Raw genomic sequence first — 72,089 nt, 5'->3', positions numbered from 1 at the left:
AAATTCATGTGCTCTACTCCGAAAGAGCATCAGGGGTTTGTCAATCAATAAACTAGTCAAACGAAGACGCCACATGCTCCAAGAGGTAGGTGCAAGAGTTTGTACTAATTTTATCTGATCAATGAATGGTTGAGGTTGCAAATGGCGATCAGTATTATCAAATTTACCCAGTCCTTGCAATATACTATGTGAGTTGATGTTATCTGCTTGAATTCCTTGAGGTCGTTGTTGGATATAATTTTCTAATGCTGTTATTTTTTCCTGTGCCATCTGCCATTGACTATTATGTGTAATTTTATAAGCATTTACTTCTTGATCTTATTGAGTCAGAGTGGATTTTTGAATTAGTAGAGTTCCGTTTAAAGCCTCACAGGTTTCTGTGTTTTGATTGATGCTACCTTGCAGTTGGTTCATTTTTGTGGACATATTAATCTGTTTATTTTGTATTTCTTTAATACTGTTAATATTTTTATCAACTGAAGTCGTTAAAATTTGATTGGCAACGGTAATTTGTTTGTTGATTTCTTGATGGCAATCGGCCTTAATGTTATTTGTTAAATCCTGAATGGGTGTAGTGATTTGTGTGGTTAGGTTATCTATCCTTTCGTTTAGTTCACAGGTAACCGTATCCAACCTTTCCGATAATCCTGCCATAACTTTATCCTGACTTTCTTTCTGTAGATTTATCATTGCTTTCAATTCTTCCCTATGATTCTCTACTTTAGTCTCAATAGTATCCAACCGTCGTTCTACTGATTTTATAGCGCCTGCTGTCTCTTTCATGCCCTGTTCCACTGTTTGCTTATTTGCCTCTTTTATTGCCGCATTCTCTTTTTTAATCTCCTGCATCATGTTATCCATTGTGTTTTGTAACATAATATTGAACATACTGCTAGTTTGTTCCATTATTACCTTTCTAAATGGATCTAGTTCTGTGACTGAAAATAGACTTTGTTTGCTCAGATGTGACTCGGCCTCTGGAGATGCGGGTTCTGCAGGCTGCTCCTCGCCCCCTTCAAAGTTGATCTCTGCTATCCGTTGATTCAATGGTGTGTCAGCGGCGTCGATTCGAGTGGATGATAGAGGTTACAGACCTTGCGGATCGAAGACTATCGACCCGACACTTCCTGGTTCCCTTTCTCGTGGCGTATTGGCATCTACCATGGTGGGGTTTGATGTGCTGGGAGTCGACAAAGTGGGATCTGTGCAACCGCCGTACATATATGAAACTTCAGAGTTTGTGGGAGTGTGATTCATTGTGTCAAATATGATAAATGCTAATTAAAAAAGTGCTGAATACTATGCAAAAATGCTTAAAAAAGAGACACAAACCGGGACTTACAGTGAAACAGTTATGTGCAAAGTGTTTGGATATCCAAAAAGAAGGTATTTATACTTAAGTTTTTTATAATGCTCTAGCGCCTCCAATATTGAATACTGATTCCTGACTAGTTTACAGACTGTGACTTATTTTCCAACCGGCTTAAATACATATATATTCTTGACTAGAAAGTAATAGCAGTTTAGGCTTATAAAATATGATCTCTCTCTATAAAACATATATTTTTTACAATAACAATAATATAAAATTTTCTTTAAAACATATAATTTCTCTTTATTTGAAGCTATTGATTCCCCAAAAAGTAATACAAAGTTTACTTTGCCTGTTTTCCTCAATACTCATATATCTATAGTTTCATTATCCATCCACGACAAATTTTAATGTGACTAGACTTGTCTTTAATTATTATCTTCAATATGGGTCTTGACTTAATTTCAAATAATCATTTAATGAGCTCAGCTCTCATCATCAGCCCCACGTTGGGCGCCATGTTTCTCTGACGTTATTCTTTATATTTAAATAATGATTAGCCTCCTGCTTGGCATCAGTCGGTAGAGCATGAAATATTTGATATAATTGTAAAATTTAGGTCGTGGTTTTTTAATTGGATACAGTCTCATAAAAATTTTTATAGGCCCAGGTATGAGCTTCCCCTATAATTCTTGTAATTCATTGAAAAATAAATATATATATATATATATGGTACTTATCCTATAGTGTTGAGGAATTAAAATAAATTGCACACCATAAACAATTTGATACATATATTAACAAATATTGCAAAAAATAGATCAAGGCAAAAAATATAAAGAGCGATAAAAATATATAATATAAAAATAGAACAATAATTGAAATCAGTAAAATATCACAGGCTAAACATTATACTCTAAATTTATAGCACGAAACGTTACCATGTGCTTTTATTTTTAAATCATATGCATCCCTTTGCATGTAGCTGCGATATAAGCCTGCTAATACTTGTCGACTTGGACAATTCAATAAAAAATAGGTTCCTTAAGATCAACTTGATAAATTGGCAACCAATAATCCAAATATATATATATTAAAATTCTCTAGTATCTAATAGATTTCTTTGTAATAAATATATATATTATCTCAGGGTGCAAGATTCGGCACCTGATGGAATAAGTAGAGCAATTCATCTAGTGAGTCAGAGCTACAACAAACTATCGCAAATTATATTGCAAAAATTAAAGATCATATGAATATGTATTAATAGCCTAGATTTTATACTTCTTTGATTTATTAGAACTTTCTGAAATGTACTGATTCATTATTCCTTTAATAAAATACCTTTAATACTATATTTACTTGCACAAGTATTTTTTATCAAATTCTTAATTCATAAGAAAACCCTTTCGACGAGCTAGCTTTGATTATTAGGTAATTCGAAGCACTAAGGGCGCCCATCACTAATTCAATATTTCTCACTCACGTGTCGAAATCTTCTTATAAGCCACCGATGTCGATCCAACTCCTGGTGGTCCTGGACTATGGTAGCCGGAATCGTCTCTTCCAAGGGGTTACAAAAATTATTTGAAATTGGAAATGACTTCTGCTTTATAAGAGCATCACAAAGTCTTTTAAGAAATTTAATAATTCAATCTAACTTTAGCTTTTACAAGTTATAGCAAGGTATTACGCTCTAAAATATTTAGGGTCCTCTCATGGTGGCATTTGGCAGGCGAGTGATGGTTCTCCTTTCTCAATTTTACAATTCTTATTTCCGACTTTCAAATTTACATGAAATTTGAATATCCTAGTCCTCCGCCATTTAAGGTTCAAATAGATCGTACTAAAATATTAAATTATTACTTATGTTGTATGTTTAATAATTTCTTTGCCTTCGGGCCATATCTATAACATAGACTATACAATAATTTTACATAAATCCCAATCATTTATAGACATATATATAAATATTTTTGAATTGGCATACTATTGCCGCCTATTAACTGCCATTATGCGATTGGTGCATGCAAATTGTTTCAGTATTCATGCGCTTGGTAACCTCCTATTTCCTGGATACATTTAATTATTTTTATTAGGTTTTTTAAGTATGCTCTCTACATGTTAGTTAATATTCTATATACTAATATTTATTTCATGCTTCCTAATAGTTAGCCACGTGACCATTTGTTCTTTCAAATTGCATACCGTTTTGCTGCAATAGATCTCTGCCAAGGGGTTTGGTCAGATTCTACGTTGTTTGACTCGGTCGATCGTTAGGTCGCCGATCACTGAATGTTTACACCTAACCTCAATCTTCAAAAAATTTTATAATAATATTATATATTAGCAAAAAAAATTATTTCAATCCTTTTTAGGTTATTGTACCGTTTAGCCAGAACAAGCTGAAGCTATCTAATCTTTATTGTTATCTCATTGGCGATATTAGCCAGTTACTTTATTCAGACCTATTAGTACTTCAGCTAGGGATTTTTACATCTACCCAAATTTCAAATACTTTACAAACTCTAATTCCAATTTTTTTAAATTGCCATTTAAAAGAATTTTTTTCTTTCACAATAATTTTTGCTTAAGTTATTTTCTATTCTTTAACTCATCACCCATTGTTTTATGATGTTTTGTTTTAGTTGACCGAGCGGAGTGAGGTCTAAGATTCAAGTCGACGGTTTGGCATTTCTCCTAATGATCAAATGTTCAAATGTTTGAATATTTGAATGTTTGAATGTTTGAATATTTGAATGTTTGAATATTTGAATGTTTAAATGTTTGAATGTTTGAATGTTTGAATGTTTGAATGTTTGAATGTTTGAATGTTTGAATGTTTGAATGTTTGAATGTTTGAATGTTTGAATGTTTGAATGTTTGAATGTTTGAATGTTTGAATGTTTGAATGTTTGAATGTTTGAATGTTTAAATGTTTGAGTGTTTGAATGTTTGAATGTTTATATGTTTATATGTTGCGCATTTACGGCGAAACGCGATAATAGATTTTCATGAAATTTGACAGGTATGTTCCTTTTTAAATTATTACGCGTCGACGTATATACAAGGTATTTGGAAATTTTGCATTTCAAGGATGATATAGAAGGAAAGAAGAGCCTTTCTCATACGCCAATATTACCGTAAAAATCAGACTATAGAATTATTCATCATAAATCACCTGTCCAGTGGTCTATAATACTACCCATTCAAAAACATCGAACATCTTGAAAATGTATCTTTCCATCAACGGAAGTGAACAATTGACTATAATACTACCCGTTCAAAAACATCGAACATGTTGAAAATTATTGTATCTTTCCATCAACGTTGTAGACAGTTGCAGCCACACCTGATAACAGCGCTCACACTCACATTCCGGGACGACACTTCACGGTACGATAGGACAGAAAGCTCTATGTTTATTTATGATTTTTTCTAAACATTTTAAATTGATTAATGATTTATCAATTTTTGAGAAAACATAACAACAGGTCAATGCAACATACTGAGCGCGAGGTCTACTGTTCACAGAACTACTAGTTATGTAATTTGGAATTGTATGGAGGGTTAAATTATAAGAGAGGTCCGGCAATATCACTCCCTCCCTTTCTTTTTCTCTCATGTATTGTGTTGATGGGAAGGAAATTATTTCTTATTATTTCCAGAGAATCGACAATATTTTTTTAAACACCATTGATTTATGAAGATACACATCACAATATTATACTATCGTTACCCAATTGCAGCATTCAATCTTCATTTTCATTGATTCATTTTTTTATACTTTGTAAAATTCGTTCAGTAATTATCAATACCGTCATTCAATGTAATTTGGTGTAACATTACACAGTAAACATTGTAACATACATAAATAAAGAACTCTAACCTATTCTAATATCACTCTCTCTCTTTCTCACTCTACGGTTGAGTGCTGAAGAGGAGGGTATCCTCGATACCTTCTCTGATTACTTCTTAAAGGTGCGTACAAACCTCCGCTCTGCTCCGCAATCGAACGTCACTCGAGCAGATCGATTGATGATCGACCGGGGAGCAAGAGTGGAACGCGAGAAGAGCTAACATCTCCCGTAACGTTCATGATCGGAGCGATCGCGGAGCGATTGCGGAGCGTGCGTGGAGCGTGCGCGGAGCGTGTTGGAGGCGCGTATATCTGTACGCACCTTAAGGTCCAAAATTCACCGTTTCATGTGAAAACGGTTATTTTACTGCTACTAGTATTTTATTTATAACGCTAGAACGTAAGTTGAATTTTGTTTTATTTAACACATGAATGAATTGTTTTGGGTAAATTAATGCGCTTAATGGAATAACTTGTTAAACTGAATAGTGATTCACCGAATAATCATATTTTTCATCCTTCCTCCTTTGAATAGGACAAAATAGATTTTAACAATATTCATTTGATGGAACTGTCATCAAATCAGAATATCTATTCGCAATTCAAACAATTAATCGTCCTGCCAAACTCGAAGGTTTTTCGGCGGGTTCATCCAATCCAAATAGAAAAATGCGCTTCTGGTTGAGTCGGGTAGGATAGCCTGATCGACTAAGGCGTTGTACCCTTCAGTCTGCTAGCGGAGGTAGATTAACCTCCGAGACTTTAAGACGGCATATCGGCAAGATATAATTCGCGGCGTAATATTCACGGCTTTGCAAAAACATCAGGCTTCAGAGACCCCAGATGGAGGAAGCTCTCAACACACAGAGATTCTTTATGAATGAGAGAGTTGCAACGTATCACCAACAATGGAAAGAGCATGCCAGCTGATGTACACTGTGTTGTGCTAAAAGGACATAACTCCAAAAAGCTCCTTGTGTATCTTCTCGGATGCAACAAGTTGCTTCTGAGAAGATACAAAAGATAATCTGTTGCTTATGGAAAGATACATTTCTAAAATTGTCTGATGTTTTCAAACGTATAGTATTGTAATCTCGTGGCCCTCCGCCGAAAGCTACTGCCCTGTAGGCAAAGCTACAGGACCCGGATTATAAATAAAGTTTTGTCTAGTTGTTGATGTAATCATCAACTCTATTCTCACGGGTGGTCAATTGTCAATGTAAGCGGTTGGTAGGGAGGTTTAGATATGGCGGTGAACGGGGCTTAAGAGAGTATTCGTAAAGGGTTGAAAGTTACCTGAGGTTTTTAGAAGGGGGTGAGAGGTGTAAGGTCTCATAATAAGAAAGCAAGAGAAGTAGCCGAGGATCCTCTATGATGTATTATGGGCCTTCACTTCCTCCTTCCCAAATTATTCAAACACAAACCATTTATTTCCTGTCTTTCTCAACATTCAACACTATTCTTCTTAGGATTTCGTTCCTTTACTCCCTTTTTTTCTCCACCTTCTCTCTCTTTCCCTTCACCTCTCCATCACCTTATCCTTCCCAATCCACTTATTTTGCTCTCCGCGTTTCAAACTCATGGCCATCTCCACCAATGGAGTTGTCTGAATACTATGGGTAACCGCACGAAAATAGTCCAATGGAGATTGAAAGTAGGCCTAGATACTCGACTCTCCCGCACTAATTTATATGACAATTCTACAAGTGTAGAAATTTGAATCAAATTTTCAATTTCAATTGGCTGTGGACGACGTTGATGAACTCTCATTTGGCAACGTTGCACTCATCTGTATCCGATCGGACGACTTACGTGCAGTTGACTGTAGTCAGTAAGTTTCAAAATTTCATAGGAACTTGAGAGTTGCAATGATCCCAATAATGAACAGCATATAATTGCTATAATATATAATATGATAAATAATCGGGTTATAATTGTACGGGATAGGAAATTCACGAATGTCGCATCATCACGACGTCTGAACTACTTGACTGATCAACTTGGAATACTGCATACAGATTCTTAATTTACCGAGGATTCTTATAGGCCTATTTTGAGTTCGTCAAGATTCAAGTAGGTCTAGTGATCAGTTTTTCAAGATTTTGCTTAGATCCTTGCGGAGCACGGGTTACCTCCTAGTCAGGAATAATATTTTCCTACAGATACCCTGAAAAGTGACCATTTGTGCACTGATTGCAGGCTGCAAAGAATCACTTTTCCGCACTAATGCGAAAGTGAGTACTCTGCGTACTCCAGATTTGCAGCATGACAACGCAAAATAGTGAGTGGGTTATATGGAGCACCAGTGCAGCAAAATCAAAATTAAGTTGGTAACAGTGAATGGGCTGTATAGTGAGCAGAGGTGCAACGAAGCACAACGCGCTAATTATTAAGTAGATATTATAACCAAGGACAACGACAGCACAGTGCCACCACAGCACACACACCACACAGCTGCCCCCCGCCATTCAAACACTACTACATTATTCAGGCAATTTTACCCATAATTATCCACTTTTCATATTCAATGGTAACTGTAGGAAAAATTTATTGTGAAATACGTGCGCAAAGTTCGTTTGCTGCACTCAAAAAACAATTCCGCCCTCGCCTACGGCTCGGGCGTAAACGTTTCTTTCAATGCAGCAAACTGTCACTTTGCGCACTAGTTGCACAAATAACTATTATTCCACCTATATCACTCCATATTTGACACAACATAACATAGATAACCTACCTTTTAGACATTGACTTACCACTATCAAATTTGGAAAGGGAACAGTTTTGGGCTGGGCCCTTTTATAATAATGTATTTGATTTTTGTATTGCTAAATGTAAATAAATAGAAATATTTGTGAATATTGAATTGGAAAAAAATCTGAGGAATTAGTCACTTACTACAATCTTCCTAGAAAGCTCCTATGTCAAGTTATTGTTATAATTGTGATTTTTATATCTCAATATCTATGCTGAATGAACGAGATATCAGGGATTGAGACTGGTCATCCACTCTTCAGGAAAATTTTCTGATATAGTCCAGGCAATGAATGCCAAAAAAGGGTATAAAGGGAAATGTTTGGAAGACAATTTTTGACCCCGCAGATCTGTTCAGGGTAGTAAGGAGGTAAAAAGTGGTTCAAAGGTACCATTTTTTGGTTTCTTGCATAAAATTTAAAAACTATGTATCTTAAGGACTAACTGACATTTATAACAAATTAAAGCTTACATTATTTCCTACAATATTCATTTCACAACTCCTCCATATCTCCTCTAGTTTTCGAGATATCCGCACTTGAAGGTGTGACATTTTTGAAAAAACAAATTTGCCACCAATTTTTTATATTTCTGCTTTTATAACTTTTGAAGAAAAAGTTTTCAAACTCTTGATGGGAAAAATTCATGTTGATTATTAGCTTATAGAGCGTCAAATTCTCTTCAATTTGATGTATAATTTCACACTTCTACGAATCTCCCTACACCTTTTGCAGCAAATTTAGTGTTGAGTGGGAAATCTCCGTTATTGCAACAATAGACCAATTGACAAAGGAATTTGGAGGGAATGTTTTAGACAACATTTTTGACTTTGTAGCTTTGTTGAATCTAGTTAGGGGGAGAACATATCAAAAGACCCCGTTCCTAACTCATGTGCTAAGGGGGTGAGGGGGGTTTAAAAGTTGCATTTTTCAGCGTTTTGCTTCCACGCTCATATATCGAGAACAATGCGTTCAACCAACATAAATAACTATTAGAAAATGAAGCTTGATAAATTCTCTACACTTCTTCTACGTGGAATTCCATGATATTCCCAACAGTTCCAAAAAAATTTGCTCTTGGAAGTGTGTAATTGTTAAAATAACAGGTTTTAATCCAATGTTATGCTCTTTCAGGACATATAACTCTCTAACAATGCATCATGAAAACTGATGCTTATCGTAGGTTTGTAGAGCATTGAATTCTCTGTGAAATGAGAACATATTCTATTCTATTTTATTACATTCCATCATTCAATCATGTTATAGTTATCTTGAGAACTGTAAGCATTGATGGAGTGAGAAGTATCTATGTTTATTCTATTGTAATGTTAAAGAACAATGACGGTTTGAAGTGGAACTCAAAAATGTGTTTGCATACCGTACTTCATTTCCCCATACGATAACAAGCCCTGAGGAATCACAAAATAGTTCCTTTCGTCTCTCTGTTATTTGAGAATGAGGTATACTTTGTTATCCAAAAACTGAGATCTTGTGGTATTCCAAAAAACAGAATAAATTGGAGATCCATCGTGTAGGAATTTCACGAGACTCATGAATTCCAAACCTGGAGAGATCATTGGAATTTCCTGTTCCTGAGATTCCATACATTATTATGTATGCTGAATCGAACGCCGAATTTCAACGAAGATACAGGCTTCAATCTACCATTCACTATATTCATGAATCAGATTTCTATGCACTTTCAGCATTAGGCCTACTAGAGGAGAACGTTAACATTGGTCGAGTTTTCTTGAATTCAAGTTTATTAGAGCGATCGATTTGAATGGACGTTTTTGCAAACTCCAAGTCAATTTTACTGAGATTGAAGATTTAATAACCTTAAGAGCATGAAAAATATGATATAATAAATATTTCACCGAAGGGTCAATTGAACAATCGGATGGGCCGTCCACTAGAACCGTTTTCGTCCGAACTAGCATCGGCCGAAAACTACCGAACTCGTGCGAAGGATCCCACAACAAAGAAAGGAATAGATGCTCGTCCATTGCAACAGGTTCATTCGGCCGTGCACGGCCGTCTCCGGCCGATCAAGTTTTCGATCCGAATTGAATGGGATTTTCCGGCTCTATCCGGCCGGACTAACTAGTCAGGCTGATACAACAAAGTGTTCCTAACCTAAAATTGCTCCACAGTCTTGTTTTTCGAAGTTGTTCTGTTTTATAGAGTTGTAACTATGGACAATGGAAAGTTGATGAGTTTGGTTCAAGAGCTTGTTCCATTTTGATATATGCAAGACAAAAGATATCATCGTCGTGGTGTTCAAAGGAATCTGTGGATAAATTGCTGAACAAATGGGAGCACTTTTGGAGTCAAATGTGTCGAACTTGAGAGTTTTCTATAACTTAGAACAGGAATAATGTTAGTAATTGGATGTAAACACTTTGAAACACAGTTCAACTTGTAGTGGTATAACAAAGGTGGGTTGGGAGGAAGTTAAGTGGGGAGAGCTTCCTCTGTCTAATGCAGTTTAATTGCGTTTCCTCTCGCTACTCGATGTTAGAAGATCGCGACCCTCCTACCATACAACACCAGACATTCAGTAACATTTATGGGAATTGCTGATATTTGGAGTTTCATGAGCACGAGGCTGGAACTTCAGTTATTAGATTTGTAAATGAAATTGTATTGTTCAGTGCGAATCTTGCTGTAGTTCTCCATCAATCTATTCATTTTTAACCATTAACCTTCGAGCAGTCGCGCTGTTATGTAAAGTACAACAGCGTCAGTTTTTTTGTTGCACAAAACTATTGAATGGGGTGGTGTCAGTGTATGAGTCACCTATGCATTCCAGAACGTCCCCCCATCACTCCACTGAGTTGCATGTATTAACCGAGCAATGGTTCAGTCTTTAGGTGCAATTTAGCCGCAACAGTGCATAAGTCGCACTGTGCATAAGATAGGGAAAGACTGTATACGGGGACTGTAAACGAACCAATAACACAAAATTGATGGCTTTGCTTGATGTACCTTATTGGGCTATGAAATGGTAATCATCCAAATGGTATTCATCCAAATAGGCGTAGAATAATCCAAGAAGATGGGAAAAGTGATTATACAATAATTAATATGTTTTGACAGTAAAAAGAGTACATAACACTAGGAAAATTGGATGTTGTACAGAATACAACACGCGACTGCTCGTGTGATTGATTTGGGCGTGACTACCGGAGGGTGGAAATGGTATAATTTATAGAAATTTCTTCTAAAACTAACTAGCGGTTAACATGGTGAAGAGAAAAAAAATAGTTGAAAAAGTAATAATTTTTGAATAGTAGCGCTCATCAAATCTCCATTGATTGAATCAGTTGTTCATAGCTACAGTTGTGGGCAAAGACTTTAAAGAGCTATAGACCCACAATGCCTATGCCTTCCCAATGATAGCTCTTACTTGAAATTGGAGGCCGCCATTGGCGTATTTTAGCACGAGATATTATATCTATATATGTGTAATATTATAGATTACGAAGGCATTGGTATGTGATAATCTCATAGGTTGCCCCCTCAATGGCCGATTTCAATAATTCCAAGTTCGGCACTAGCGCTGCATGTGAGTCTAAGCATCTAAAAGGTCTTTGGTTGTGGGCTATAGAATTTCTATAGACTATTATTATTAAACGAAAATCCAAATTGAATGCTGTAATTAACCCCGAAGACTTCTGCTACTGCAAATATTGACAACAGGGTAAACAGCTAGATGGAAATTTCATGAGCGCTACTATTCAAAAATTATTTGTCAGCCCGGGAATCGGACCCAGTATCTCCTAATTGCCGGTCAGGAAAGCTTACCCTTCCACCAAACTTACAATCTCTGGATAGCAGTGATAATTTTATACGAAGCCATAGCGGCAAGCCAGTCTACAGATGTAAATTACAATGTACTGAGATATTGCAATTATTCAAATAAATTCTAATGAGTTAATTATTATTATTCATGAACGAGAATCCAATTTGAGTGCTGTGATTCACCCCGAAGACTTTTGCTACTGCAAATATTGACAACAGGGTAAACAGCTAGATGGAAATTCAATGAGCGCTACTATTCAAAAATCATTATTTTTATAACACTATTTCTCTCTCTTCACCATGTTTACCGCTAGTTAATTTTAGAAGAAATTTCTATAAATTATATTTTTACTTTCCGGTAGTCGCACCATACTCGATCACACGAGCAGTCGCGTGTTGTACTTTTTACAACATCCAATTTTCCAAGTATTATGTACTCTGTTTACTGTCAAAACATATTAATTAATTGTATAATTACTTTTTCCATCTCTTTCGATCATTTCACACCTTTGAACATTTGGATAATTACCAATTCATAGCCCGATAAGGTTCACCAAGCAAAGCAATCAATTCTGTGTTATTGGTTCGTTTACAGTCCCCGTATACAGTGTTTCCCCATCTTATGCACAGTGCGACTTATGCGCTGTCGCGACAAAATGGAACCTAAAGACGAACCATTGCTCGGTTCATACTGCAACTCGTTTGGAAAGATGGGGAGAAAGTTTTGGAATGCATAGGTGACTCATTCACTAAAACCACCCCATCCAATAGTTTTGTGCAGCAAAAAACTGACACTGTTGTACTCTTTACTACAGTGCGACTGCCGGAAGGTTAACTGAATAGAGAAATCTCAAATAGTTAATGTAAATGATATCACTACAATGAGAATATTTTTTTCATTGAATCAAATAATCATTGAGCAGAGTCACTCACCGAAACCTTGCAGCAGTGGAAAAATAACACCAACCTGTGAAAAAATAGATGAAATTTAATAAGCGTTGGAGTATAGTGAACATGGTTTTTGTATTTCCAAATACAATAAATCTAAGTACCATAAGGGGTGGATTCCACCAGGAACTGAACGTGCCGTCAAAGGTAGCGTAAACTGCAGTTAGCTAGTAACTGACAAAATTCAATTTCACACTGCAATAGTGGAATCAATACAGTTATTTATTGAACGAGCGTTTGCAAAGTTCTCACTTTCGACTCACAAGAGCCCAAAGTAGTTCTCTGTCTGTTTGTATGTTCGAAAATAACTCTGGAAAGAATTGATCAATCACCTTTTTGAACACGAATTCTTCGAACCTTTTCACAGATCAAGTTCGTTGGGCAACAAAATTGATTCACTCCTTCGTCCTTCTCAGGATATGAGAATAACATTGAAAGTGCATAAGAAGAAAATTTGTTTGCATGCTATTTCTGTGATTTCTTCATTCATTTGAAGAAGCTTAATAATGCTACTATTATTCGACAGCTGTCAGACACACACACTTTAAGCGCCGACACTTGATTTCAGCTGAATGATACACAACATTAATTCATTTATACACAACATTTAATTTTCAATTTTTGTAAAATAACAAGGTGTGATAATAATGTGTACGATTGTTCGTTAATTGAATCCTAGGAGGATTCAAGGCCTCCGGCTCCGGTATGTTACGTAATAATCATACTGAATTAATATCTCACTTATTTTGTATCAGTTTCATATTTCAGCGCCACACGCCCGCCAACAATATAATTATTATTCTAATCAGTCATCGTAATATTCTTCATTGTACGCCTGCGCGGTGCTATCACTCCCAGGACTGTAGACGCATACCTCTGCCTGTGGGAAGCTAGTAGCTAGGCCTAGTTCAGCAACTCACATGCACGTCTCTGAAGGATGCAGTCTATATAAATTACTTCTACCTCTGCAAGGAATGTCTTTGCTTCAGTAAGGGCAGACTTGCATCCTTTGTGGGAATTAACTGAACTGAATTATGATGCGGTCATAAAGAATCAGTCTGCGGTCCTCAGAGTGGATGGAGAGCATACAGATCCGGTGAAGATCCTGCGTGGAGTGAGGCAGGGTTGCATCTTATCACCAATTATTTTCAATCTGTATTCAGAACACATTTTTGGGGAAGCGCTTGGAGACATAGATGAAGGTATCTCAGTGAATGGAGTCAAACTTAACAACTTACGTTATGCAGATGATACCATAGTGTTCTCTGATTCAATGGATGGCCTGCAAAATTTAGTGAATAGGATCACAGAAACAAGTAAAGTCTATGGCCTTGATATAAATACTAACAAGACAAAGTTCATGGTCATAAGCAAAGAAAATATCGGAGGGGTCAACCTGTACATCAACCAGACAAGAATTGAACGAGTCTCACAATACACCTACCTGGGGACTGTGATCAATGAGTTATGGGACAATTCTCAGGAGATCAGATGTCGGATTGGAAAAGCCAAGAGTGCTTTTTCAACAATGGGTTCAGTTTTCAGGAGCCATGACCTCACCCTAGGCACAAAGCTAAGGCTCCTTAAATGTTATGTGTATTCAGTGCTTCTCTATGGTGTAGAATCATGGACCCTGAAGGAAGACACAGTATCCAGGCTCAATGCATTTGAATTATGACTGTTCAGAAGAATCTTGCGGATTCATGGACAGATAGAATTACCAACCATGAGGTGCTAAGGAGGATGAATACAGCCCCAGAACTGGTCAACCACATTAAATGTCGAAAACTTGAATATTTGGGTCATATAATGCGCAATAAAGGGAGATACGAAATATTGCAAAGCATCTTGCAAGGGAAATAGAAGGCAGGAGAGCCCCAGGAAGGAGAAGAATTTCCTGGTTGGCCAACCTCAGAGCCTGGTTCGGAAAGACCTCTATTCAATTGTTCCAGAGCGCAACCAACAAAGTAATAATAGCCAGAATGATCGCCAACGTTCGTAACGGACAGGCACCCTAAGAAGAAGAAGAATTATGATGATATGAAGCCATTGATCTCATATGCTTATAATATGAAGTTTAATTGACAAGCTCCACCTAATAAGGAGAAATTAAGTTATTGATAGATTTTGTGGGTGAAATACAAGGTTAATAGACTAGACGGGCAATGAAGCAGTCCCAAAACATTATTCCTGGATCCCATATATTGTATTAGCTTTGTTCTATATTAACTCGCTTCCGTTGAAGTCTGTTTCCCTGACTGTAACATACACGTTATTAATACTACTTGTGATAGCAGTTGCTTATTGCAATTTTCCTTGTTCAAAGTGTTAGAATGTTAGTAGAAGCTAGTATCAGTCTTCACTAACACTTGTCACGTGATATTTTAGCACCACAAAATACTTTTGAAATAAACTATTGAGCTTTAATAGAATTATAAAATAGAAAGAATAGATAGCCTAGTCAAGGTACCGCTCAAGTAAAATCGAATGTTATTCATGATAAAGAGAAATCATGTTATCTATTAAGCGATAAGAGAACCATGCAAAATTGTAATTCAACAATAATGAGAATTCTTTGGCAGAAATAAAAATTATAAAGCGGCTTGTTTATTATTGGCAGATTATAAAAAATAAAAGTTTGCATGTACATTTTGAGGTTAGAATTCTTTGTTTTGTTCTAATGAATCAATCAATCTAGGATCAATTGACAGTTCTTTGAATCGATACCTAACGAATCAGCTGATTGCTCGATCAACCAGTATGAATTGAATTATGAGTTTTACTCACAAAATATATATTATATATACTAGGGAAGGTTTATGTGAATAGATAAGGACAACTATTATTGTTACACAAGTATTTATTGCAATCTAAAAAAGTATGAAAACCAAGAGTACACAAAACTCACATAAAAAATTAAATGTATATCATATTATAGCATCATATATCGAGATTTAATTATTAGAATACTCTCAGTTTATTACCTAGTTTATTTATGTAGAAAACTTTTTATTTATCTTTGTATAACAAAGTTGGAGAAACCCTGAATCTGAAGTAACCAATTACATTGAGTCTTACTAAGATTAGAAAGCCAATCAGAAGGAAGCTTATAAATCGTTCAAGGAAGAGATAAAACCTTTCTGGAAATCACTCTCTCTGGCTTGTGATCTCGATCTGTGAGGAGCACATGGAGATTGGGGTTCTTTCTTCCAATTAATTTTTAAAAGCATGAAGCCAATCCCTTTTTAAATGTGAAGTATATGTAATTAATGTTTGATTATTTGTGAACTCAGTGTTGCTGAAGAGTTCTTAATAATTGTAATTTATTCCCGTAAATATATTTTCAATACTGATAGAAATTTATAAGAAATCTGGACCATGCACGAGCCCAGCAGAGACAAGAAGGACCTGCCTAATTAATTATTGAAGATAATCAATCATTCTACAAGAACTACAAGAACATCATTACTGTGAGTGTATTAGTTCTAATGAGCTCATTAGCCGGCCTTTATCAGTGAATGGAGGGATTAATTAAAGTGCTATATAAATTATTCAAGTTTAAGAAATTCGCAACGTGTTGACTACTATCATATAAGTTATAAAAACTCGTTCATGAATTTATTGATATATGTAGGAAGCTTATTTACATGCACGGCACGAACTCATAAACCCTGAGATAGTAAATTGTTATTTTTATTTATTATTATTTGTTCATTGATCAAAGTATGTCCTGTTAAATCTACAGACCGAACAGGTTTTGAGTTGTAGAATTCTGAATTGACTTGACGTCCACGTATCAGTATTAAATATACCTATATATTTTTTAAAGCACACAATATTGTGAATTTTCATAAACTCTGTGATAATTATTAAAATATTAGAAAAGAATTCATTCAAAGAAAATTATAGATATAAGAATACTTTATATATATATTATTTTATGGAATATATTTTATGTTTTATGTCAGCATACAAAATCTTAGAAGTTCTTATTATATCCTAACTCATCTCGTGATATATAGCTGTCTTGGTACCAAGAAGTATTTGTCTGCAGCGAATAAAATCAGTGAATCAATTAATATTGATCTCATTCAGAGCATTTATTACTTATCATCCTTTGATGATAGTCACACTATTCAGCCAGAAAGATCTTACTGATCTTTAAGTCTACAGGTTATCATATAAGGATCCAGAAAAACTTCAAGAACTGGCGTTGTAAGTTCCAAGGAATTTCAGAAGGGTAAATATTGGTGAATACCTGTATTCATGACAAGCGTTTTTAAAATCAACTAGAAAAGTCATAGTTGGTCTTCATTATTCTCGATTCAATATATGGTTACTAATAATCAGTCACCAACTATCTTTTTGATTTCCTTATTGGTATTCTTCCAGAACTTCACGGAAGCAGCGGTAAGAATTATTGATCACCAGTCATTGAACCCTGTGGTGATTGAATATATTTGGAATATTCATGCATCTACTACTGAGCTAGAGCTGCGGTTCGAACCCAGCATATTTGCGAGCCGGACGGCCTTAACTTTTTGCAAATTTGCAAAATAGGGATTTTAGCAACCGATCTTATAAATATCAAAAATACCGCACCACATATGAATGGTTTGCAATTTACCACTTTACACAATGTCGCCCAACACGTGGGGCAAAAATTCACACCACTTTACACACTTGATTATCCAATGTAAAGGTACCGTACTCATATTTGTATAATTCATTAATGCCTTCAAATGTTGAGATCATTGGAACGGTTTGAAATATCGATTTGCGGGTTTCGCTATTAATTTTCCTTTAAAATTCTGTATCGAAATCATGTATCACAAAATTACCTCCTTCCCATTTGAAAAATTGAAGTTGGATCCAAAATAGAGCTGGATTCGAAATGAAGTTGGATCAATATGAAGGACAAAAGTTTTGAAGCGAGTGAAAGTTTTTTTTCAATTGGAATAGGATTCCAATGGAACCAACCACTGTAATATCATACTAGTAAAAGATACATTTAGCTGTTTCCATAATAATTCTCATCAACTCTGTATAATTACAAGTTGCGGATCTCGGTGATCAATAAATCATGAGCGAGTTATTCAACCTAGGGGGTCTCTAGTGTATATTTCAATTTGCGTAGCACCTAACGTCATTGGAGTTATCGATTTGAAGTATTTTTTACTAGCAGTTGATCCATGTTCCGCAAGGGGTCCAATTGAAAACTTGACAAACTGAAAACTTGACGTAATAGAATCTTGATAAAATTAGAATAGGCCTACAATCATCCTCGGTAAATGAAGAAACAATATGCTAGATTTCAAGTAAATCAGTTGAGTAATCCAAACGTGATGTGTCATCCATGTATTTTATTTCCCGTACGTATATAGTCAATTCTTCCCTTTTCTTATATTAAATGATTATAGCCTCGTTTTGTGAGGAGGTGAAAAAATATACTATATGTGATATGTTTTGATGGTTATAAAGATAAAACAAAAGGTAAACAATCTACTATATAATTAAATGGATCTTAACATATATTTACATTCAAATAATCAATATTACCTATTATAAGGAGACAATATTAGAATGAAATTGATGGGGTAACTACTTGCTTGCTGCTAAAGATACAATCTTTGTGGTTATGAAGAATATAAAAAGAAAACTCAAAAAGGATAACACCTACCTTTGAAGATGGCTTCCCCCTTTGGCATTCACTGGTTGAAACGCGACGTTAAATATTTGTTGAGAATCAAAATAGCTGATGTAGTGAAATGGGTTCAAATCCCGTCTTATTCAATAATACAATTCTCTTTAAACTGCCCGAACTGCGACAGGAAAAATGTATTATCAAACAAGAGCAAAATCTATCCTTTTCACCAGAACAACCGGACTTTACTATGAAGTTTATGAAGTCCCGGTTTGAAGTTTTTTGTATTACTGTACATTTAGAGTTGATTATATTGATTAGAAGTTCACGAATCCAGTTGTTCTTCAGTTTGGGTATTGTTTTTGTTTGCTGCTTTTTTTTTTGTTAATTGAATGTTTGTATATCATTGTGCTGTACAGAGATCTACTCATGTATGTTGTCGTGTTATATTTGATTTTTTGCCTCTTGCTGGTTATCTTGGCTTGTTGGGAATAGTGATTAAAGTTTACAGGATGCTACAGACGTCGTGCGCTAAAATATCTGTAAAGTGATGAACTGTACTCCAAAAAAAAAAATTAATCTATGTCTTAACAATTTTGTAATCACAATTAAATACATTACTAACAATGACCACACAACTTGTCGAAGTGGTCATATAATTTCCAAAACTTAAAATGAATGTCAAGTGAAATTTATGATGGAAATAAAATTATTATTATTATTATTATTATTATTATTATTATTATTTATTACTCACAGTCCTAACGAACGAACTCAGCCCAAAAGATGAATTTTGGGTATAAATATGAACTCAGTCAATGCCAAACATGAAAGCCATTTCAAGTACATATTTCTATCTGTCGCACAAGCGGCACGTTTGTTATTAGAAACAGAGAGAAGCTAACGTTAATCTTGACAACAAATAAAATAAACTATCTTTCTGTCGATGACAAAGATTGTTCAAAGACAAAATAATGTTCATTGAAATTTTAAATTAAATACTCTAAAATCCTGATCAATATGAGATAAATATATGATTCATATATACTGTATGTCCCATATGACCAGGTGCCAGATTATTATTGACTAGCCGTCAGGCTCGTTTCGCTCGCCATATCCGTCTAGCCAGGGGGCTCCGCACCCTGGACCCACGACTGGATCGTCAAAAATGAGATCAGCGGGCTCGCTCCGCTCGACTGAATGAAGACCTCAGCGGAACCTCTGTACCGAATTCTGGACCCCCGACTGGATTGTCCAAAAATGAGATCAACGGGCTCGCTTCGCTCGCCTGTATGTAGACCTCAGCGGAACCTCTGTACCGAATTTTAACGTATTATGTCAATTTGATCTCGAAAAACACTTGTTACTATATCGGCGTATCTTTGGCGAACAAAATTCTTCCACCTCAGCTAAACCTGTGTACTGAATTTTATTTTAATATATTTCCATCAATTATTGAAAAAGGTGAGGAAACGCTAATTTTGGCTAACTGGATAAATTGGTATTTAGGAGGTCCTGGATGAATGAATTTCAATCTTCAACTTGATGCCAACCTAACAAAGTCAACTCAACTTAATGCCAACCTGTCAAAATTTTTAATTTAGTAACCAGAACAACTGTTTCGAAGAGGTACTCTCTCTAGATTATAGTTCTATATTAACATATAGTATGGACATTTCAGTTATAATTTTAAGATATTGGAATAAGAAGAATATACATGCTAAAAGAACTTTAAACCCTTAAAAACCACCCATAGAGTTGAAATATCGCCAAAAGATTTTTTAGTGCGCTTCTAAAGGGCCAACTGATTATACCTACCAAATTTGAACGTTTTTGGTCCGGTAGATTTTTAGTTCGGCGAGTGAGTGAGTGAGTGAGTCAGTCAGTCAGTCAGTCAGTCAGTCAGTGAGTGAGTGCCATTTCGCTTTTATATAATATATAGATAGACGAACGATTATCTATATGAGGCATACCAAGCTTAATCGTTGGAAAGATGAAAGAAATAAGTTGATTTGTTCATGTATGAGTTGAGAAACTATGACTAATCGAGTTGACTAATTGTATCACACTGGGAATATTTAGAAAAATTGTTCCAATCCCGTGATAGATGGTAGGTTGCGTCACTATGCTGCCATAATCTAATTACTGGTGCGGGAAGAAATCAAAACAGGGGAAAATTAGTGCCAGGCCATTCCTGTCGGCAGTCAAGAACCATTCCGATTTCCCAAGAGTTGCTTGCAGGATTTTAGATTAAACTCATCAGTGTGGCGCGATGTCTCCCCAGAGAGAGTGAGAATGAGTGAGAGAATGACAGGGAAGATGGATACATAGAGAGGATAGTGAAAGGGGGAGGAATATCAAGAGACAGAGAGGGTGCGAGATAGAGAGAGAGAGAGAGAGAGAGAGAAAGTTAGAGCGTGTGAGAGAGATGGATAGATAGATAGATATTTATTGATAATTGTTACAAGGCTGTTGCCTATAAAAACATTTACAAAAATTGACACTAAAATTCAATCAAACTTAAGAGTTAAATAATCAATATCGGGGCACCGAGCTTCGTTCGCTATTTTTATCTATTGATAAACATAACACAATCCTCTAAAATGATCGAGTTTATGTTTCACAGCTTGCTATACGTCATCTTATGAATTTCGGGGATGCGATTTTTTGATTCTTAACATATTCACTTTTCAACTATCCACAGCTGTTTCAGCCAAGGATGAATTTTCCTTTCAATGTCGTTCAGCGAGTTTTCCCAAGGATGAGACCTAGAGCAATCGAATCTTCATATCATGAACCTACTATGTTCCAAATTTCGTGAAAATCGTTAGAGCCGTTTTCGTGATCCGTTAAACATAAATAACCAGATAAAAAATAGCCAGATATGAAAATAACCAGATATAAAATAAACATAATATATAAATACAGAGATTGTTCGCTTTATATAATAGGATTCAACAGTTCTGCATCAGTATTAATAAATCACAAATATCAAAGAAAATAATATGGTTATATTAAGCTATCAACATTATACTAGATCACATTAGCGATATTAGAGGAAAGGAAAGTTGCTATTTGCATGGAGAGAGATAGAGAGAGGTATTTGATATTCATTTGACACATCTTACATTGTCAGGTCTGACAAGATCTATTGCAAACACTGGTAATAATAAACTTCCATGATGAAAAATTGATTTCAATAATAGTACATAATAAAATATTTGTGAAAATGCATGCTGAGAATGAAAATGATGGGTGATATAAATGAATTAAATCTGCAGATTCTACAGGAAAGTGGAAAATTGAAAGGTACAAGCGGGAGAATATTGGGGCCTGGTGAGGGGTGAGGATGTAGAATATAGAGGATTATGGATATAAGGGAACCCGGATTTTCGGTGGGGTTCTACCACTCTAGCACCTTGGGTTGTTGGGACGCTAGGAGAGAGGGTGATGGAGAGATAGATTGATTGATTGATTGAGTTCTTCATTTATATAGATTACAATTATATACTGGCTTATAAACTTATACAATAGCTTACAATACAGCAAAATTATAGATGAATTAACATAATAAAGACTTAGAAAATAATTATTGAACTGCATATGATATGAAAAAAGCAATTGGTAATAGCTATAGATAATATTGTTATGCATCTACAAAAATTGGCGGAGCTTTGGACATATCAAATTCTTGGACATACCATTCTTTTGAAAGAATATTCAAAATATCCTTCCCACTAACTCTCTTTTCAAATGAGGGAGAGGAAGAGGTTGGAGAGAAAGATAGATTCACATAGAGAGCAAGACAGATCTGAACAGAGAGTGATTGACAGAAAGTGTAACGTCAATAGTTCAAGCGAAATTGACTGTTAAGCTAATCAAACCGTAACTCAGCCGAAGCTACTAATAACACAAACAAACAAAATCAAAACAGAAAATCCGTAACAATCAGGCATGTGATGGTACGGGGGCTGGAAATTGATTAGGTTATGTCTGTTATCTCTTCCCTGATTGGCTGCAGTTAGTCTTCAATTTAGGTCCATTGAATCCTGATCTCGTTTGGTTACTGAATCAAGAATTCGTCCAGTGTCAACCTTAACTGATGATTATCGATCCGCTTATAGAGAAAACAAAGAAGGAATACTATTGTTGTCTGTATTGGATCATCTACTATTATGAACTGTTTGCCATTATGATCCTCACTGCAGACCTTATTTCAGAAAATACAGGATTTTCAAGTTATTGACTAAGCGAAGTGAGGTCCAAGATTCGGTTTTGAATTTCTCTTCATGTTTATATGTTTTCATGTTTTTATGTTTCATGTTCATATTCATTTTCCGCATTTACGGCGAAACGCAGTAATAGATTTTCATAAAATTTGACAGGTATGCTTTTTTTGTAAACTGCGCGTCGACGTATATACAAGGTTTTTGAGAATTTCGCATTTCAAGGATAATATAAAAGGAAATGGAGCCTCCTTCATACGCCAATATTAGAGTAAAAATTACACTATAGAATTATTAATTATAAATCAGCTGTCGAGTGGATTATAAATTGCATGCAAATCAATATCTCATTGTAACTTGATAAAAAATCAGATACTGTGTGGAGTATTAATTGCATGCAACATTGAATGCAATATATATGCACTTTTAAATGAACTATAGATTGCATGCAATAACGCATGCAATTGAAACTAAAACAACATAGTATTGCCTCTCGACCTTTCTGTGCTTTGAACTCGGGCTGACCTGTCTGTATGTCTTAAAGGAGATTAGCTTTTGATGTTAGCATTTTTAATACACCAAACCAAACAGCCATTAGCCGTTTTCACACCGATATCTCGCAGAGACGATATACAGACAGGATTTATCTCTTTTCTGTATAGGGCTACTTGTAATATAAATATAAAGAAAATAAAAATCTGAGTATACATGGAAAAGTTTCATTTGGTTAGGCAATGTAGAAACAATATACATAAACATAAGAAAAGAGGAGAAACAATAATTTAGACCTCCCACACAGTAGGCTGCTGAAAACGCAGTGACTGCCGCAAACACAGCGTCTCCGCTTTCATAATATTACCTGCCACATGAGATAAAATGTCTAGAACAGCCTGAACTATTCAAGCAAGCTCTCAAAAAATATATTCTAGACAATCCACTCCTTTCACTGAAGGAATTTCCGGTGAAGACTGTGATTGACAAGTAGTAACTTCCTCGACGTACCCTCATCCTTGTGATGAAGGTGGTGAAATAAAAATGAGACGAGGATGATTTCTCCTGCGACGTTAGATAGAATTGATAAGAGGAGTCGGTAAATTTTTTTTGTTCAACGAACTTGATCCTTTAAAAGAGTCGAAGAATAGGTGTTCAAAATTTAAAGCGGATTGATCAAATCTTTCTGGAGTTACTGTCAAACAAACACACAGACAGACAACGATTTTGACCTCAAGTGAAAAGTTGAAACTTGCTCACGCTCGTTCAATTGATAAAAATCATAGCTGGAAGTAAATGATACGATTATGATGAATGAGAATCATAAATAGATCTATCCTGTTTCCAGTTTTAAGTTTGTACAAATTAATTACTGAGGAATATTAAATTCTAGAAAAAAGTAGAGAATCCATATTGAATATTGTAAATCACCCCGAAAACTTCTGCTATAGCAATATATTGACAGAAGGTTATCAGCTGGATAGAAATTCATTGTAGAGGAAATTAATAATTGAATCTAAATGGCACTCACAGACTGACTGACTGACTGACTCACTCACTCACTAGCAGAACTGAAAATCTACCAGACCAAAAACGTTCAAATTTGGTAGGTATGTCCAGTTGGCCCTTTAGAGGCGCACTAAGGACGAATTAGGAGAAATTTCCAAAGATACGCCCAAAATATTTTTTTTGCTTTTTCTCAGATTTATCGAGAACAAATGAACAGAAATTATTGTTCTAATCCAGTACAGAAGCTCAGCTAGGGTATAATAATGTTGTGTTGGAGGGAATTTGCAATAACGTCAAAGATACCCCAAAATAAGCGTTTTCCCAGCGTTTTTTGCTTCTTCTTAGATTTATCGAGAACAAATGAACATAAATTGTTCAAATTTAGTACAGAAGCTCAGCTAGGTTGTAATAATATTGTGTTAGAAGGAATTTTAAATAACGCCAAAGATACGCCCGAAAGTAGCGACTTTTTTGCGTTTTCTTAGTTTTTTCATCAAGTAGTAGACAGAAAATGTTTAAATTTGGTACAGAGGTTTTGCTAGGGTCTAAAAATTCCGTGATGAGGTGACTTTGATATTTCATCATAGATACGCCCGAAATCAGCGTTTTTCTCAGATTTTCTGCGTTTCCTCAGTACTTTGACTTTCTGATGGGATGAAGCATGCTCAAATGAAAAATGCAGGCGAGCGAAGCAAGCCCGCAGATCTCATTTTTGGACGATCCAGTCGGGGGTCCAGGGGGCAGAGCCCGCTGGCTAGAAGGATATGGCGAGTGAAGCGAGCCTGACGGCTAGTAATACATAAAGCTCACAAAAAACCGTGGGCTATGAAAATTAGAGGCTGTTCATGTGGGAGAATGTATGAGAAGTAGGAATGCTTTGTAACCGGCATTCAGTGCATCAACATCAGTACACAGAGTATAGACAACGATATTCGAACAAGCCATGCAAGACATGTTTGCTCGAAGCAGCAACATAACAATAAATTGAATTGCGGGTGAAGTAAATCGCCTGAGAGGAAATTGAACTCAAGTCATTGTTTAGATAGGCTCACACAAACATTCAAGTGTTTCCAACGCCATCCACTTACAACGATTCGAACATGTTATGACAGTTGGCAAGCCTGTTGCGAGGATACTTATTGGCGCGGAATAAGACCCGCACGCGCCAAATAATCGCGGGAAAGGAGACAATGTTGCCAACCTTAAAATGAACATGTGCTGGATAGACGGGAATTGTTGTGTAATAACAATGAACATCAGGCTTTGATGATGATGATGTTGTATACAACGATCAAAGAAAATAATGGTGTGGCGGGTTAAATAGTTTGAGATACAAGGGAGATTAGATTATTTATTTTTTGAAGCTAAGCCAGAGCATGTCAGTCGAAGGATCTTAAACGCACTACCAGTGGAAATTCTCGATACTTCAAATAGAAGAACATTCAAGAGACTACTGAGGAATTGGCTACAGGAGAGATGTTTCTACAGTTTACTGGAGTTTTTCTCATATACAGTGTGAGAGATAAACCTAGTGAAATATTATAATAGTTAAGATGATGTCATCTTTATTTTTTGGACTTCAAATATTCACGGAGATTTTGATTGCCTGACAGATTGTATAATTTTATTGTAACTGACAAATGTGGAACATTTAATGTAGAATGTACATGCATGAATAAATATTATTATTATTATTATATTATTATATCTTTAGTTATGTATTAGTCGTAAGGCCCGCTTCACTCGCCATATCCGTCTAGACAGGGGGCGGAGCCCCCTCTAGACTCTAAACTCTCTTTGCTCACCTGCATTTTTCATTTGAGCATTCTTCATTCCATCAAAAAGACAAAGTACTAAGAAAACGCAAAAAACTGAGAAAAACTCTGATTTTGGGCGTAACTTTGATGAGATATTTAAGTTAGTCACTTCATCAAAAAATTTTTAGACCCTAGCTAAGCCTCTGTATCAAATTTGAACGTTTTCTGTCTATTACTCGTGATGAAGGATCTGAGAAAACGCAAAAAACCGCTAATTTTGAGCGTATCTTTGGAGTTATTTCGAATTTCTTTTAACACAACATTATTACACCCCAGCTGAGCAGCTCCTGCAGTAAATTTGAACATTTTCTGTTCATTTGTTCTCGATAAAGCTGATAATACGCAAAAAACGCTGGAAAACGCTAATTTTGGGCGTATCTTTGGCGTTATTTTGAATTCCTTCTAACACAACATTATTACACCCTAGATGAGCTTCTGTACTAAATTTGAACAATTTCTGTTCATTAGTTCTGGATGAATCTGAGAAAAATAAAAAAAAAAACGCTTGAAAAACGCTGATTTTGGGCGTATCTTTGACGTTATTGAAAATTCTTTCTAATACAACATTATTACTGGCTAGATGGATATGGCTAGCGAAGCGAGCCTGACGGCTAGTCAATAAATATATCTTATCGTATCTCTCTCTCTCTTGCTCTGTCAATACTTCCTTCTTCTTCATCATTCACTATCATTTCCCCTCTTTCTCAATCTCTCATTTGGGAGCGAGCAGTCGAAACGGATCCATCATCATTATTCTTCTCTCACCACTCACTCCTTCACAACTGCCACAGTAATCCCCCACTCCTCACCTCATCACAACTATCCACAGCTCTTATCACTTGTTCATTTAGTCTTGATTTTTTTTGTCTTCAGATTTTTTATCGCGTCTTCTTCCCACTCTTCTTCTACTTCTCTCTATTCCTTCTCATCCGCCTTCTTCTTCTTCCTCCTCCTCCCCTTCTTTCTTTCTCTTTCTTTTTCACATCTTTCTCTTCCTCCTCCTTATTATTCAACTCCCCCACTCTCCTCATCCTCATCCATCACAACCACCTCCTCCTTCTCCTCCATCACATCCTCCTCCTCCTCCTCCTCCTCCTCCTCCTCCCAATCCTTTTCCTTCTCCAAATCATGTAAAATTGTAACTTTTTAAAATTTCCAATTAAACGTCAAAATTCGATGAAGATACCATTCCTGATATCTCAGTGGTGCGGGGAAAAATTTAGGGTTGATGGATTGGGAAAAAATTCAATTTTCCTGATAGCATTGGAACATCGTTAAAATTTGGTTTTCTTTGCAATATTACATCCCTCAGAATCATGAGGCGTCGAGATGCAAGAGAGTTTCATATCAAAATAGGAGAGGATGTCTCCTTCTTTTTGATGCCTGGAGCATTATTTTCTATCCAACCTATAGTATTGATAATATTATGTACGTCAATGACGAGACATTTCAAGCAGAAAACTTGTAATTTTCGAGTTTTTACTTTCCTTGCCCTACTATACGAAATGACTTTAAATTTGGAACTTAAGGTCCTTACAAAGTCCTTATAAGGATCCGACACGAACAATATCGATCAAATGCAATTCAAGGTGATTAAAATGGCGGAAATGTTGTCAAAAACAGGGTTTTTCGCGATTCTCTCGAAAACAACTCAAATGATTTTGATCAAATTTATAACTAAAATAGTCATCGATAAGCTCTATCAACTGCCACAAGTCTCATATCTGTGAAAATTCCAGGAGCTCCGCCCCATCTATGGAAAGTTTGATTCTAGATTCCCAATTATCAGGCATCAAATACGATTTAAACGAACATTTCAAGTGGAAAAGATTCAAAATGGAAATCTCTACAATGTTCAGTAACATTTTCACCTTAAATTGAAAATAAGCTCAAAACTAGTGAAAATGTGATTATTCAATTGCAAACTGTTGATTCTATTAAATCCACTATGAATAGATAGCAGATGACGTGTCCCCAGCGTTATTGTCCTGTTACCAGCTGGCACAGATCTTAAAATAGTAGACTTGAGATGCGCGAGAACACTAGCGTCGGGTGATCAATTTTCATTTACGGCAAGGAAAGTTGTGTGAGTGTGTCACACCAGATTTTTGAAAAAATTTTCTCATTGTTATTTTTATACAATAGTACTCTTTCAACAGTCACAATTAACCTACCAAACTATATAAAACGTTTCAATAATATTTGTGTTATTCTTAGACCCTTGCCGAGCGTATATTACACCTCACATCATATAGTTAAATCCATTCAATCTTTAGTTGATAGAATAAAAAATTGAATGGATAATTTCAACATGAATAAGTTGATTGTTAGAAATTGGAATCATAAATCTATGAGTTTGCATTGAACAGGGTTCTGGTTGAGAGATCCGACTTTATACCATGCTGGTTTTTTTTTACCTTAGAGTGATCTTGAGGTGACCTTAACCTTGAAGTGACCTTGAAGGTGAAGACGATGTTTGTCACAGGATGTGCCAGACTTCTTCTTTCTATTCTACTTACTGTTTAGTTTTGAAGTGAAAATTCGACTTTAAAAATGAAGTGGAATCATAACCTCATTCTTTTTTCGAAAACTTGGGAGAAAGAAAGACAGTTTTGGGCTATTTCTGTTGTCTTCTTCCAATCATATTATATTATTGTAATAATGATTTGTGATTGTCAATGGAATAAATAAATGATGATAAATAATGAATAAATAAACACTTCAATTCCTTCTCTCTTCCATTCATTCTATTCTCTATCACTGTCCCACATTTTTATTACTTTCATTCCACCTTTCTCTTTGCAAATCCGCTTTTTCAAGCCACCCCGCCTCCTGTGCATGTGCTGACAAAGCACTTATTTTGAATATGAATGAATGAAATAGTAATGTATTCCGTTGGAGAGCCCAGCCAAAGGCTAGCATTAGCTCTGTGCATGAACTCCACTCCAGGAATAATCCGTAACAAGCAGTGTCATTAGTAACACCATGCATGTGAGAATAATAGAGAATGAGAAGGTGTTACAGGCAGATGAAGAGATAGAGAGAGACATTACTAGAGATATTCATCGTGCCTCTTATTCATGCCCGCTCTGACACAAATTTTGTTTAGTGCAGTTGGAAAAAGGATAATTCTTATCCACGGAAAGGGTGGTACACCGCTTCCATTATTTTTGTAATCTATAATTCATTATAGCCAACCTCGAAATTTTTATTCAGTTGAGAAAATGTTTTTGCAAATCTATTCACAGATAGATGGCGCTTGGGTCCAGAGAGTATAGACTGTGATTCTATGGAATGTTTGAAATGTGAATAAATTGTTGATAATTGTTAGTATTTTATTTCAACAAATAATTCACAAATTAATTTGACACAGAGATCTTTCTGCCTTTCTTCGCTTGATGAATTCCTCAACATTTACAGCAAAAGCTTCAGGCCCAGAATCTTAATATTGATATTTACTATATGAGGAAGATTGAGATTTAAACAAAAAATCGTGTTTAAAACCATCCAAGCAAGCACATTGTATACTTCCCGCTTCGACATGATGTATTTATCAATTAATTTATTCTTGGAAACAACAGGTGAGAACCCATTTTGACTTCTTCAAACAATACAATAATAATTTTCAAAATAATATAATCTTCTATATAACAAGGGAGAGTGTAAAAAGAGAGGAAGGTTTCTAAACAGGATTTGAGTTCTGTCACTTTATTGGGTTAGCACCAAGTTGAAGTACTTATCTATCCTATTATATTAAGCCAGCAATTTCTGTATATTATATCTATATGGTTATTTATATGTTTATTTATGTCCAACGGATCTCGAAAACGGCTCTAACGATTTTCACGAAATTTGAAACATAGTAGGTTCATGATAGAAGAAGATTGCACTGGGTCTCAACCCTGGGAGAACTCGCTGAACGACATTAAAAGGATAATTCATCCTCGGGAGAACAGCTGAGACTTTCGTCGTCTGTGGATAGTAGAAAAGTGAGTGAGTGAGTGCGTCTGTGGAAAATCAAAATATCTCATCCCCGAAATTCATAATCCGAGGTATACCCTGCTGTAAAATATAAACACGATCTGAAAGATAAAGGAACCTTAAAGGTTTGAAAAGTAAAATTATTCATCATTGATCAAACATAGTAATTAATTGAAAGTTGATCATTATTTTACAGTTTGAAGTAATGTGCATTGACATTGCACAAGAATATTAATTTGAATATAGACTTAACAAAGATGATCAGAATATCAGAACTTAACAAAGACGATCAGAATATCACAACTAGTTTTATAGTATCAGAACTAGTTGTATAATACAGTATCTAGTAATCTGGTTTTATAGCATGATACATAGGATTCATGTGACTTCATTTTCAAGTTTCAAGGAGAGAGCCAGCCAGAATGGTTATTTCATGTGATGTGGTGAGGGAACGTTTGTCGGGAGCGTTCCCGACAACTGATCTCTCGAGCGCTTCTGACAACCATTCTCCCCGACATCCGTTCTCCTACTGAAAAGAAGGAGAACGTCTGTCGGAAGCGTTCCCGACAACCGTTCTCCTCGAGCGCTTCCGACAACTGTTCTCCCCGACATCCGATCCCCTACTGAAACCTGCTCGAAAAGGAGAACGGTTGACGGCGTTGACCGGCGACAACCGATACCCTAAAAACTGGTTTGAAAAGGTGATCGGCTGTCGGGGAGAACAGTTGTCGGGGAGAATGGTTGGCGCGTTCCCGAAAATTCGACTTCAAAGTTAAAGTGAAATCATAAACTCATTCTTTTTTCGAAACTTTTATTCATGAAAATTTTGGAGAAAGACAGTTCTTGGCTATTCCTGCTGTCTTCTTCCAATCATATTATATTATTGTAATAATGATTTTTGATTGTCGATGGAATAAATAAATGATGATAAATGAATAAATGAACACTCCAATTCCTTCTCTCTTCCATTCATTATATGCTCTATCACTGTCTCACATTTTTATTACTTTCATTCCACCTCTCTCTTTGTAAATCCACTTTTTTCAAGCCACCCCACTTCCTCAGCATGTGACGACAAAGCACTTATTTTGAATATGAATGAATGAAATAGTAATGTATTCCGTTGGAGAGCCCAGCCAAAGGCTAGCATTAGCTCTGTGCATGAATTCCACTCCAGGAATAATCCGTAACAAGCAGTGTCATTAGTAACACCATGCATGTGAGAATAATAGAGAATGAGAAGGTGTTACAGGCAGATGAAGAGATAGAGAGAGACATTAGTAGAGATATTCATCGCGCCACTTATTCATGCCCGCTCTGACACAAATTTTGTTTAGTGCAGTTGGAAAAAGGAAAATTTTTATCCACGGAAAGCTTGGTACACCGTTGCCATTATTTCTGTAATCAATGATTCATTGTAGCCAACCTCGAAATTTTTATTCAGTTGAGAAAATGTTTTTGCAAATCTATTCACAGATAGATGGCGCTTCAGATCAGAGAGTATAGACTGTGATTCTATGGAATGTTTGAAATGTGAAAAAATTGTTGATAGTTTTTAGTATTTTATTACAACAAATAATTCACAAATTAATTCGACACGGAGATCTTTTCGCCTTTTTTCGCTTGGTGAATTTCTCAACATTTACAGCTGAAGCTTTAGGCCAAGAATCTTAATATTGATATTCATTACAAGAGAAAGATTGAGATTTGAACAAAAAATCGTGTTCAAAACCATCCAAGCAAGCACATTGTATACTTCCCGCTTCGACATGATGTATTTATCAATTAATTAATTTATTCTTGGAGACAACAGGTGAGAACCCATTTTGACTTCTCCAAACATTACAATAATTTTCAAAATAATATAATCTTCCATATAACAAGGGAGAGTGTAAACAGAGAGGAAGGTTTCTAAACAGGATTTGAGTTCTGTCAGTTTATTGGGTTAGCACCAGTTGAAGTACTAATCTATCCTATTTCATTAAGCGAGCAATCTCTGTATATATTTATATGTTTATTTATGTCCAACGGATCTCAGGAACAGCTCTAACGATTTTCACGAAATTTGAAACATAGTAGGTTCATGATAGAAGAAGATTGCACTGGGTCTCAACCCTGGGAGAACTCGCTGAACGACATTAAAAGGATAATTCATCCTCGGGAGAACAGCTGAGACTTTCGTCGTCTGTGGATAGTAGAAAAGTGAGTGAGTGAGTGCGTCTGTGGAAAATCAAAATATCTCATCCCCGAAATTCATAATCCGAGGTATACCCTGCTGTAAAATATAAACACGATCTGAAAGATAAAGGAACCTTAAAGGTTTGAAAAGTAAAATTATTCATCATTGATCAAACATAGTAATTAATTGAAAGTTGATCATTATTTTACAGTTTCAAGTGATTAGTGACTGCTATTCTGTTATTCAATTGGTTTTTAGACAATCAATATTAAAACTTCTCTGTTTTCAAATGTTTGGACTGAAAATTGGACCTGAATTCAAGTTTATGTATGAAACATAAAAAAAATAACCTACTTTTTGGACTATGTAGAGTGTATAAATAAAAGTTCGGGGAAGAAACAGTTTTGGGTTGTGTCTGTGAGTCCTTCCCCAATCATTTAAAAGGATTGTGTTCTGTTTATCAATAAATGAATAACGATCGAAGCTCGGTGCCCCGATATTACTATAATAAAGAAAATAACTGGCTCATACACGAACGGGATAGTGAAATTTTATGTTTGACGCATCATCACGTTTAAACTACTGGACTATTTAACTTGAAATTTTGTATTTGTATAAGCTATCTGTCTCTGCTTTACAATAATTATCAAAACATTCGAATAACAAAAGCATTTTTCAATTTAATTTGTAAGGAAAAACCCAACCTCCTAACCTAACCTTTCACCTTTCAAACCATTAAGGTTTCTTCATCTTTTAGGCAGTGTTTATATTTTACACTTTTGCTATATGTCAGTTTGTGATAAGTTTGGGGATAAGATATTTTTTAGATTATCAATTTGTGTAGATACAAACAATATTGTTATTATAGTAGTTTCAAATGACATTTTTATCGTATATCATTACACTCTCAAATGCATACTTACTTTATTATTCTATCCTATGCTATTAAACGAGCAATTCCTGTTAAGATGTTTCTATGTTCATATTTATATCTGTATGTGACCGAATCTCGAAAACGGCTACTGATTCTCACGGAATTTGGAAAAAAGTAGGTTTATGCTATCAAAATTCGATTGCACTAGGTATCAACCCTGCTGAAGGACATTAAAAGGATAAATACGTCCTTGGGAAAACTGCTGGAAATTTTGTCGTCTGTCGATACCGTAATGGGAGAGAGTGAACGAGTGCATGTGTGGGATCATCCAGCTGATCTCACGAGAAGAGAAATTCAGCGAGAGAAACTTATTTTCGCTTATTTATCTTTTTTTAGAAAACATGTTTACTTCAGAAAGTCCAAAATAGTAACTAGATGCTGTTAGTGTAGAATAGTACATAGTATAATATTAACAAATATCTTAGCAAACATAGTATATCATTCTAAATCGAATTCATAGTATATTTTTTTGTAATCGATAATGTGTTTGTTTTTTGAAGTGTGAATTAATATTGTTATTTTGATGAGTGATAGTAGCTCATCTTAGATTTTGTTTTGGACTGTAGTATAAATTCAAAAAGGGACAGTTTTGGGCATAAGCATGTTGTGCCTCCTCATATAACTGTAAGAATAATTGAACGACTGAGAAAATTAATAAATGAATATTTACTATAAATTCAATCTTTGGTTACAAATTTTCTATGCTTTTACACTCCAGAGCAAAGCTCGGTCCCCCGATATTCGAAATTATGTTATGTTGTAATATATGCTCTAAGTTTAAGCCTGTAAAGTATCCAGTCTGCATAAATGAAGTAATTGAGTCAACCAATCAATGTCTGACCTGTAAAATGATTCGCAGAGCTATTTCGAAGACTGCAATCGCGTCGAGACCCAGACTCAAGATTCAAGACTCAAGATTCAAGACTCAAGATTCAAGATTCAAGATTCAAGATTCAAGACTCAAGATTCAAGACTCAAGATTCAAGACTCGAGATTCAAGACACGAGATTCAAGACTCAAGATTCAAGACTCGAGATTCAAGACTCAAGATTCAAGATTCAAGATTCAAGATTCAAGATTCAAGACTCAAGATTCAAGACTCAAGATTCAAGACTCAAAATTCAAGACTCAAGATTCAAGACTCAAGATTCAAGACTCAAGATTCAAGACTCAAGATTCAAGACACGAGATTCAAGACTCAAGATTCAAGACTCGAGATTCAAGACTCAAGATTCAAGACACGAGATTCAAGACTCAAGATTCGGGACTCAAGATTCAAGACTCAAGATTCAAGACCCAAGATTCGAGACTCAAGATTCAAGACTCAAGATTCAAGATTCAAGATTCAAGACTCAAGATTCAAGACTCAAGATTCAAGACACAAGATTCAAGACTCAATATTCAAGACTCAAGATTCAAGACTCAAGATTCAAGACTCAAAATTCAAGACTCAAGATTCAAGACTCGAAACTCGAAATTCAGGATTCATGACTCAAGATTCAAGATTCAAGATTCATGACTCAAGTTTCAATATTTATGACGCAAGACTCAAGATTCAATATTCAAGACTCATGATACAGGACTCAAGATTCAGCCACAACTATTGCCTTGTCACTCTGATGTCACAGTGCTTCTAATGGAATCGACTGCTGGCTTTTCTTGCACCAGTGCTTACATTGGAACCAGATAGGCGTGAGAAAATAGCACTCAATCACATCAGACGCTGAGAGAGAGAAACAATTTGTGGAGACAAAGAAAAAAACATGCAAGGAGAGAAAGCAAGATGGTGGGATATGTGGCTGGGGAGAAGGGAACCCAGCTGACAGTGGGAAAAATAATAGGAATAGACGGATATGGCGAGCGAAGCGAGCCTGACGGCTAGTTATTAATATAATCCTATTATATCAATCGAGCAATTTATGTAAATATATATTTATATAGTTATGTTATTATCTGATTATCTGGTTATACAAGGTGGGTGAAAAGTCAGAGAATGGCTTAATATCTCATACACAATAATTATTTGTATATCTAGAGTGAAAAGTACGACTTTTTCTCCCTGTGGGAAAAGTTTGAAGCCCGAGGCGAAGCCGAGGGCAACAATTTTCCTGAGGGAGAAAAAGTATTTTTCACTCGTGATGTACACAACATTTTTCCTCCATCTACATTTTTTTATAGAAACTGCAAATAAAATCATTTTAATAACTTACGTAAATTGGTGACAATATTTCCTAACAATATAACCTAAAATCTAAAACCTAAAAACCGGTCGTCTGATTGACACTGCCGATTGCGCTATCTATCGGCAAAAGTTGTAATTATAATTATATCAGCTGGGTGTCTACCAAAAATGGCTGACTCCAGATTACGCGGTTCAGATTTGAATTGCAGATCAAAAATATTTGTTGGCTGGTATTTTGAATAGAATAAAATATTTTAAAAATTGTATAAATTTTTATCATCTACTAATATTAAGAATATAACATCATACAAACATATATTTCATGAGTTGATCAAATTTATGGTTGTGGTATTGAATTCAGTTGACTCAATGACAGACACCTCTTCATGCTTTCTCATCTGAGCTTAGACCTTCTAACCTATTACAATAAAAGTTTTTAAAATAGAGATGCTTCCCATGTTATTTAAATGGAGTCACTTTTCCTCCCTAGGGAGTTTTTCTGTTTTTTACTACCGAGAGCGAAAAAAGTGACACTTTAGTATTATGTTTCAGGGAGTAAAGTAAGTACTTTAGACAGTAGGTGGAGGAAAAGGTAATTTTATGGTTGGTGTGACTGGGAATCCTACTCAAATTGAAAATACTACTTCACTATGACTTCAAAAATCTGGTCCGCCATCTTGGATCCACCATATTGAATGCAACTTTATTTTTTTAAATGGGAAGGATAACATGCGATATGTGATTTCGATACGAAATTCCAAGAAAAAATGAATGGTCAAAACCACACATCGATATCTCAAACCGTTCAGAGGATATTCACATTATTAATCAATACAATTCAAAGCAGAAAGGAGAGGAAAAAGTCCGAGAGTGGTTTGGTATTTCATGCACAAGGGTAATTTGACAGTGGGTGTGATCAGGGATCCTACTCAAATTGAAAATACTACTTTACTATGACTTCAAAAATCTGGTTTGCCATCTTTGATCCAAATTGTTAGATACAATATCATTTTCAACTATGATTGTGAACAGGCTTAAAGTCCAAAACTGTTCCTTAACCTGGACCTGTCTTTGATGAAGTTTTCTCCTTGAAGTACCATCAATATTCTTCAAAGAACCCCTTCAATTCAGTTGCACCAATCAATATTCCGTCCATACTTTACACTCAACAATCAAAGCATACAATCTAGGAGGCGACTTGCAACCTCTTTCAATTTATTAACTTGCTCCTAGAACGAAATCCTGAAACTTCCTTGTCACTATCGGAGTATATGTAACTAACTTAGTCTCGATGCAGTACTCTTGAAATAACTTCGATGCAGTGAATTGTTGCAAGTTCCAAGACTGCATAATTTAGCCGGGTGGAAACTCTGGTGAATAGTTTCTCCCCCTTCCACCACTTCTACTTCTTACTATTTCCTCATTCTCTTATTCTCTTATTCTCCTATTCTCCTATTTTCCTATTCTCCTATTCACCTATTCTCTTATTCTCTTATTCTCTTATTCTCTTATTCTATAATTCTCTTATTCTCTTATTCTCTCATTCTCTTATTCTCTTATTCTCTTATTCTCTTATTCTCTTATTCTCTTATTCTCTTATTCTCTTATTCTCTTATTCTCTTATTCTCTTAATCTCTTATTCTCTTATTCTCTTATTCTCTATTCTCTTATTCTATAATTCTCTTATTCTCTTATTTCTTATTCTCTTATTCTCTTATTCTCTTATTCTCTTATTCTCTTATTCTCTTATTCTCTTATTCTCTTATTCTCTTATTCTCTTATTCTCTTATTCTCTTATTTCTTATTCTCTTATCTCTTATTCTCTTATTCTCTTATTCTCTTATTCTCTTATTCTCTTATTCTCTTATTCTCCTATTCTCTTATTCTCTTATTCTCCTATTCTCTTATTCTCTTATTCTCTTATTCTCTTATTCTCTTATTCTCTTATTCTCTTATTCTCATTCTCTTATTCTCTTATTCTCTTATTCTCTCATTCTCTTATTCTCTTATTCTCTTATTCTCCTATTCTCCTATTCTCTTATTCTCTTATTCTCTTATTCTCTTATTCTCTTATTCTCTTATTCTCTTATTCTCTTATTCTCTTATTCTCTCATTCTCTTATTCTCTTATTCTCTTATTCTCTCATTCTCTTATTCTCTTATTCTCTTATTCTCTTATTCTCTCATTCTCTCATCCTCTCATTCTCTCACTCTCTCATTCTTTCATTCTTCCATTCTCCCATCCTATTATCATCCCATTCTCTCACTCTCTCATTCCTCCATTCTTTTATTCTCTCATTCTCACATTATCTCATTTTTCAATCTCTCACCCTCCCATTTTCTCGGTTTCTCTTTCTCTTATTCTTCATCTCCGTCTCTGTCATCAATTTCTTCTTTCTTATTCCTCATAATTTCTCCCTGTTATCCATCTCTTTTCCTTGATTAGTATGTTCTTCTACCACTCTTAACTAAGGAAAAACGCGAGGAGGTGGAGGAGGGGAAGGCGGAGGAGGAGAAGAAGAAGAAGATGGTGGAGAAGAAGAAGAAGAAGGAGAAGAACACGAACATGAAAAAAACTACAAGGCGAATAAGAACAAGGAGGAATATTATCCAAAAAAACAACAGAGGAGACAGAGCTAAAATAGCAAAGAAGAAAAATAGTGGCGAAGTAGAAAAAAGACCGATCGGAAGAACAGGAATGATAGTGAGGAGGAATAGAAGAACTTAGATGGATGGTGTTGAACAGCATTGGTAATGTGTGAATGTAATTCGTCTGCTGCTGAATCTCTTGCCTCCTCAAATCTTTTCCACGACCCACTTCGATCTTCTCACCCACCGGGGAAATCACCTTCTCACTCACTCTTACTCTCTCCCACTGCTCATCAATTCTCCCTTTCACTCACTCTCGTCCTATCTTGGGTTGTCAGCGATTTGAGACGGTGGCGGCGTGATGAATGATTCCATGTGTCGGCTGGTGGAGGGAATTTGTGTCCTGCCGGAAAAGAAGATAACAAACTGGGAAAGAAAGTAGGATAGTGGGAGGGAGAGAGGATAGAGAGGGTGTCGGAGAGTGATAGAGGGATGAGAATGGATAGGAGTAAGAAGCGAAAAAAATTGGTAATTAGGCCTAGTTGGAGAAAACTGAATAATTGGTGAAAAAAGTTGAAGTACAGTCCGGGTCCTATCGTCGGAGGGCTACTGGACTAGTACTACCATAGCTACCTCTAATACAAGGCCCCGGCCTACGATACTGCAACGTCGCTGCGTAGGCCTAGAATCTGATACCTGATTGGAGAAAAAGATCAGCTGGTATTTCTCATTATGGTAGATGTTTTCAAACGGGTAGTACCATAGCCACCTCTAACACATGGCCCCGGCCTACGATATTGCAACGTCCCAGCGTAGGCCTAGAATCTAATACCTGATTGGTGAAAAAGATCAGCTGGTATTAGATTCTAGGCCTACGCTGCGACGTTGCAATATCGTAGGCCGGGGCCTTGTGTTAGAGGAGGCTATGGTACTACCCGTTCAAATAATCCAACATTTTAAAAAATTTATCTTTCAATATGCAACAGATGCTCTTTTGTATCTTTTTAGAAGCAACGTGTTGCATCCGAAATGATACACAAGGAGTTACATCCTTTCAGCACAACACATCCTATCAGCTGACAGTCGTTCAACATGCTCTTTCCATTGATGGTGATACTTGACTTACTGGGAACTTGATGGATTGGTAATAGGGTTATAACCATCCACTGTGAATCAGGAAACTTCCTGCAGGTTTCTAAGTTGATTAGATCAGTAGTTCAGATGTGATGATGCGTCATTTGTGTATTTTATATCTTGTATTTATATATTGAAAAGTGTTGAAGTACAGTCTGGGTCCTGCCTATCGGTGAAGGGTCACTAGACTAGAATATTACCCGTTCAAAAACATCCAACATTTAAAAAAATGAATCTTTCAATATGCAACAGATGCTCTTTTGTATCTTCTCAAAAGCAAAGTGGTGCATCCGAAAAAATACACAAGAAGCTTCAATTTCTATCTTCCCATTAGCAACAGATGCTTTTTTGTATCTACTCAAAAGCAACGTGTTGCATTCAAAAATATACACAAGGAGCTCTTTGGAGTTACGTCCTCACGGCACAACACAGCCCATCAGCTGACATTCGTTCAACACGCTCTTTCTTTTGTTGATGATATATTGCAACTCTCTCATTTCAGAAGTACGAGAAGTACGAGAAGTACGAGAAGTACTCGTATGTAGGGAGCTTCCTCCATCTAGTGATGTGAGATCTCTGAAGCCTGATGTTTTTGTAAAGCCGTGAATATAACCTTGACTACATGCCGTTTGAAAGTGACGGAGGCAAAGCTACGGGACGCGTACTGTATGTACAGACGTTTTGCTAGGAACACTCGCGTTTCGCTCCTCATCAGCAGATGCCTCAGCAGCTCAATGATCATGCCTATCACATAACTGTATTTTGCTGTTCATGGACAAATAAGTATAGCAATATTAATAACTAGCCGTCAGGCTCGCTTCGCTCGCCATATCCGTCTAGCCAGGGGGCTCCGCCCCCTGGACCCCCGACTGGATCGTCCAAGAATGAGATCAGCAGGCTCGCTTCGCTCGCCTGTATTTTTTCATTTTTATCATATTATATTAGGACAATCCAGTCGGGGGTCCAGACTAAACGTCTGGCTAAACAGATATGGCGAGCGAAGCGAGCCTGACGGCTAGTAATATAATATTCCCAGGATTGAAGTAGCAGTGCCCAATCAATTTTTCCGCGATAAATGCATTTAAATCTTCAACTTGGTGCCAACCTAACAAAATCAACTCAACTTAATGCCAACCTGACAAAATTATTAATTTAGTTGCCAGTTAACAACTGTTTCGAAGAGGTACTCTATCTAGATTATAGTTCTATAGTAACATATGATATGGAAATTTCAATTCTAATTAAGAGATTGGGAGAAGAAGAATATACATGCTAAAAGACGAACTTTAAACCCTTAAAAACAACCCTTAGAGTTTAAATATTGCCAAAAGACTTCTTAGTGCGCCTCTAAAGGGCCAACTGAACATACCTACCAAATTTGAACATTTTTGGTCCGGTAGATTTTTAGTTATGCGAGTGAGTGAGTGAGTGAGTGAGTGAGTGAGTGAGTCAGTCAGTCAGTCAGTCAGTGAGTGAGTGCCATTTCGCTTTTATATATATAGATATCAACAGTCAGCAGTACTTTTAGGAGTAAGTTTGTTTTTCGGTTCGTGTTTTAGAATTTCTGTAATAAGTAAATATTATCTATTTTTACTTTCCTTTCCCTATTACCGGAAATAGGTAAGGAAAGGTAAGGATATTTCCATAGGTAAGGAAAGTATTTCTGAAAGCTTTCTGAAAAAAATTAAGGTACCCCAATTTCTAAATTTCTATACGTCTCAAGGTCCCCTGAGTATGAAAAAGTGGATTTTGGGTCTGTATGTGTGTGTGTGTGTGTGTGTGTGTGTGTGTGTGTGTGTGTGGTGTGTGTGTGTGTGTGTGTGTGTGTGTGTGTGGTGTGTGTGTGTGTGTGTGTGTATGAGTGTATGTGCGTCTGTGTACACGATATCTCATCTCCCAAATAACAGAATAACTTGAAATTTGAAACTTAAGGTCCTTACACTAAAAGGATCCGACACGAACGATTTCGATCAAATACAATCCAAGATGGCGGCTAAAATGGCGAAAATGTTGTCAAAAAAAGGGTTTTCCGCGATTTTCTCGAAAAAGGCTCCAACGATTTTGATCAAATTCATACATGAAATAGTCATTGATAAGCTCTATCAACTGCAACAAGTCCTATATCTGTGAATATTTCAGGAGCTTCGCCCCATCTATGTAAAGTTTGATTTTAGATTCTCAATTATCAGCCTTCATATACAATTTAAACAAAAAAATTCAAGTGGAAAAGATTGAGCATGAAAATCTCTGCAATTATTGTTCAGTAACATTTCCACCTAAAATTGAAAATAAGCTTTAAATCCCAGAAAATGTGATTATTAAATTGCAAATTGTTGGCAACTGTTGGTTCTATTGAATCATTCACTACGAAGAGATAGCAGACCTCGTGTGTTTCCAGCGTTATTGACCTATCACCAGCTGTCTCATATCTTCCCACACAGCACAAAAAGTTTAAAAAACGTTTAATAAATGTTTAAAATGTATAAATCCGATAAACGTTATGAAAACAACGTTTAATAACGTTAGAAAAGTTTACTAAAATAAACGTTTACTCTATAAACGTTTAATAAACGTCTAGAATGTATAATGCTGATAAACGTTATGAAAACAACGTTTGATAAACGTTAGAAATGTTTACTAAAAGAAACATTGGAAAGGTTGGTACAGTATGGAATTTTTACAGTACCTACCCAGTCAACACACTAAGTGAAAATCAAACATTTTTTTCAGAAGGTGTCTCCTCCCCCCCTCACCTTTGTAACTTAATCCCTAAAAATGTCTCAATTTAGGCTTTCTAACCAACAATTCTCAAGTGGAATTGAATTTCAACCCCTTTCTATCTTCTTCAAAAATCGTCTCCAACACACCGTTATCGAGATAAAAATAATGTTTTGCACCAATTAAGACTGAATTTTTTGTAAGTTTTCCAAAAAAGTTCACTTCAGGCTTTTTGTTGATCAATTCGGGTTCAGAATTGCAATTCAAACACTTTTTGTCTTTTTCGAAAATCGTCTACAACGCACTGTTTACGATATAATTGACCTTTTGCGCTAAATCCAGAAGGACTTTGAATAAATTTTCCAAATGTTTAAGTTTCCCAAAAAAGTCAAAAAATTGTATTTCTGATCAATAATTCGGATGCAGAATTGAATTTCAAACACTTTTTGTCTCTTGCGAAAATCGTCTACAACGCACTGTTGATTATATAATAGACCTTTTGCGCTAATTTTTAAACAGATAGGGACTTAGAAATAAATTTGACTGATTTTCAAGTTTCCCAAAAATGTTCGAAAAAGCAGTCTTTTATGACTAATTCGGCTGTAGAAGTGAATTTCCAGCACTTTTTTGGTATGCAAAAATCCCGTCAAACGTGCCGTTGACGGGCTACTGACGTTTAAAATAATTTGTAATTATTGATAAAAAATTTTGAAAAAAATCAAAAAACATTTCTGTTTATATTATCAACATTGTCCTAGAATCTCAAATAATTCTAACCAAAATTGTATAAGTTATATCATTTTTTCATATTTGATTCCAGTTTATGCTTGAAAGAATGCCATTTATAAAATAACACACCAAGACTTTGAAATCATTTTCAAGTTTTCAATTCGAAATATGATAACCACTTTTATTATATTGATTCCAACAATATTTCAAGTGTCAATCACAAGCCACTCATGTGGCTTCACTCAATTATGCTTAATATTATGTCAATTATCCTAAAAACACGGAATCTATGAATTCTCCAATATTCAAATATCGCGCAAAATTGTATTCAAGCATGCGCAATGAAACTGCTCAACTCCAACGACCAACGGTAACCTAACCTCGCATTTTTTAAAGCTGTGAGTGGAATCGTGGATGTGATGTGATCGTCTATTTTTGTTATCTCTATCCGTTGAATGATTGAAAGGTAAGTTAAACATTTACAAATTATTTATTATATTATGTATTCATGTATATGATACATAAAATTTAGATTGTTACCCTTTATAGTTTTCTGTGATTGTGTTAGGCAAGCATAAAATTAACCTATGCTGAAAACGTTACCTTGTGGTATAGTCTCTATTATTTATTTAAAAAGTTGAAAAATTAAGTCGTATTATATTACTATCTTTCATAATATATCATCTTATTTAATATATTGAAAACATGAAGAACCTAATATTATAACCTATAAACTTGAGTGTTGATAGGAAATGACAATGGGTAATACCACTACGGCAAGGCAGAACATCCGAAAGGATTTCTCTGCCAATGAAAGCCATCTATGAATAAATAAATAAATTTAATAGGCCTATATTTCATTCTCAAAAATAGACTATGCTTTGATTAGTAGTCATCATCTACAAACTTTCAAGCTAAACTTTACTAAACCAGCCTAACTTGGGCTAAGTTACCGTACCAAAAACCTGCCTAGTTGGTTGTTGGTTGTTTTCAAAGTGGGCACATATGTTACTGTATTCTTATTCAATTTCTGACAAGAAAATTCTAAAATTATAATGCAGTACACACTTTTATTGCTAATTAGAAAAGAATAACTAAAATTCATCTTGAGTTACTCACATCACTGAGTTTAGTACCCGTACCTAATTCAAAGATCTGTGAATTCTTGATTTATAGACTAGGTTAGGTAGGCAGTTCAAAATGATACTCTAAAAACAGAAATTTATTATAAACTAAAAAAAAGGTTTGAACTTTAGCTTAAACTTATACTGTGTAAACGGGCCTTAGTAATAGGCTATATCAGTGTTATTCTATGTTATTTGAAATTGATTTATTTTTCTTCACTAGAATCTTCAATGAGTTGACTTGTTTTCACAATCTTCCCCAACTTTTCTACACAGATCAAGTTCTTAGCATGAGTAGGTATATTTATTATACAGAGTGAGTCATATGTATGGGAGCCCTTCAATAAGTTGGAGAATGTTGTAGTTTTAGATATAAAAAGGGTGTTTACTGGAACCGCATGGTTTTAAAAAAGCCACAAATTTTAAATTTTGATCAAAAACTTTATTTTTTACACAATGTGTTCTACAAACTTTGAGAAAATTACAAGTTTCATGTTTGTAGAACACATTGTGTGAAAAAATAAGTTTTTGTTCAAAATTTGAAAATTTGTGGCTTTTTAAAACCATGCGGTTCCCAGTGAACACCCTTTTTTGTAAATTTCAGGATTTACAATGTTATTCTACCTTTTGACATATTTATAACTGAATCCCAACCCCTCGCAAGGGGATGACTTAGGGATTGTATCTCGAATATTTTAAATGTAAACACCCATTGTGTGATACATCATTTTAAAGACCTCTTTAAAACAAGAAAGATGACATCAATAAAAATGCTCTATGATACTTTCAGACAAAATGAATAGAGTATAGAGTATAACTACTAAATGAGTACTACTAAATGATACTAAATGATTATAGAGTATCTGAAAGTTACAGTAATATCCACAATAGTCTCCAAGTTATTGAAGGGTTCCCAATACATATGACTCAAACTGTATATATATTCATATATAATATCCCATCTCAAACTCATCTTAATCACATCTCTACTAACTTCAATCCCACTAAATTTTTCTTCTGGAAAAATATATATAAATTACATGGCAGTTTTCAATTTAAATATTATTGTTTTTACAGTGGGTTATAAATTTTTGTTTTCAGGTGCAGTGTGGAACATCAAGTCTACTTCCAGTGCCCCAAATGAAGAAATCCATATAATAATCCAAAATGGTTTTGATTCTCCAAAGACCATGATGGAGGTCGAGAAAAACGGAGAAATGATCCAGCACCCAATCACATGTAACTAGGCCAAGTGCCAATAAGTAAATTTTTAGAGAATCTCAAACATCCATAATCTTTTTTGTAATAATTTTACAATATACAAACTTTTCATGCATTTAATATTCACTTTCTTTATTTCACACTACAGAGAGACTGTATAATAACACTGTGGCCATTTGTTCTCTCAGCATTTTGATTGCTGGCTAGCTTTTTCAAATCCACCAAACTTTTACCATAATTTAGCCTTCTCAAACAAATGGCCAAATTGTGATTATAGTCTCTTTATTCTATACTAAATAAGCCTCTCTGTTACATTTAGTTCATGTTCTATACAGCTAGTGCTTTTACTAAAACAAAACCAATTTTTACTTTCCTTGCCCTATTACCATAGGTAAGGGAAGTATTGCTTTCCAAAAAAAATTAAGGTACCCCAATTTATGAATTTCTCTATACGTTTCAAGGTTCCCTGAGTCCAAAAAAGTGGTTTTGGGTATTGGTATGTGTGTATGAGTGTCTGTGTACACGATATCTCATCTCCCAATTAACGGAATGACTTGAAATTTGGAACTTAAGGTCTTTACAATATAAGGATCCGACACAAACTATTTCTATCAAATTTAATTCAAGATGACGACTAAAATGGCAAAAATGTTGTCAAAAACAGGGGTTTTCGCGATTTTCTCGTGAACGTCTCTAACGATTCCGATTAAACTCATACCTAAAATAGACATTGTTAAGCTCTATCAACAGCCACAAGTCCCATATCTGTGAAAATTTCAGGAGTTCCGCCTCATCTATGCAAAGTTTGATTTCAGATTCTCAATTATCAGGCTTCAGATACAATTATTTAAACAAAAATTTTCAAGTGGAAAAGATTGAGCATAAAAATCTACAATTAATGTTCAGTAACATTTTCTCATAACATTGAAAATAAGCTCGAAATTCGAAAAAAATTGATTATTCACTTGCAAACTGTTGGCAACTGTTGATTCTATATTTATCATTCACTATGAAGAGATAGCAGACATCATGTGTCTCCAGCGTTATTGTCCTGTCACCAGCTGGCTCAGATCTTTGAATAGTAGACTTGAGATGCGCGTGAACACTACCGTCTGGTAATCATTTTTCATAACGGCAAGGAAAGTTGTGTGAGTGCGCCACTCCAGATTTTTTGAAATGTCAATACTGTATCGCAATTTTTATTGGTATTCCAATTACAGTCAACATTTTTGTTTGAATGTATACATAACTTTTGTATATTCAGTTTTTAAAATTAAAAAGTGGTTGGATGTAGTGTGATAAGCAGTTTATAAAAGTGTTTTACTGTAACATGGTAATGAAAAAATATTTATTTCGTATTTCATTATTCAACATAATATATAATAGTTTTAAGTTCTGTTTCTTACAGACATAAAATATTTTTGAGATTTTAGCTATACAATGGCAGAGTATATTAAATTACCATGGTAATTTGGTTGTAACCATCTCAGTTTTTTAAACAACTTCATCATAATAACTTTTGTGGATCAAAATTGAAGTAATATGGTTTTATTGTGTGTTTTTATTTCACCTTACCAATGTACCGCATTGCACGGTAATATTTCTGTTACATGAAATCATATGTAAATAAATGGAAATATGATTTCGTATTTTCATCTCTTTCCAAATGATTTTAGAAATATTATCATGTAATTAATAAGGTACCGGTTAAAAAGTATGGCTAATTCAACGTCTGTTGATAGTTGAAAATAATGGTTACCACGATGTTTTTTCAACTATTATTCAACGTTGAAAATAATGTGGAAACGACGGACATTTTTTCGTGTTTTCAACGTTAAGGTATTACGTGTTTCTAACTTTATTTCAACGTTTCTGTGCTACCTGGGAAAGAATCGAATGCTTAACTAATGGTTGATTATAATGTTCATCAAAACGTTTATTGAAATGTTGACTGTAATGTTTATCAAAACGTTGATATAATGTTTATCAAAACGTTGATATAATGTATCAAAACGTTGATATAATGTTTATCAAAACGTTGATATAATGTTTATCAAAACGTTGATATAATGTTTATCAAAACGTTGATATAACGTTTATTGAAAGTTGACTATAATGTTTATCAAAACGTTGATATAACGTTTATCGAAATGTTGAATACAACGTTAAAATAAATGTTTATTAAACGTAAAGGTCAGTACCAAACTAAAGGTTGAATAAACGTTTAGAAAACGTTATGGCCAACAACATACAACGTTGTCTAAACGTTTCAAATGTTTAAGAGATAACGTTTATTAAACGTTTTATAAACATCAGTGTGCTGTGTGGGTTTGAATAGTAGACTTGAGATGCGCGATTACACTAGCGTCAGGTGATCAATTTTCCTAACGGCAAGGAAACATCTAAATTCGAAAGAATGGTTAGTATAAAGATTTTTGGACTGACTAAGAATTTTGTAGAAGAAGAAGAAGAAGAAGCAGGGAAAGAAGAACAAGATTATAATGGTAAAAAGATTGAAAAGGAGGTGGAGGAGCTGAGGGAATAACAGAAGAAAAATTAAGTGGAATAGGAGAAGAAGGAGGGACTGTTGGTGGAGGTTGTGGAGAAGAAAGAGGAAGAGGAGTAGGAGCAGAAGGAGGAGAAGGAGGAGATGGAAGAGAATATGGAGAAATAGGAGAACAAGACTATGATGATGAGAAAGCAGGAAAAGGTAGAGGAAGAGCCGCAGAAAAAGAAAGAAGAGTGAGAGGAGAGAAGAAAAAGAAGAAGAAGATGATGTTGGTGGACAGGTGGGTGAAGAGAAGTATGAGGCGTGGGTGAACGGGGAGAAGGATGAGAAGAAGGAGGAAAGAAGAACAAGGAGAAGAAGAAGAAGAAGAAGAAGAAGAAGAAGAAGAAGAAGAAGAAGAAGAAGAAGAAGAGGATGGCGAGAGAGAAATAATGTGTGAGGAAGAGGAATTGTACATGGTTGGTGAGAGCGAGAACGCAATGACCGAGTTTAGTCGAATGACCAATTCAGCCATTTTGTAATTGATACTCGCCATTTAAAGTGCAGTCGCTTCCACTCTCGATAAGTGCTCTCAGATAAATAAGAGACAATCGCGCAAATGGAATTGAATGCATTCCATTATTCATCATCATCTGCAATAGCATAGGCATAGCTGACAATATTGTCAATTAGTTTCCCATAGAAGTGCAATCATCGAGTGTCCAGTTAATCGCCCTGTTACTTTTTCATCGAGAAATTATATTTTTTATCAAAGCCTTCAGTTTAATCAATCGAGTTTCATTGAACAAAATATTCACATTGGAGGTCCCAATAAACGCGAAGGTGTTTTAGTAGGTGCCTGTATTAGTATAGAATATCGGGGCACCGAGCTTCGCAAGTTATTTATTCATTGACTATTGATAAACCGAACACAATTATTCTTTAGAATGATTGGGGAAGGACTAACAGGCACAGGCCAAAACTCTCCCCTCCCGGAATTTTGATTTATACACTATAAATATTTCAAAAAGTAAGTTATGTTCCATACACTTGAATTCAGGTCCAATTTTCAGTCCAAACATTTGAAAAGTTCTAATTAGGATTCTTTACAAACCAAATTTAATAACAAAATAGCACTCACCAATCACTAAAAACTGTAAAATAATGATCAACTTCGAAAATTATGATATACTCTAGTGAAAAGTATTATCATGTCATGTCAACAAATTAGATTACTTTGATCAAGTCGATTAAATTGTCTAGCTAGATAATATTTCCCGCTGACTGATTACCCAGCTGAAAATAATTCTGTCTCTCTCCCACACACGCATCTTCTGTTTCGACAGACGACGAAATTATCTCCTTATTTTCCAAAGATGGATAATGTTATCCTTTTCATGTCCTTCAGCGAGTTTTCCTGGGGATGAGACCTAGTACAATCGAATTTCTATATCATAAACCCACTATGCTCCAAATTTTGTGAGAATCGTTTTCGATATCCGTTGAACATAAATAACCAGATAACCGGAAATGAAAATATAAACAGATATACAGGAATTGCTTATTATAGGACGATTATAAATCATAGAATCGTTCATTTAAAAAAAAAGTTTTTAAAAGTAGGAAGGTAGACTTATCTAGGAACTAGAAGAATAAAATTCAAGAAGAGAACTTGGATAAATACACAAGAAAATCAAGTGGATCAAACTGTAAATAACTAAAAATCTCAATACTTGAAAATACTACCCTGTGTTATCAAAAAATGTCTGATTAATCCTGTTCGCTTCAACAAACAATTCACACAATCAATGATGTTCAATGAAATCAATCCAATATTATAGAACCGAATAAGTAACGACAGAGATTGTAATGAAGATTCAACACTCTTATTAAACGAGAATAGTAGTTTATACAACGCACACGTTGGATGTAGATTTAAGTAGCCTGTGTTGGACATCTCACGGGTGCCTTGAATACCTTATGAATCTTTTGTATACATTTTTTTATCTATGACCATCCAAGATTCAAATTTTACCTCTCGTACAACCTGGCATTATATCTTTCAACCTTATCAAAGCCTGGTGATTATTTATTCCAATTTTTGCCAGTTATCCAATTGGATGAAGATACTAGGAGGAAATTAAAACTAGAATAAACACTGATTCAATCAATTAACCAAGCTAGCGAAATCTCCATCCCAGTAGTCCACTTGTTATAAAATTCAATTAATGGCCCATTCATTTGAGATACAGTCGATTTACTTATTCTACAAATAAAGAAGTCATTCTATTCGATTATATATTTTTATTACTTTCCTTGCCCTATTACCATAGTAAGGAAAGTATTGCTTTCCAAAAAAATTAATTAAATTTAATTTCAAGTTTTCTACACGTTTCAAGGCCCCCTAAGTCCAAAATCATGATTTTTGGGTGTTGGTCTGTGTGTGTGTGTGTATGTGTGTGTGTGTATATATATGTGTGTGTGTGTGTATGTGTGTGTGTGTATATATGTGTGTGTGTGTGTGTATGTGTGTGTGTATGTGTGTGTCTGTATGTGTGTATGTGTGTATGTCTGTGAACACGATAACTCCATTCCTAATTAATCGATTGACTTGAAATTTTAAAATTAAGGTCCTTATACCATAAGGATCCGACAATAAGAAATTCAATAAAATTCAATTCAAGATGGCGGAAAAAATGACGGATGATTACTAAAAAACCATGTTTTTCACGGTTTTCTCGAAAACGGCTCTAACGATTTTCTTCAAATTTATACCATAGAGAGCTATTTATAAGCCCTATCAACTGGCATAAGTCTCATTTCTGGGAAAATTTCAGGAGCTCCTTGATATTCTTGAGAAAAATGGCGGATAGTGACTAAAAAAACATGCTTTTCACGGTTTTCTCGAAAACGGCTCTAACGATTTTCTTCAAATTCATACCCTGTATAGTTATTTATCAGCTCTATTAACTGGCATGAGTCGTTTTCCTGGGAAACTAATGGGGGGTCCATCCCATCCTTGAGAAATGAACTTTGTAACCTCCTTCTCGTGCATGAGGTAGGTAGGTAGAGCAGTTTATGAAAAGAACACAGTCATAGTCAAGATATTTCATCTGTAGAACAGCTGTTTTGACGACTTTTAGAAAATCATCGAATTTCACAATTTACACAAAGAAAAAAGTACTCTGAAAACTCATTTCCCCTCAAATATTACCCGTAATTATTTATAATGGACATTATATTTATTCTAGCAGCAATGTTACTTTCTCATTAATAAACTATGAATAAATAGCTACATTTAGCATCAACTTGCTAATGCAATAAGGAAGTACCCTTATTGTTTTTCGTTTCCTTTGTTTGTAATATTCTTTTTGGAAAATAAATAAAAAGCCACTCTAAAAAAGGCTATTATATAATACACATCTACAGTAGTCTGATCGTAGTTTCAAATATGTTGCCGCGAATCGTCATTATGTTATTTCCCTAAATTATTCTCGTTTAAGGATGAGGCTTACAGTTCACTGAGCAAGGAAAGTTGTGTGAGTGTACCACACCAGATTTTTGTGTATATGTTTCCTTTAATACACTGGTGGGAAGCACTTGCGATAGTTAAAAGTCATTTATTAGAGATACAGTTGATTGCCTAATTCCTGCTACAATAAAATTGTTTGTCTCGTTTCTAGTTCATTGGTAGAAAGCACTTAAATGAATTTCATGTTTGAAATATAGTCGATTCCCTAATTTCTGTTCCAAAAAAATTGTTTGTTTCGTTTCTAATTCATTGGTGGAAAGCACTTAGAACAATTTCATTCTTTTGAAGGATTACATTGTCTATATTACTTTTGCTCTACTTATAGAGAGGCAATCATTCTCTCCCTCGCTCTCACCATCAGTCTGACTTTCTCATTTTCTCTCACTCCTCCACTCTTGTACCTCAATCTAAATCTCTCTCTCTCTCTCTCTGTCTCCCACACCTAATATCTTCAATCTCTTTCTCTCTCTTCCTCTCTCTCACACTCTCTCTCTCACTCCCTTGGTAGAGAGATTGATTTGGTAGAGAGTTAGTGGGGAGGATATTTTGAATATTCTTTCCGAAGAATGGACATTGATATGTCCAAAGCTCCGCCAATTTATGTAGATGCATAACAATATTATCTATAGTTATTACAAATTGCTTTTTTTCATATCATATACAGCTCAATAATCATCTTCTCGATTCATATTTTAAATTCATCTATAATTTTGCTGTATTGTAAGCTATTGTATAATTATAAGTGAATAAGCCTGTATATATTGTAATCTACAAGAATAGAGTACTCAATCAATCAATCAATCAATCATCAGTCTGACTTTCTCACTTTCTCTCACTCTCACACTCTTGTACCTCAATCTATCTCTCACACACTCTCTCTCTCCCACACCTAATATCTTCAATCTCTTTCTCACTCTCTCTCGCTTACGCCCAATATCCTCAAACGTCGTAAACTACTTCTATTTATGCGGTCACTTCCAGAGTAAATCGAATACCGAAATACCCCCGGTTGGCTCTCACAGGTTCCAAGTCAACACCCTCATACCCCACCCCCTCATCGTAAGACCTTTCCTCCATTTTGAACACATTTGAGAACCTCTTCTTGCTCCTGGACACGTTTTAGTTATTCATGAAGCTAAGCAGGCAGAACCGATCCAAACATCCATACTGTTCACAATGTTATCGCTATTGCAGCACGCTGTACAGGTGGCTTTTTGTCCGCACGGTTTCCTAAAAACATTGTAAAAACATTGGAAAACATTGTTTCCGACTCCACCAATAGAGATAGGCTCACAGAAGGAGGTCGGTCATCCAAAATTCTGTGAAGCATGAATTGTGTCCTAACTTCAATCTCAACTAATTGACCGAGCAAAGTGAGGTCTATTCCAGTCAACGGTTTTGCATTTCTCTTTATGTTTAATATCGGGGCACCGACCTTCGCTCGTTACTTATTTATTGACTTTTGATAAACCGAACACAATTCTTTGAAATGAATTGGAAAGTACCAACAGGCACAGCTCAAAACTGTTTCTTTCCCGAATTTTGATTTATACACTATAAATAGTCCAGAAAGTAGGTTATGTTCCATACAATTGAAATCAGGTTCAATTTTCTGTTCAAACATTTGAAAACAAAAAGAAAATTTAGATTATATACAAACCAAATTGAATAACAAAATAACACTAGGTAATCACTTCAAATTGTCAAATAATGATCAACTTTGAAAATTATGATATACTCCAGTTTAGGAGGATTATCATGTCATGTTAACAAATCAGATTATGTTGATCAAATCGATTAAATTGTCTAGCTAGATAAAATTTCTCGCTGATTGATTATGATTACACAGCTGGAAATAATTATGTCTCCCACACAGGCACACGCATCTTCTGTTATCGAGAGACGACGAAATCTTCATCTGTTTTCCTAGGATGAATTATCCTTCCAATGTCGTTCAGCGAGTTTTTCAAGGAATGAGACCTAGTGCAATCGAATCTTTATATCATAAACCTACTATGTTCCAAATTTCGTGAAAATCGTTAAAGCCGTTTTCGAGATCCGTAAACATAAATAACAGATATAGAAATAACCAGATATATTAATACAGAGATTGCTCTCTTACTATATGATAGGATATATTAATTAACCGAACACAGTAAGATCTGTGTTTCAACTCTGATTTTCTTTCGTCTGTCTGTATGTGTGTAACGCATTTACAGCCAAACGCGTTGATATAATTCTATGAGATTTGGCAGGAGTATTCCTTTTCAACTGCGTCTCAATATATACACAAGGTTTTTTCGAAATTTTGCATTTCAAGGATAATACAAAAGGAAAAGGAGTTTCCTCTATACTCCGATATCACTATATTCATCATCTACTCTGAAGAAAGGATCAATCAGACTATAGAGTTATTCATAATCAATCAGCTGACAATTCATTGCATGCATTACACAAAATAACGGGGCACCGAGCTTCGCTTGTTATTTTTATTTATTGATAAACAGAACACAATTCTCCAAAACGACTGTGTTTATATTTTACAGCTGGCTATACGTCATCTTATGAATTTCGGGGATGCGATATTTTGATTTTTCACATACTCATTCGCTCACTCACTTTTTTACTATCCACAGCTGTTTCAGCCAAGGATGAATTATCCTTTAAATTTTGTTCAGCGAGTTTTCCCAAGGATGAGACCTAGTGCAATCGAATTTTTATATCATAAACCTACTATGTTCCAAATTTCGTGGAAATCGTTAGAGCCATTTTCGAGATCTGTTGAACAAAAATAGCCAGATATAAATATAAACAAAAAATTGCACTCTTAATATAATTGGATGTCTGTAGAAGCTGGTGATCAGGGGACGCCAGAAACTTGTGGATGAGAAAACTGCGTGAGGTCTACTATTCACAGAACTATACTAGTATTTATGTTCCGCATTTACAGCAAAACGCGGCAATGAATTTTCGACGCGGCAATGAATTTCCGACCTATATGTAAGGTTTCTGGAAATTTTGCATTTTAAGGATAATACAAAAGGAAAAGGAGTCTCCCCCGGAAGCCAATATTACCTTAAAATCAGACTATTCATCATAAATCAGCTGTCGAGTGGATTATTGCAATGACGCATGCAATTAATATCTCAATGTGAATTGTTAATAAATCAGCTGTCGTGTGTACTATTAATTGCGTACATCATTGCATGCAATTTTCATTAACTACTAATTGCATGCAATGATTCATGCAATTTATAACCAAAATAACTTCCATCTCGAGTATTTTATCTTTCTTTCACTGCTTTCAACTCGAGCTGACCTGTTGCCAGTATATCTTGAAGGAGATTATGATGTTAGCAATTTTGTTACACCAACCTCAATAGCCATTAGCCGTTTTGACACTGACATTTCGCCGACACCGTCATACAGACAGGATTTACTCCGATGGACAGTATAAGAGGAGGTTGTGGTTTAAGCTGCGCGAGGTCTACTGTTCACAGAACTACTAGTAAAACATCATAACAATGCAACAATAAAAAAATATATTATGGCATGATTCTCACGAAGGGTATCAATAATATTATTACACTGCACTCCAGGTCCTTTAGCTTTTTCCTATCAACTTGCGACCACTAGACTACAATACAACCCGTTCAAAAACATCCAACATTTTTGAAAATGTATCTTTCCATGAGCAACAGATGCTCGTTTGTATCTTCTCAAAAGCAACGTGTTGCATGCGATTAGGCATGCAATTAATAGTTCACACAACACCTGATCTTTCACCAAGTAACATTGAGATATCAATTGCATGCAATGACGCATGCAATTAATAATCCACTCGACAGCTGATTTATGATGAATAATTCTATAGTTTGATTTTAACACGTTCGAAGTAGACTCATTTTCCTTTTGTATTATCCTTCAAATGCTAAATATTAAAAAGCCTTATTTATACGTCGACGCGAAATTCTAAAAGGAACCTCTCTGTCAAATTTCATGAAAATCTATTGCCGCGTTTCGCTGTAAATGCGGAACATAAATATAAACATGTTAACATAAAGATGAATACAAGATCGTCGACTTGAACCTCACCTCAGTTGGCTCGGTCAATAAGACAATTTCCCTCTTATCCTATTATATTAAGCGAGCAATTTCTCTATCTATATATCTGGTTATTTTTATACCTGGCTATTTTTATAACTGGTTTTTGTGTTTAACGGATCTCGAAAACGGCTCTAACGATTTTCACGAAATTTGGAACATAGTAGGTTTATGATATAAAGATTCGATTGCACTAGGTCTCATCCTTGGGAAAACTCGCTGAACGACATTGGAAGGATAATTCATCCTTGGCTGAAACAGCTGTGGATGGTAAAAAAATAAGTGAGCGAGTGAGTATGTGAAAAATCAAAATATCGCATCCCCGAAATTCAAAAGATGACGTATAGCCAGCTGTCAATTAATATAAACACGATCATTTCAGAGAATTGTGTTCTGTCTATCAATAAATAAAAATAACAAGCGAAGCTCGGTGCCCCGATATTTCGAGATAAATCGAGCTACAATGACAAACAGTTGATCATAAGATAAATCCATATCTATAATACTATAAAGAATAGAATCGGCTCTTACATGCACGGGATAAGAAATACTGGAATGACGCATCATCACGTCTGAACTACTCAACTGATCAACTTGAAATTTTGCTTATAGATTCTAAAGCTGCGTACAGATTTACGCGCCGCGAACATGAGAAATTCACTTTTAATCAGCTGATGCAAAGCTTTTTATATCTGTATCATACCGTTTCTGTAAAAATACAGATATAATCAGCTGATAAAAAGTGCTAAAAGTGATAAAAGCTCATGTTCGCGGCGCGTACATCTGTACGCACCTTTACAGAGGATGGTTACAGGCTATCATTATCATCATCATAATCCTCTTATTAAATTTCTTCTCCTTCATCAGTTCTCTCATTACCGTTTCTCTTTTTTTTTTCTTTTTCTTTTTCTCTTCCATTTCACCTTATTCCACACCAAAATTATTCCCCCTCAGTTGTCCATTACTCTCAGCCCACGTTCCTATTGTCTGTCTATTCTCCAGCATCCTCCTTATAACACGGTTTTTCTATTATTCAATTTTTAATCAACATCTGCAATCTTCCGCGGGCCGGCAACTTTTCTCATCCATTTTATTCTCTGATTCAGTGAGTTACTCTGAATAGTTCATTATCCACGAGCCTAGAGAGGTCTACCACCAGCAAACTAATGAAATTTCCTTATCAACTCTCTCAATCTCGTACCACTGTCTTGGGAAATTCAAAATACGGCAGATGGAATCGCCAATAAGGAATTGAAATAGTAGTCTAGTCCACTGCAAAATTATAAAACAGAGTTGGAAATGGTGTCAAATATTCTACCTCCATATTTATCTATTCATCGAAGCTATTAATTGATTGATTCGATGCTTTCATTTAAAACCTAGGAGAGCAGCCAGCCACTACACTACCTCCTTAAAGAAAGCCATAGTACATTCTGGTGACGTCAGGACAGGTAGGGCCTAGTCAATAAGAACTAGTAGTTTTTTGAACAGTAGACCTCGCGCTCAGTGAGTTACATTAACCTGTTGTTATGTTTTCTCAGAAAATAATAATTAATTTATCAATTCAAAATGTTTAAAAAAAATCCCAAATAAACATAGAGCTTTCTGTCCTATCGTACCGTGACGTGTCGTCCCGGAATGTGAGTGTGAGCGCTGTTATTAGGTTCTGGCCGTCGTTACGCCAATGCAATCAACCCATCAGAGAACATTCTATTGGGTCATGTTGGCAAAAAATCGGTGTGTTGAAATTGACAAGAAAAACTACCGCAATGCTGATTTCCTACAAACCTCATTTCTCACTTCTCATGATTTTAGAAATCAAGTTCTTTTCAATAATATTTGTTGCAATTATAATCATCAGATAGAAGAATAAAAATGTAAAAAAAAAATGTTTTCTATCTATAACTCTAAATGCCTCGTGGCTTCAGCTCATGGAAAGACAAAGTTAGTAGACAACTTACTGTCTACTAACGTTGATGGAAAGGTACGTTTTCAATATGTTCGATGTTTTTGAACGGGTAGTAGCCTATTATAGTCCACTATACAGCTGATTTATGATGAATATTTCTAAAGTCTGATTTTTATGGTAATATTGGCGTTCAAAGGAAGAAGTCTCCTTGAAAGCCAATATTACCGTATAAATCAGACTTTAGAATATTAATCATCATAAATCGGCTGTCATCTGATTGAAAAAAAAAAATGTGAAAAAAAAGTTTATTATAGTCCACTAGACAGCTGATTTATGATGAATAATTCTAAAGTCTGATTTTCACGGTAATATTGGCGTTCAAATGAGACTCCTTTTCCTTTTGTATTATCTATTATCCTTAAAATGCAAAATTTCAAAAAACCGTATGTTCACGTTGACGCGAGATTCAAAAAGGAACATACTGCGTTTCGCTGTAAATGCGGAACATGAATATGAACGAAAATATAAACATAAAAAGAAATGCAAAATCGTCGACTTGAATCTTTGACCTCACTTCGCTCGGTCAATTAATTGATTTCAGCTGATCTATATCAGGCTAGTGTTTTTATTGGTGTAGGAGCCCAACCTGTGCTGACCATCAACCATCAACCACCTGTCATGCACTAGGGCTTTGGTCACGGAGGTAGTAAGCCAGCCTTCTCCTCCTCTTGACCCTCTGAACGACGGAGTGATAGAAGCAAAGCATTCTGTTATGGTTGACAGAATCTTCTGCACTGGTGGAACTAGAGAGTAGCTCACATATAGTGAGGTATTCCAATTGAGATCGGTGTTGTTATCCTTGCCTATCATCCGACTAAGCAGATAGCGCTCTCCTTTTCTAGCTCCGCAACGTCGACTTATCCTCTTCGACAATGGAGGAATATAATCAATCAGTGAAATACTAAAAATCAGACTTTAGAATATTATTCATCATAAATCATCATTAATCATCAGATTAAAAAATAAAAATGTAAAAAAAAGTTTTCTATCAATAACTCCAATCTCCAAACTAGAATCATGGCTTCAGCTCATGGAAAAACAAAGTTAGTAGACAACTGTCTACTTACGTTAATGGAAGGATATATTTTCAAGATGTTCGATGTTTTTAAACGGGTAGTATTATAGTCCACTAGATAGCTGATTTATGATGAATAATTCTAAAGTCTGATTTTCACGGTAATATTGACGTTCAAATGAGACTCCTTTTCCTTTTGTATTATCCTTAAGATGCAAAATTTCAAAAAACCGTATGTTTACGTCGACGCGAGATTCAAAAAGGAACATACCTGTCAAATTTCCTTAAAATCTATTACTGCGTTTCGCTGTAAATGCGGAACATAAATATGAACGAAAATATAAACATAAAGAGAAATGCAAAATTGTCGACTTGAATCTTTGACCTCACTTCGCTTGGTCAATTAATTGATTTCAGCTGATCTATATCAGGCTAGTGTTTTTATTGGTGTAGGAGCCCAACCTGTGCTGACGTTACCATCAACCACCTGTCATGCACTACGGCTTTGTTCACGGAGGTAGTAAGCCAGCCTTCTCCTTGTTATCCTCGCCTATCATCCGACTAAGCAGATAGCGCTCTCCTTTTCTAGCTCCGCAACGTCGACTTATCCTCTTCGACAATGGAGGAATATAATCAATCAGTAAAATACTAAATGTCAGTAATGAAAATGTATCTAATCATTGAAAAATATATTTTCCAGACAAATGGAATACAATTGGTTATTTTCAACAAGGATGAACAGTAAATATTACATCAGATATACAAGTATCAGCTTTCCTCAATACAAGGCAGTGGCAAGGCAGAGAATCAACAACGCTGTTCCTCTATCTTCCTCCACTATCACCCATCTAGAGCCCTTGATTTTCCAAATTGTTGCTTCCTTGCTGATTCCTGAAGTCAAGATCTTTTATTTGAGATTCTTTCTTCAGGGTAGGTAGGTCTTTGTCTCACCCACTCTCTTTGAGTCGTAAATCCATTCGTTCAGAACGCAAAACTAGTTTGACTTTCAAATTTGCCAATGATACGTTCTGTTTCTTCTTCAAATGATGTGAAAATGTCGAGGAAACATGTTTTTTCTCTCTCATTTTCAAACAGAATAGCTGTAATCAAACGGAGAAGACGGCAAAAGGAACTAGAGGTGATGCAATTTCCATCAGGGAGATCTACATTATACTGTCAGCATTATGCCAGTCCCGGCATGACTGCTTCTCATTCAACTCATGCTGACTGTTTAGATGAGATGAATATCAACTGGGATGTACTCATTTCAATGAATCAATAATAAATTCAATAATTTGATGATTCAAAAATTCAATGATTCAATAGTTCAAATAATTCAATAATTCAATAGTTCAATAGTTTTAATAATTCAATAACTCAATAATTCAATAATCAATATTCAATATCACAATAATTGAATAATTCGATAATACAGTAATTCAATAATTCAATAATACCATAAATCGATAATAATATGATTCAATAATTCAATGATTCAATAATTAATAATTCAATAATTCAATGAATCAGTAATACAATAATTCAATAATTCGATAATTCAATAATTCAATCATTCAATAATTCAGAAATTCAATTATCCAATGATTTAATAGTTCAATAATTCAATAACTAAATGATTTAATGATTCAATAGTTCAATAATTGCATAACTCTTTAATTCAATGATTCATAATTCAATGATTCAATGATTCAATGATTCAATGATTCAATAATTTAATGATTTAATGATTCAATAATCCATTGCTAACAGTTCCTTAATTCAGATTCTGTTAAGGGTTGAATCTTGATTATCTAAAATCTTCACCTTGAATCGTATTGACCTTCTCGAATAAATAATTGAAGAATCAATGAAGCAATGGATCAATGAATGAATGGAATTATCAATGAATCAATGAATCATTTAATCAATGAGTCAATGAGTCAATGCGTCAAGGAGTCAATGAATTAATGTTTTTCAAGTTATCATCGATAGCAGCTCGACCATGGTGTTAACCGCTTCCTCTAACCATAAGTAATTTTTTTCGATACTAATGCTGCATTTACAACAAAGTTATTAGCAAAATGTCTATTTCTCCGTAATTATAGATTATTTCAGATTGAGAATAACTTATCATACACATGATGAACATATGTGTATGTCAAATTCCGTTGGGTGTATTTCGATTAGCCCAGGTGTTCGATTAGTCCAGGTGTTCGATTACCCCAGGTCGGACTCTCCCGATTGGACCAGGACCTGCTATAATTGAACTACTGGGTTATTCGAAGCATTCTGTCTCGATTAACCCAGTTGTTCGATTGTACCAGATGTCATATATACTGTAATGGCAGAAGCACGAGTTGTTATATACATAAAGTACAGTCCATAGCTACGCTACCATAAAAATAGAGCCCGCCCGGCTGAAGCGTAAATCTTTATTGTCAATGCATTTTCTAATCTGAATATTCTTGAACATTTTCGAGAATTGGCTCACTTAACACATGATATTTTGTGATTCGAACAATCCAAAAAACATGTATATTTAGTGCTTTTATTCAGTTTTTATAAGGAACTTTATCAGACGATGTTTTAAACACATTCTGGGATGAGACACCAATAAAAATCCTAATCGAGAAAGCTTTTTATTTTCATGGTAGGAAAGTTTGAAGAACGAAGAAGTTGTAGATAAAGATCTCATCTTCATTTTGTATCTGAGACTTTTTTCTCCAAGATGGATAGTTTTCTTTGTACTAGCTTATACAATCGAGACATGCCCTTGTCTCGATTAGACCAGGTATCGTTTAGATGACCTGGTATAATCGAACTACTGGGCTAATCAAGACGGAATGCTTCGATTAGCCCAGTAGTTCGATTGTACCAGGTTTTGGAGCTCCCGTTCCGTTCAATCTTATATAATCTATAAGGACGGGAAAAGAAGCATTTTGTAAATAACTATGGTGTAAACGCAGCTTAACTCATAAAACCCTCCGAATCAATGTAGCTTACACCTATCTGTAGTAAAAATTTGAGAAGGGACAGTTTTGGGCATAAGCCTGTTGTTGTTGTACCTCCTCATATAAGTGTAATAACTTTATACATGACTGAATAACTAAATAAATCAATTCATTCAACTGCTCTTGAAATATTATGATCCGTGAACAATAATGAACACGCCAAGTATAAGCGGGTTCACAAAGCGATATAAAAGCAAGCGGTATGAGATGGGAATCTGGAGTAGAGAAGCTGTCCGCACAAAGAAAAATACTTCAAAGTGAAAGTTGAATAGAAGGGAGGAAGCAAGAGAATTGCTCTCAAGTCACTTGCTCATTATGATTCACACAAAAGCCTCTGATTCATCCTGTCTTCTTCTTGCACATTTAATTTCAGATCCTCTTTTCACATTCCCATGTTTCCTTTTCTGATCTTTTCCATCACCTACCAACAGGTTTAGGTGGCTTCCAAACCACAAGAAGTTATTTGGGAGCTGATAACTGTAAATGAGTGGAGCTGACCTCAATGAGTCACCCTTCCAACACGAGAATATTGTCAGCACACATCTTCATTCTCAGCTTTCAGATACTTACAGAAACTGAAACACTCTATAGCATGTCTTCTCCTTCTTCTTATTCTTCTTCTTCTTCTTCTTCTTCTTCTCCTTCTCCTTCTCCTTCTTCTTCTTCTTCTTCTTCTTTCTTCTTCTTCTTCTTCTTCTTCTTCTTCTTTTTCTTCTTCGGTTTCTTTTCTCGTCCTCCTCCTAATTCTTTTTCTCATGCTTTTCCACCATTCACTCTTCCACCAACTGCTCATCATTATTCTTCTCTTTCACTCAATCATCCTTATTCTTCTCACCCTCCTGCTACTCCTCCTTCTCCACCATCCTTACTCTTCTACGACCTCCTTCTAATCATCCCTCTCCTGCTACTCCTCCTCCCAGTTCTCCACTGTCTTCGTCTCCTTCTACTGTTTCCTCTCCTCCACCTCCTCATCACGATCATGTTTCTCAACTCTTATCTTCGTCAATACAAAATTGGTGAAAATTATGGAAACAGCATAATATATATTTCAAAAGGATAATTCGACAGTCGGTTTCATTGAGGATCCTATTCGAAATAGAGATACTCGAACTCGCCATTCTTGGAACCGCCACTTCAATCCAACTCAATTTTTCAATTAGGGAATGCTCATATATGATACATGATTTCAATACCAACTTCCAATAGATAATGAATGACCAGAACCGTTCATTGATATCTCAAACCGTCACATTTGAATAATTATATTAATGAATCATATTATAAAATGAAGTAAAAGAGTAGCCCGCTATACATTGGGAATCTGAAAAAATACAATCTATAGAATTCCACTTTTTTCAAGTGTTGGTTAAATTTATTGTAACATCGAATCAGATATTCTATTATATTGAGCGAGCAATATTTCTGTATCCATATATTTCTGTATCTATAACTGGTTATTTATGTTCAACAAATCTCGAAAACGGCTCTAACGATTGTCACGAAATTTGGAACATAGTAGGTTTATGATATAAAAATTCGATTGCACTAGGTCTCATCTTTGGGAAAACTCGCTGAACGACATTAAAAGGATAATTCATTCTTGGCTGGAACAGCTGTGGATAGTAAAAAAGTGAGTGAGCGAGTGAGTATGTCAAAATATCGCATCCCCGAGATTCATAAGATGACATATAGCCAGCTGTGGAATATAAACACGATCATTTCAGAGAACTGTGTTCTGTTTATCAATAAATAAAAATAACAAGCGAAGCTCGGAGCCCCGATATTGATATAATACTTTGAACAAAGAAGTTTGATCTGTCAGATTTTTTGTACTCATTTATTCCATTTTTGTATGATTTTTCATTATCTTTTAATGTTAATAACGTTGAAACTCATTGAGATATCGATGTGGAGCTTTGAACATTCACTTCCCCTTGAAATTCCGTATTGGAGTTATGTCTCATATGAACACCTCATATCACCCGATTTTAATATGGTGGAACGAAATTTTCAAACGACAATAAAGTAGTCATTCAACTCGAATATGATCCCGAATGTGATCTACTATCAAATAATTACTCAAATATTAATATGTATCTCATTAATTCGAGGAGAGTTCAATTGCGTGTTTCCAACTCAAATACAGGAACAATACGATGACAATTCATGTTTCTAATTACAAAATTATCATCACCCAACTACAGTCTGCACTAATATCACTCTAGGAGGACGCGAATACTCATCAATCAGCCAGTAATGCCATCGAGTTTAACTCTAATGATTATGACTGGATTGTACAACACATAGCACACCCTGTTGCATATCATCTCCTACAATAGCATGACCCATGTTCCTATCTCATCCGGCTCGATAGGATAATATGTGAATGTAATATAACATGACATTATAATTATAATATAGCGTTATCCTATTATATAAAGCAAGCAATTCCTGTATATATCTGGTTGTTTTTATATCTGGCTATTTTTATATCTGGTTATTTATGTTTAACGGATCTCGAAAACAGCTCTAACGATTTTCACGAAATTTGGAACATAGTAGGTTCATGATATAAAGATTCGATTGCACTAGGTCACATCCTTGGGAAAACTCGCTGAACGACATTAAAAGGATAATTCATCCTTGAGAAACATATGATAATTTCGTCGTCTCTCGATAACAGAAGATGCGTGTGCCTGTGTGGGAGAGAGACAGAATTATTTCCAGCTGTGTAATCATAATCAATCAGCAAGAAATTTTATCTAGCTAGAAAATTTAATCGATTTGATCAACATAATCTGATTTGTTGACATGACATGATAATTCTCCTAAACTGGAGTATATCATAATTTTCAAAGTTGATCATCATTTGACAATTCCAAGTGATTAGTGAGTGTTGTTTAATTTGGTTTGTATTTATAATCTGAGTCATGAATTTTTTGTTTCCAAATGTTTGAACAGAGAATTGAACCTGAATTCAAGTGTATGGAGCATTACCTACTTTCTGGACTATTTATAGTGTATAAATCAAAATTCGGGGAAGAAACAGTTTTGGGCTGTGCCTGTTAATACTTCCCCAATCATTTTAAAGAATTTTAAATCGGTTTATCAAAAGTCAATAAATAAATAACGAGCGAAGCTCTGTGCCCCGATATTATTGTATTATTGACTAGCAGATAACCCCTGCTCTGCAGGGGATCTTTTAAAAAATTGACAAACTTAAAATTTGACCTACTGAAATCTTGAAGAATATGCTTATGAAAATCCTTGGTAAATGAAGAAATTATATGCAAAATTTCATGTTAATCAGTCCAGTAGCTCAGACGTGATGATGCGTCACACAATCTAAATATCATATTTAAATTGTCCGGAAGTCTTTCAGTTACTCACACAGCGGCCATTTTGGTTTTTTCACTTATATTTTGTTTCTGGATAATGGTTAAACATACGGAATTGAAACTCTGCACGATCATTCATAAAAACTTGGAAAAGCTAGGAAAAAGATTTTCTGAGATTGAACCAATAATAACTGTGATATGACAGACTCAGTGATAGATGACCACTGAAAGTTTGTTGCAGTGCAAACCAAGCATGCTGATAGTCGCCTCAATGATGCAACAATCTCTATTTGCAATGAATGTTGATAGAAAGCGATTTTAGGTCATTTCAAACAATAAAATAACGTTACATAACCTTTTAAAGGTGTGTCGCCAACCACCAAAGCTCCCATATCTCTTATATTGGTCCAATCTTAAATAATCTGGTATCAATCCATAGGCAATTTAATGTTATGAAAAAGTTATTCCTGTAGAGTTTTTGTAAAACCAACAGTTTTTGAGTTATTCAAGAAACAAAATTCTAAATGGCCGTCATTTTGTTCTATGAATTTCAAAAATCATAATTTTTTCTAGCTTTGTCTTGTTGTTATAAATGATCGTGCAAAGTTTTAATTTCGTTGTTCAACCATTATTCAGAGAGAAAATAATAATTGAAAAAAGCAAAATGGCTGCTGTGTGAGAAACTGAAGACTTGCGGACAATTTAAATATGATATTTAGATGTTTTTTACCCAGGAACAATGCCCTAGAGTATTGGTAGGAAGTTGGTAAATACCTTGTATATTGCATAGATGATGATTGGTTAGTAGTTTCAGTCGGATCGGAACACTGTTAGGACTGTTTGTGTGAATATGAATGTATGAAAAATATAATTGTATAAACAATATAATAGACGCAGTAAGAGCAATATGATAATGACTGACAATATGAATTCATTGGAAACAAATAGGTTGAATGTATTGGTATCATGAAATAGGTTGCATGATTTAAATTGATATCAAACCTTGAGTTTATTTATTTCAAACTCGAAAATTATGAAATATGTTTCATAATTCAAATTGATATCAAACATTGAGTTTCGCTCTTTCAAACTCAGAAATTATGAAAATTATGAAATAGGTTGCATAATTTAAATTGATATCAAACCTTGAGTTTAGTCAGAGCCACCTCTAGTACAAGGCCCTGGCCTACGATATTGCAACGTCGCAGCGTTGGCCTAGAATCTAATACATGATTGGTGAAAAAGATCAGCTAGTATTTTTAAAAATATTTTCCATCAATCAGGTATTAGATTCTAGACCTACACTGCGACGTTGCAATATCGTAGACCGGGACCTTGTATTAGAGGTGGCCATGGTTTAGTTCTTTCAAACTCAGAAATAATCATCAGATGAAGAGACTTGGAGGGATGTTGACACAGTCAGAGCCCAAACTGAATTAAATCAGCTGGTTACTTCAACTCGAAATTAAACAACATAAAACAAACTAGACTTGATATACAGAGTGGTCAAAAAGGCAGTTGACAAATTATTGCATTCGATGGAATAATACACAACGTTCATCGAATAACAATGAACAGACTATCACGGAAAACAATCAAACTTAACCTTCCGGCAGTCGCGCTGTTGTGAAAAGTACAACAGTGTCAGTTTTTTTGCTGCACAAAACTATTGAATGGGGTGTTGTCAGTGAATGAGTCACCTATGCATTCCAAAACTTTCCCCCATCACTCCACTGAGTTGCATTATCAACCGAGCAATGATTCAGTCTTTAGGTGCCATTTAGTCGCGAGAGTGCATAAGATAAAGAAAGACTTTATACGGGGACTGTGAACGAACCAATAACACAAAGTTGATGGCTTTGCTTGATGTACCTTATTGGGCTACGAAATTGTAATCATCCGAATGTTGATAGGCGTAAAATAATCGAAGAAGATAGAAAAAGTAATTATACAATTATTTAATTTATGTTTTGACAGTGAACAGAGTACATAACACTTGGAAAATTGGATGTTGTACAAAATACAACACGCGACTGCTCATGTGATTGAGTAGGGCGCGACTACCGGAAAGTTAAGCTGAACTGTAATAAAAAACCCAAACAACTGTGTTGTTTACAACTTGCTTTGTAACAAAAGTTGCCCTTAAAAACTGCTTATGTCAACTGAAATGGTCCACCCTAAAGATTCATCCCAGACTTGAATTGGACCAGACCTGCAAACCAATCTTACTGATAAACTGCTATCCATCGATTCTAAAAAACAGTTTTGTAAATCCCACATTCAATAACTTGACGTCATTGACCATCAGTTGAGTAGATTCCAGTTGAGAACCCACTCGGCAAACTCTATTTTGAGTCAACACAAAAACGCTTTGTTTGAACCCCTATCAATGGAAGACTGTGCTTTTTTTCTCTTGTCGACATTATTGTCATTTATCACTCGGAGGGTACCATGGAATTAGACATTGGGCCAGTGATGTTTGTGGCTGTACAGAGTGGGAAGGGAGTGAATAAATTTTGAAAACTGGTGGCAGCGGTGGGATATTTGTATCCATCAACACACAGACACCCACACACATACACCCACACACACACACACACACACACACATGAATCATTCACAAATTGGTTCCACTTTATTTTGTCTCGGCCATTGCTGGAAGTTGACAACAAAATTGAAACTGCCTTTGAAAAACCAAACAAAAACCGACACAAACAATGAATGCAAATTTGAACACAATCACTGCTCAACTTATCCGGTCATGACAATGGCTGCAGGTCCATAAACCACAGCTCTCTAGATCAACTCCACAGCAAATAGCTGGGAAAAAATGATGATCCCAGGTTATTATTCAGAAGTGTACAAACCCATTGATAAATGTTTTCCAATGCACAGAAATTAATTGCTAGTTTGAAGTGCATGAATGAGTGTGTATCCGGCTTCTGATTTGTTGAATGGAGTCAGATTATACACTAATAGACTGATCATTTCACTCACCATTCAATAACAACGATTCAGTTCAATTTCCAACGTGAAGCAGTTCACGGTTTTTGAAATCTATTTTTACAGAGTTTGAAGTTCGCTGTTATAAAAAGATCGAACCTGTATTGGCATAATTGATTGGATGGGAATGATAATTATTGATGTTTGAAATGTTTCGATGTTATAGAATGAGAATCATAATAGACTTTCATATCTAATTGTACACTATCAATCAATAAAATTCATAAAGGTGAGGGAACAGTTTTGGGCTGGGCCTGTTGGTCATTTTCCAACAAGTGGTTCTGCGAACAGTAGACCTCGCTCATGAATACAACTTTCAATCTAATGAGAAGGGCCAGTACAGTCAGTACAGTACATTGTGAAGATTTAGCCATGTCATCTATTATTCTCTCCATTGAAAGTGCTAGAGACACTGTTTGCACGGACACCGGACTTATTAAGGAGGTACCTTTATATCGTCTCCATATTCACAATATAAACATATATTACAACTTTTCTAATAATTTATTATATGAAATCGGACAACTGACAGAAAAATGTAATATGCAGTAGGCAATTTAGATGATGAATCGTCTCACAGACGATGGTGAGATGAAAAAATATTCTAAATAAGATGAGTTTGTTGGTGACAATGACAGGAGGTTGCTGATGATGTTTTTCATGAAAAGTGGATTCAATGTTATTGCTTGTTATGCCTAGGCAGAATGTTAATGCTCACAAATCGGTTTCCGATCTCATACCTGAAGGAAAACAAAAGACTTGACACTGTAGAGTGACACAAAAAATTCATACAATACAATAATTATTGTACCTGATAAACTGCTGGAAATTCAGTTGAAAAATAACTAAAATAATAACTGATAGTTATGAATAAAAGAAGTTGTAGATTAAAGAAATGTTTATTATGTTAAATATTGTCTAAAACTAAAATAGTTGTTGATTTATTAGTTGATCAATTCTATGATTATAAAAATTGTCCACAACTAAAATAGTTGAGTTATCTGTAACATAGATAATAATAGTTATTTATGTATTGATATTAAAGATTCTTTTGAAATAATTTATCCAATTAGTTTGATAAATCAATTTAATAATAATAGAATGATTCAATTTGATTATTCCATATAGTAATAATAATTTTATACTATCAAAATGAGATAAAACAATAATTAGTTTCGTCTGCAAAAAAATCTGGTCAGAACGAGATTTGATCCTGGGTCTCACAGTGTGTCAATCTAAGCTCTAGCCGTCTTGGACACCAGAATATTATTCCAGCTTGCATTATTGCATTTGATGTTCCATCGGAACATGAAATGTGTTGATACTATTCAACATGTTGACAGTAGATGTATGTTCACAGTATGTAATAGAAAATATGTTGACAGTATCTTTTTGGCTCTAGGTTAGAATGTTTTAATCCCTAATTGATATTCAATATTCATTGTGAATGATTTACAATAATTGTGACACTCATGCTTCAGAATTTAGTCTACACTAGATGGAGAAAAATCACTAATTTTTTTGCTTTTTTCATAATTACATAGATATTAGGCTGCTGGTAGAATAAATTTTAGTATTTGTGAAACACTGCCGCCTTAGAGTGACCAATTTTTCATAGTATATATTTATATATCATATAATTTCCATATACAATACGGATGCATAATTAACGTTTGAGACTCCCAATCACTTATTGTATTTTTTGTTTAGTATTATCCTTAATTCTGAATAAGATTAATATCTTTAGATTCTCACTTAGTATAGAGTATCGAGTATATTTTATTTTTAATTTGATTTCGTTTTATAATTTGAATTTTTTGAGTTTTCCTTCTTTCCAATTTCCATTAACCCCATACCCTATTAATTATCCTCAGACCATCTAATACCTCATACTCCTTTTTAAATTTCTAAAATCCCAGTTTCATAATTTTTTTTCCTTAGTTTATTATTAAAGTTAGCATATCATTATATCTATGTATTCTATTATTCGTAGGCACATGCTGTGAAATCCTTTAGATTTAGCGGGACCAATTTTGTGATGTATTTTACTGAATAAAATGATTGATTGATTGTGTATCATCGATGGGGAGTCTAGCTTGGTATTTTTATTCATAAAAAGTTGAAGTATACATACGGTTGAGAAGATAATAACTCTATTGATACTCTGATATTGATCCTAGTGTTATCTGGATGTGATCTATGAGTGCATGTGACTGAATTGCACCAATCCAATGCATTACCTTAATTTTCTCACAGGTCTGTAATTTTCGACAATGCAATAATTTACATTCACTGCATTCACTACTCACTCATCCTTCTTCTAATACTACTAATCCTCTTTCGTCTTCTTCTTCTACGTCGTGACGTCATTACTGCCAGTCACATTATTTGTCTCACTCTCTCTCACTCTCTGGATTGTGTGGCAAAGAGGACCAGGAGTCCCAACTCCGTCCTAATAAAGGCATTTATAATCAATCAATCATTGTCTCTCACTCACTCTCTCTGGAAGTGATAACGGTATATAAACTTCTTGACAACCATCTGCTCAAAAATGATCATTCCTTCCTATTCGAGAAGTGTTCCATTGATTTATCTCGACTTGTGACGAATTTTGAAATCATGAAGAAATTGAATTTTCAGCTCTGACAGTATGTTGAAAAGGTTGACGACCGGGTATCTCCCCGGTTTGTCAAAAGCACAACATCAACTTTTCGATAATTAGCACATATTGATTCTTTCAGGCTGTCACCATGTTTGAGAAAATGAACAGTGTTGATATGTTTGCTACGCTGAGTGACGGAGGTTCAAAGTTATTAGTATTTGGAGGTTTCAAGTATTCAAAAAATATGCTTTTATCTATCACCCACATTGTCTTTGTCAAATATATCTTTATCAAAACATAAGAATGAATGATTGAGACGATTTGTTTGCTAGAACTTATTCGACAGAGATTATTCATTCAAGACGACTATATCTTAATGAATGACTGTTCGTACAATCATGGTTCCAGCCCAATAGAAATATAAGATAGAAATATGTATCTCATCAACTTGGCTAATATGTTGTCATAATACAGTAATGTTTAGCTTGAAGCTTCCTTAAGGATACTGTAGTGAATTTGAATTTCGCTCCTTCAGTCGGAAAAAGCAATGTCGGCTGCTAGTGAGAGCGAAATGGCATCACTCGTGATGACGTCACGGACGTTCACTTTGTAACGTTCAATCTGTGAGTGCCCAAACACATTCTGACCGCTGGGCGTAATCGGCATATTCCTCTTCCGCCTCCCATTCACCCCTCTACATTCTCCCACTCGTCAGAGTCCTACCCTCGTCCTCCTCAACCGCCTCTTCCTCCTCCTCTACCAACATCAGACTGAATGATTTCAGGTTGCGTGCTATACTGCATTATTGTACTCTGTACGATTCTCAAAGAACAGTGAGGTAATTTGTATTCATGTAGTTGGTGAGGAGAAGTGTGGTAAGAATGGAATCATACGATAATGTACAGTCATGCAGTGTTATCTGTGACCAAGATTGGCAACGTGTTATTATGGGAGAAATCAAGTTGTGACCGTACATGCCATTTGCCTGGGAGTCAAGTTTTTAAAGAACTAGTGAAATTTAGTTTTTAAAGAAATCACAAGGACAAGAGGAACTCTTTTATTGAAAGTTGAATGTTGCAAGCAGGTGCAAGCAAATAAGAGGGCTGAAAATATAGGGAATGAATGAAAATGCGTGATATTTGGAGAGATATACAGAGTGTCCCACGAAAGGTGTAACAGCCGAAGACCATCGATTCTGCATTGAATTTGCAACAAAAAATGTTCAGTAAATTTTTCTTATATCGACTTTAGTTCTCGAGATATTTCGATATTTTTTAAAAACGTCAATAACTGGAAAACTATGAGTCAAAATCTAATAAAAATGGCATAGTTTAAAAGAGAAAGAAATTTTCAAAAAGATTCATTATAATTTGTTCCTTTATTTCACGTCTTTGAACTTTTTATGAGCGTTCATAATGTTTGAAATTTGGCTTTGAAGTCGACGAATGTACTTTTTTCAACTTTGAACGCTCATAAACAGTCAAACAAAGGAACAATGTTTATGAGTCTCATTGGAAATTTCTTCCTCTTTCCAACCATGTCTTGGAATTCTGGGAGTTAGATTTTAACTGATAGTTTTCTATTTATCAAAGTTTTTCAAAAATATAGAAAAATCGAAATATCTCGAAAACTAAGGTCGGTATAAGAAAATTTTACTAGACATGTTTTGTTGCAAATTCAATGTACAGGGTGATTTTTTAGTCCTGTTACCCAATTTTTTGATGTAATCTATAAACGGAAATTTGGGTATTAATAAAAAAATAAAATTTGTTATTTACAAAAGAAAATTGATATTTTATTACTCACATTTCTTAGTGACTTAAAATTATTACACCATATGCTCAAAATGTCCACCCATTGAGGTTATACACGCTCGGACTCTTTTCACCATATTAGCAGAAGCCTTTTTCAGAGTTATATTGGAAATATTCGTGATTAAGTCTGTAATATTGGCTTTCAGTTCATCAATATTGTGAGGATTGTTTTAGAAATTGACATTTTTTCTGGCGGAGGTACACCAAAAAATTTATATTGAAATGCTTCTTTTACACTCGCGTACGATTTCGTGGCAAAATATTGTTCCAGAATGAAAACCCGTTGTTCTATGGTAAAAGACATTCTGTTCATAACACGACCGGAATCATCACAAAATGTTACACAGCTTAAGGATAATAAACTCGCACTGCCTTTGGTATACTGAGTGAGTAGGGCTACCAACTTCGCGCAACAAAACAAAATTTCCCTTTATTAGGGAAAAATTACCATGTATTAAAAATAGGGTAACAGGACTAAAAAATCACCCGGGAATCCATGGTCTTTGGCTTCATATTTTTGGCTTGAAAATTTTATAAAATAACTTAATTAATTCAATGTGCAG

The 72,089-nt window shown here is 35.1% G+C and overlaps 1 long non-coding RNA gene across 1 annotated transcript; it reads left to right on the top strand.

Moving 5' to 3' along the window:
• Positions 1-42,397: 42,397 nt before the first annotated feature.
• LOC120352916 lies at positions 42,398-44,770 on the top strand. Its single transcript, XR_005572132.1, has 2 exons — positions 42,398-42,771; positions 44,531-44,770. It is a non-coding gene; the product is annotated as an uncharacterized LOC120352916 (long non-coding RNA).
• The last annotated feature ends 27,319 nt before the right edge of the window (positions 44,771-72,089 follow it).

The sequence above is a fragment of the Nilaparvata lugens genome, chromosome 9, assembly GCF_014356525.2.
Source record: "Nilaparvata lugens isolate BPH chromosome 9, ASM1435652v1, whole genome shotgun sequence".
In the NCBI taxonomy this organism is placed as follows: Eukaryota; Metazoa; Arthropoda; class Insecta; order Hemiptera; family Delphacidae; genus Nilaparvata; species Nilaparvata lugens.
This window is presented reverse-complemented; position numbering and strand designations above follow the sequence as displayed.